At 41.4% G+C, this 72,089-nt stretch overlaps 3 protein-coding genes across 5 annotated transcripts in view; 2 read left to right on the top strand and 1 right to left on the bottom strand.

The window, feature by feature from the left end:
• ube2j1 (ubiquitin conjugating enzyme E2 J1) overlaps positions 1–20,565 on the bottom strand; it is a 23,970-nt gene extending 3,405 nt beyond the window's left edge. The window contains exons 1-7 of one of the 2 annotated variants that reach the window (XM_004083979.4): positions 20,236–20,565; positions 12,685–12,758; positions 11,093–11,224; positions 10,842–10,926; positions 3,512–3,617; positions 188–317; positions 1–101 (exon numbers count right to left, since the gene is read on the bottom strand). The exon at positions 1–101 is cut by the window's left edge and continues 31 nt beyond it. In XM_004083979.4, the coding sequence (XP_004084027.1) occupies positions 1–101; positions 188–317; positions 3,512–3,617; positions 10,842–10,926; positions 11,093–11,224; positions 12,685–12,758; positions 20,236–20,266 (659 nt within the window). In that variant the 5' untranslated portion in view covers positions 20,267–20,565. Of the gene's footprint in view, positions 102–187; positions 318–3,511; positions 3,618–10,841; positions 10,927–11,092; positions 11,225–12,684; positions 12,759–15,307; positions 15,596–20,235 lie in introns of those variants that run through there. The other variant, XM_020714529.2, reaches the window with a different exon arrangement.
• Positions 20,566–32,894: 12,329 nt separating this feature from the next.
• On the top strand, positions 32,895–57,468 carry LOC101160376 (gamma-aminobutyric acid receptor subunit rho-1-like). 2 transcript variants are annotated; one of them, XM_023953246.1, is made up of 11 exons: positions 32,895–33,374; positions 40,368–40,517; positions 41,049–41,099; positions 42,259–42,365; positions 49,207–49,274; positions 49,348–49,571; positions 53,120–53,202; positions 53,299–53,439; positions 53,514–53,666; positions 55,531–55,727; positions 56,377–57,468. In XM_023953246.1, exons 1-11 carry the CDS (start codon positions 33,268–33,270, stop codon positions 56,662–56,664), a joined length of 1,569 nt encoding a protein of 522 aa, XP_023809014.1. In that variant the 5' UTR covers positions 32,895–33,267; the 3' UTR covers positions 56,665–57,468. The 2 variants fall into 2 exon arrangements, with proteins under 2 accessions (XP_023809014.1, XP_023809015.1); XM_023953247.1 differs by lacking the exon at positions 40,368–40,517 and having other exon boundaries at positions 32,898–33,374.
• An 8,014-nt stretch (positions 57,469–65,482) lies between these two features.
• Positions 65,483–72,089, top strand: part of arhgap11b (Rho GTPase activating protein 11B) — a 14,888-nt gene continuing 8,281 nt past the window's right edge. Inside the window, exons 1-2 of the mRNA XM_004083976.4 lie at positions 65,483–65,751; positions 65,823–65,919. Coding sequence (XP_004084024.1) covers positions 65,576–65,751; positions 65,823–65,919 — 273 coding nt within the window. The 5' untranslated portion in view covers positions 65,483–65,575. The remainder of the gene's footprint in view (positions 65,752–65,822; positions 65,920–72,089) is intronic.

Below are 72,089 nucleotides of genomic sequence, written 5' to 3'. Positions count from 1 at the left end.
TGGCCAGCGGGTGAGGACGTGTCCTGCTGGGGGAGTGCCGACAGCTCCTCGCCGCCTGCAGGTCCGCTCGCACTGGCCTGAGGGGGCGAGCTGGATTCAGCCTGAAAACGTGCGTCATTGCTTCATTGACATGGATGCAGAGGAGCGTAAAATGATGAACTGCCTTTCAAGCTACGGCCGTTTGAACCTTGAAGTTGATCTGCTGAGCCAGCTCCTGGGCCTTGTGGTCCTCGGCGCTGGGGTTGCTGTTGGCTGTCGGCGGGAGCAGAGCGGTGCGCATGGAGCAGCTGCAGCTTTCACAGCAGAAGTCCTGGGACCTGCCAGAGAACCAGTGGGACAGACTGAGCTCTACCTCCCGCAGTTCCCCGTTTCTCTACCCAATGCAGACACTGGACAGCACAACTCTCCCGTCAGGCGAGGGAAAACCATCAAATCATCAAATACTGCTACTGTGATTAATGCCTTCACCTGCAGGGAAAGCGAGTCTATTGACACGGTCATGACTTGCTGCTCCTCATGCATCCATCTGAGCTGTGTTTGACATTCCCGGCACAGATTTACCCACAGCGGGGTCAGACCAAACATCAGCAGGTCTATGTGGATGTCACTGGCTGTAATGGTCTGTAACAATAGACCTAATGAATTCACATCAGTCAGAATGGCTTGTCTGAACACTTCAGCCCACGAACAAACATGCATGTGACCGGCGGTGTGCTGGGAAGGCTTTAGGATGAAGACACAGAAAAGCAAAGAAGGACTAGCTGCTTTTTCTACTTCTTGCTTTCATTCCAGTCTTGGTCGGACATTACAGAATCCCTGTGACTCGCTTTGTAACTGTGGCACAGTCTAGTCCGCTTCAGTTTTGGTTTGCTTTAGACTTTCACCTCTGTAAAAGCAAAGCAAATCTGTCTTATTTATACAGCGCACTTTGACTCTGTCAATCAATCTCCTCTGTGCTGTCTCCTGACCAGAATGTGTTCAGTTTGCCAGATACATAAATCTTCATCACGATCAGATCTTTGTTTGGACCAGACTAGACTTTTTTTCTATTGAAGGATTTGAGAGAAAAGTTTGAAAATGTTCATGTCTGTCTGGTAAAAATGTAGAAAGGGTGTAGGGAGTTTTATAGCCCTAAACATCTGTAATTCTACGACATTTTTAGGGCATAACCCCTGCAATAAACGAGGGAAACACTGTAACTCTGAGCAGCATCTATGGACAGAAATCAAAGCTGTCTCCATGTTTCTGTCCACTTTCACTTCCAGGTCATTTGTTCACCTAAAGCATCAACACGGCCTCTGATAGCTGCTCCCTCAGGCTCATCACTAAAGTACCAACACTGGTGAAGTGGAAAAACACTGTTGAGCCCTGGGGGGGTCGAGGGTCGAAGGCCTTCTGCAACCCAGTGAAGATATCTTTTAAAGCAGACGGTTCCAGAAGCATCAAAGCGCAGTCTGACTGTCAGTGCAGGTTAAGAACAATAATAAACTTTAATTGTATAGCACCTTTCAAGATAAAAACCACAAAGTGCTTCACAGTAAAACCCGGTAAAACACAGTTTTACTGTTTCTATGTGTCAAATGTTTATTCAAAAAGAATAATAATGAATATTTAATTATTTTCTCTACTACTTTCTTCTTATTTTGTTTGTTTTGCTCTTACAGGGACAGAACATTTCAAAATCATAATGATTATGGGTTTTTTTGGTCAGTCATTTTATAAAGTAAAACTCATTTGATACAGAACCATACTGAAATAGTTAAAGCCTTTACTTCTTGTAAATTTGATGATTTAGGCTTACAAGTGTTTCATGTTTCTGGGCACTAAAATCATCTCTCAGTCTGAGTGACAGATGTCCAGAAGGCCCATCCAGATCCTTCACAAGGAGGACAAGCGAACACATCTCTCAACAAGCTGGTTGTTCACAGAGTGCCGTTTTAGCTTCTTTCCAGAAAAGAGAATTGCAATTTGGAGAGGATTTTTAAACAAAATCCATACAAGAATTTGACGAAGTGGATGAAAGACGGAGTCAGAGTATCAGCAGCCCCACTTACAGACATGAGCCAAAACCTGCCAGTCCTTGTGTCAAGACACACCTGGACCAGAAATCCTGGGCTAAGCAGAGAAAGAACTGAACTGTTGCTCAATCGTCCAAAGGCCTCTTCTCAGATGGTAGTAAAATGTCCATTTTGAATACAAATTCATGCAATAACTGATGCAAGAGGAGGCCCAACGAAATTTTAAATACATAAAAATAAAAATAGTTATGAGAAATCTAACATTTTAGTTGAAAAAAATCCTTTTTCTTCTGACACTAAACTTTTTTTTTTTAACTATCTATAGACTTTAATAGTCAAAATGAAATTAATATATTTATGTGCAATGATTGCATTTAAAAGTCGTTTCACCTTTTGAGTTGAATTCACACAAAATATTGAACGTTTTGCTTAATTGTTTAATTTTTTTGCGTCTGCGCCTCAATGTTACACTGTTAAATTAGACAGTAAGAAACTTACAATACAAGGATGTTTCCCACAGAAAAATTCCTGCCTCGTCAGATTTCAGAATGCAACCGTTACCTCAAAATTCTGCTGGGGGACCATTAAAAATTGGACATAATTTTGTTAATGCAACACGCTTCCATACGTACCTGTAATTTAACCTTTTTTTTTTAACAACGTTAATAAGAGCTAAAGACTGTTAGTGTTGCTGTTTACTGAACCAAGAATCTCGGATAACATTTATAGGATTCTGAGCCGCAAAGATGAAGCCTGTAGTTCACGCAATTCAAGAAACTGCTGCAAGTACACAAAGTGGGCGGGACAGGTTTGGTTGGGTCCACCTACCAGTCAAACAAAATACTGCCCCCCCCCCCCCCCCCCCCCCCCCCCCCCCCTAAAATGATGCTCTAATTGAGCCACATCCTAACCGTGGATTTTGTTTTACTTTAGGAAAACATCCAGTACTTCTGTGTTGGCTTTAAGTTCATATTTGACATTTGAGTTCCACACATCACAGACCAGCTGACATCCAAACCTATGAAACAGACTTTCTAACTAGATTAAGGATAAGAGCTGACCTAGTTATGGAGGAAATGCTTTTAATAAAGAGATAAGTGGCTATGTGTGAATAGCATGACTGCATGTGTTAATGAAACAGTGAGCAGATCAAGACCCCTCATTTCATCTGATAATAGAAAGGAGTTCTTTTCATCTCCTATGTGGTGTGAAATGGAAATCAGCAAGCCCGCTCATGACACTCGGGGGGCAGAAGCCGGGCGCACGCCTCCCTGCTTGTTAGGAGGCGACGCGTCCATCAGGACTCAGGTGTTGATGACAAACACATGCAGGAGGAGCGCAACACAATTGCAGTTATCAGCATTGCCACTAAAATTGCAGCAATTTCTCGTTTGGGATGAGAAAATGATGACCGACAGACGACAACTTCTCCACACTTGTGTCAGTATCAGTGCATGCACAACACAAGAAAATCTTGATAAATCCAATCTTACTTTTTGGCAAGAGCCTTTCTTTCTTCTGGAGTATAATCAAGCGATCCTATCGCCCCCTCTCCCTTGGTTGGCATGAATCCAATTATTGCTATTAGGGCGGTCCGGACTGGAAAAAAAAAAAAACAACACAAAAGGAGAAATATAAGAAGCCAAGTAAGACAGGGAAGGGCAAAACGAACCGCACATGTTTGCTACCCGTGTTACATAATGCTTTGTTTTCTAAACCCTCGTGAGGACATCCACGACGCATCTGTACTCACAAAGTCACCAGCTGGCACAAGGCGCGCCGCACAATATGGTCGGAGTGTACTGTTTGTGTGGGCCGGTTGTGTTTGGTCTGAGCTCCAGTATTATGAGATCCTGTATTATGTGACTGCAGATGACTGCAATCACGTGACCAAAGAAAAAACCTTTATACATACCTGAATTTTAAAGCATAGCACATGTCTCACATGAACAACTCTGGTAGAAGTATCAATAATGAGGATTTTACAGAACAAATGTATTATTTGGAAGTAGAGGTGTGGACTCCAAGTCACATGACTTGGACTTGAGTCGATCAAGTTGTGAATTTGATTACTTGACTGTATGAGAACTGGGCAGAGTGAGTGTGTGTCATCCATAGAAAATAGTTTACTTCCAGCTCTAACCGAATGAAGTCAACCCAGCCTCTATTTTTTCCCCAATACAGATGTTGCCAAGTTGGAACCAAAAATGGTCAGTAAGCAGTGATTGGTCTGAATCCTTCTGAGTCAACATTTTCTATAGCCACCACTCTCGCCAATCTGAAGTGAGCTTGTTGAAAGCGCACACCCCCTTCCACTTGAAAGTTACACTTTCAAACATTTTGTATGTTCAATGTGAGACCACACACTTTTGAGAAATCTGATTTGTCAGTTTGTAACTTAAATAACTTGCACTACAGAGGAATAATCATGAAAAAAATTGTTAAAAAGGTATCAGAGCAAGAATGTTTATTCTGACAAGTGAGTAACAGCTGTTTATTTCTCTATAGAAGTCAATGGGATTGTCACTTCTTGGAATCAGCCGGTACTTCCTGTTGTAATGCCAGGAGGGAGAGGTCACTCAGTTCTGTTCTCATATACGGTCAATGCTTTAGACTCGACCTAACAAAATGTTAAGACTTGCAACTTGGACTTTAACAGCAACTTGCGACTTCAGCCTTTTGATTTGAAAAGTCTTACAACTTTCCCCAACAGGAAAGTATTTTGACCGCTCTCTCTGTCTTCATGTACATGTCCATGTGTGCATGTTGTCAGCACAACATCCAATCAAATTGGGTCCATGTTGTTTTGATCCTACAGCATCCAACCAATCAAATTGCAAGACAACCAATGGAAGATCTGTTAAAAAAGGCACCAGTTTCTGTTTGCAAAAAAGACTACATTCTGGTAAAAAAAAAAAAAAGATGAGGTTGTAAACAAAAACTGTTTGCAGAACATGCAGTTCAAAGATAGCGGACAGAGACTCAACAAAGTCCAACATAGTCCAACACTTGAGGTTGCACAAAGAATAATAAGTTCTGCAAGCTGATGGTAACTTTTCGGCTAAGTAACTGCAAGCTGCAAAGTTAAATCAATTTTAAAAAACAAATACACTTCTTAAAAGCACACATGGTTGGTGTAAATATATCCACTTTATTAGGGACACCTTGCTAGTACCGGGTTGGACCACCCTTTTGCCTTTAGAACTGTCTAAATCCTTGGTGGCATGGATTCAACAAGGTTCTGGAAACATTCCTCACAGATTTTGGTCCACACTGACATGACAGCATCACACAGTTGCTGCAGATTTGTCGACCGCACATACATGATGCTGATCTCCTGTTCCACCACATCCCAAAGGTTCTCTGTAGGGTTGAGATCTGGTGACTGTGGAGCCATTTGAGTCCAGTGAACTCATTGTTATGTTCAAGAAACCAGTCTGAGGTGATACCAGCTTTATGACACGACGCCTTATCCTGCTGGAAGTAGCTATAAGAAGATGGTACACTGTGGTCAGAAAGGGATGGACATGGTCAGCAACAATATGCATGTAGGCTGTGGCATTGGAACCATGCTCAATTGGAACTAAGGGTCCCAAAGTGAATCAAGAAAATATCTCCCACACCCTGACACCACCACCACCAGCCTGAACCGCTGATACAAGGCAGGATGGATCCATGGTTTCATGTTGTTGATGCCAAATTCTGAGCCTAACATCCAAATGTGGCAGCAGAAATGGAGACTCATCAGACCAGACAAGGTTTTTCCAATCTTCTATTTTTAGTGAGTCTGTGTGAATTGTGGCCTGAGTTTTTTGTTCTTAGCCAACAGGTGTGACAGCCCGTGTGGTCTTCTGCTGCTGTAGTCTATCTGCCTCAATGTTGGACGTGTTGGTACTAACAAGAGAGGCTCTTCTGCAGATCTCGGTTGTAACCAGTGTTTCTTTGAGTTCCTGTTGCCTTTCTATCAGCTGGAACCAACCCGCCCATTCCCCAGAGCATTCTCTTTAAACCCTAGAGATGGTTGTGCCTGAAAATCCCACTAGATCAGCAGTTTCTGAAATATTTTTAATTTCTGGGAGCCCATCTGGCACCAACAACCATGCCATGTTCAAAGTCACTTCAATCCCCTTTCTTCTCCATTCTGATGCTCAGTTTAAACTGCAGCAGATCGTCTAATCGTCTGATTAGAAATTTGCGTTAACGAGCAGCTGAACAGGTGTGCCTAATGATGTGGCCAGTGAGTGTAATTACTCTGCTGTTGAAAGAAAATTATTGTTGAAATATTAACTTGCAGGACTTGAACTCGACTAATGACTTGCCTGCTTTGACTCAGAACTTGAGAACAGAGACCTGAGACTTGTGACTTCCACAACAATGACTTGGTCTCACCACTGTTTGGAAGCTACAGATTTTGCTTAAACAAAGGAATGAAGCAGAGAAGACATGACAGAATCCAGGTTTGTTTCTCCTGTTTTGGCTCATTTTACCTTTATCTGTGATCGTCTGACGCAAGTTGTTTTTTTAAATGAAAAAAATCATACTTCAAATGTTCTTTGTTGGAGAAAGACCTGGACTTTAGGCAGGCCAAGCATGACGCTGTCCATACTGCTTTGAAATGAACGCTAAGAAAACATTTGTTTCTTCCTTAACCTTTGGGATATGGCGTCCATACTTACCAACAACTGGGATATTTGAACTCGTCCGACTGCTGTCCCACTTTGACAAAGTCCATTTCAAATGTGTCTCAGTCAATAGATCAATGATTCCTTAGGACTACTTTCATGAATAGATTCTTTATTTATTCTTTTTTTACATGAAAGTTTCATCTGGAGACAAGAATCAAGTTTATCCACAGATGTTTCTCCATAGCATCATCTACACCATTTTACTAGGATGTGATATTGTGTCATCTAAAGGTCTTGAAGAGCACAGGTGTTCATTTAAGGTATTTATGTTTTTTCCTCTCATGCAGAGATTTCTCCAGTTTCCCCAAGTTTCTTGACCTTCTGCAGATGGTGACATTTACAGAGCACTTACAATCTGATGCTGAGGAACTTTTGTTAAAGTGAAGCTAATCACAGCAGAAGAATTGTTCAGGTTTTGCAACAATTTTCCTTCATAAGCACGTAAATAAAATATTGTTTCTTTTTATTTGAGAATTCTTTTCGAACTGAAAGAATGTCCCAACCTTTCCAGATTACGGGAATTCAATGATTGGAATTTTTAAAGACCAGTAAACAGTTATAGGAATCGTGCAGCAAAAGCAGAAGATGAAGTGTGAATGAATAAAAAATGATCTTTTCTGGTCTTAATCTTTGGAGCACTTACTTTGAAAAGTTGCAAGAATTAATGACGAAAACTCTGCTCCGTTCAAGCTGATATGAAAGTCAGAGCCAAGCAAAAGCACTTTGAGGAAAGCATGCGTTTCTGAGTAAACAAAGCTAAAAACTCGGAAACGTGTCGGACATAAAAGAGTAAATCTGACATCAGAGAGAATGCTTAAACTAGTTAAGCACTTTTCATTAAACATGCAGGCGAAACGTGCAGCAAGCGGCAGCCCACAGGGGTGATCGTAACCCGGGAATTGGCACGGCCGGCCTGCCAGTGCAGTAATTGCACGTCGTGCCTCCCGTGGTCACTCCAAACGAGATCAGACACGACTGGAGCGCAGCGCACAAAGAACCCAGCAGGGAAAAGCAAATCTCTGAGGCACGGCCAACCATGTGACCGCTGTTGTGTTGGTGAGAAGAGGTTTGAAGCAACCTTTGTCTTTGATTTGCTTCTGTTATTGATTTAAACCTGTTTTGAGCGATGACGAGCGAGCCAGAGAGGAAAACTGCTTTGAGGAAGATGCACCGTCTCCCACTGAGCTCGCTTTGATTCCAGTCCCATGCTGAGACGTAACATGAAAGCAGAACTCAGAAAAAGTACAGAATGTCATTGGAAAACAAAATTGAGTTCTTGGTGCAAATAATCCATCAGTTTTGACTCTTTCAGGACTGGATTCTTGAGAATAACTAATTCAATCGAGCAACAGTTGATTTTCTGAAAAACACAACCAACGACTAAACGTGTCAATATTTCCTGTAGAAGGATTTCACATCAAAGCATCAGTGCAGCTTGTAGCAACGCCTGTCTTTCTGGAAGTCAAAAAACTATGGAAAATAACTGAACAAATAAGAGTTTTGTGCCATATTTGATTTCCACATTTCTGTAGGAATTTACCGACATAATTTTAACAGAAACACTAACAACTTTATGAACTTTCACAACTAAAAACGGAACCACACTGATGCTGGAAGCAGTATTTTCATGCTTGAAGTGGAGTTATGACTGTTCAAGGGTGTATCTATAAAGGGAAACCAAGGGGGCCATGGCAAAAACCTAGAAAAGTAAGTTCCGCCATGCAGGACGTTCTTAGAGTGGAGCTGCTACTTCTTCATACATTGAGAGGAGCCAGCCCAGTTGGTTTGGACATTTGTTCAGAGGGACACCCAGACACAGGAGATAGTGTAAACTAATGGCTAATGGGAAATGAACGCAGGGCTACTTCCTTGTCAGTCCCTGGAAGAAAATACAGTCCCGCCACAACTCAGAATTGAATTGAATTTCTAATGAACTCCCACTGCTCAGCGGAAACTATGTCCTAGATAACAACCGAGGTTTATGATTTTTCCTAAAAAACATTATAATCATAACTTAAGGTGTGTTTAGATTAAAAAAAAAATATTTGTTCTGGATCCCGCCTGCTTAATTTCTTCCGGATCCAGTCTTGAACCTCGCATTTGGTCTGTATTCAGACCCGCATCAAGCGGACCTTTCTGTTACGGACCAAAGCTTGTATTAAAACGAAGTGACTAAAGATCTCTTCAGTCATTGGCCAGGAACTACGGGGGCGGGTCCAAACAACAAGCAGAAAACTGATGTTCTTATCAAGACAGTTAACTTATTAAAACTTTATATTTGGATTACCAGTTTTGAACGTTGGGAACAACACTTTACTTTGCTGCAAGGCTGTTACTGGCTTGGAGACGTGCCGTGTGAGCTTTAACTCAGAGGATACTAGCAACTGCAGTGATGAGGAGACGTCAGGTATGAAGGTACGCTGATAGCTGTTTCTAACATATAGATTATCAGGAAAACAGGGAGAAACAATGTGTGTCACGTTAAAAGTTGTTTTAATGAACCTGAATTCATCCAATCACATTTCAATGAGTTGCTGTGTCTCATTGTTGTGGTGTTCTGACATTGTTTTGAAGAGAATTCTGTAAAGGAACTGCATGATAGCTTTGAGGGTGACGTCAGAGCAGTGCGTGCCGCGTAATGAGACACAGAAAAGCATGTAAGAAGCGTTTCCAGCTGTGTTAAAATAAACGTTTTAACAAATAAACAGTTGGACTTTTTTTCTGTTTGACAACACGACAATCGATGCTTCACATTTGTCTGCAGCTTATCGATTCATTCATTTTCTACTCTTTTTACTTCGGCTACGGTGGCCGTTTTGGCTCAGTTGCTCCGCTCCAAGGAAGGATTGTATTCAGACCGAGGAACCTCAGAGCGAACCGAAGCTCAGTCCAATTGGAAATGTACCGAGACCAAAGATGGGTCTGAGAGCGGTTTGTGGTCCTGGACCAGGGTCCACTTGGGTGAATTCAGACTAAACATTTGTTCCAGATTATCAGGGAAAACAAACCCTGGTTCACTTAAGCGGACCATGTGTGTCCAGTCTGAATACACCCTAGAAGACCACTAGGAACACTTTAACAATGAATGACAAGATGATTTGAGAGGGACTTTAAAGTCACCAGTTCACCTATGAAGTTTTTGACTGGGGGGGAGGAAGCTGAAATGTCTGGAGAAAACCCACCCCTGCACGAGGAGAGAATACGAACGAAAAGAATCCAGCCTGGGTTTAAACCATCCAAGCACAGAAGCTCCCATCAGGCATCTGTGCGGTTGCAAAAGCATTTGCATCTATGATCAGTGCAGAACCAACTTCTGGTGGATGAAAACACCCATGATTCTCAGAGTGGGTACACCAATCTAAGTACTGAGTAAATTCTTCACAGGAAAAGTCAAAACTGAGTGCTTCACTGGTCTAAAGCTCTAAGAACAGCCTAAAAGTCTTCATTGAAAGTTAGGGAAAATCTACTCTGGAGGTCAGAGTCAAGCCTGCAAAACCCCATCAAATGTGGTTTTTCTTGGACTCAACCCCCCTCGATCAGATACAAGCCCAGAAATGGACACCACCTGAGGAGTGCAGTTCAGAGTGAAGTGGTGTTCCCATCCAGCCCAGAGACTGATGTACAAGTGTGTGAGGTTCCTGCCGTTCATGAAGTCTATTCAGCAGAATTTCAGACGCATGAATGATCATTTTCCACCAACTGACTATTTCTTTTCTGTAACTAAATCCAAAAGTTCATCTCATAGTTTTTGTCAGTCAATTCAAAAAAACCAAACTCACAAAATCTACATTAAAGATAAATGGAAGTTTTTCACCTTTTTCTTTCCTTTAATGCTTTGCTTTTTCTTGTTGTATGGACACCCTGTTTAGATTCATTTAACATGAAACCAACGTGTTCATAGTTTTCACTAAATTCAGATGATAAAATGTGTTCAAAAAAGTGTTTGTCTTAATCATATTGTCAGATTAATATGATTTTTTTTTATCTTAAGTGAATCTTTACAGTTTCTACTGTGGTCTCCCAATACTGGACCCAAACAAAAACCCACGTCTTACCTTTTTATAGAGTTTTTATCCAAGTCTTACTTCCAGCATCGTAAAAATTAAACCAGACAGTTTGTTTTTAGACTGTTACTTACTGCTCCATGAAGGCTGCCATGTCTCAGGATGATGGCCAGAGATGCTCAGACAAATCTTCTTTCCAACTTCAAATCTTCCATTTGGCTGCAAGGAGGAAGAAGACAGAACAGCTGGTGGTGATGGTTTCAGCAAAGGGGAATGACTGAGACATCAAAGGTTACGGCAAGCAAAGTGGTTCAAAATACTTGACTAAAAGCAGCAAAACTAAAAATGATCAAGCAGCACAAATGAGGGAGAAAGGCGGCCATACTGTAAGGAGGATGATGCTGGGGGGCTTCATGGGATACTCTGGGGGGAGGATGATCCTGCCGTGGTAGACCCCCCCATCAAAGTCTGAATCCGGGGGCCCGCGAACAGAAAAGTGCCATTCAAACAAGTTATCCTGCAGACAGAGGGATTGTGATTTGTGAATGCGAGCGGCAGAAAAGATTTCAGTGATGTGACGGCAAAGGCAGCGGCGCCTCGCAGTGACAGGATGCTGCTGCGTCTATGAGCAGCTGCTCCAGCATCACAAACTCACCATGGAAGAAAATGCACAAATACTGGTAGGCTTTATTTTTGGTTTTCTATATTTATGTCTTTGTATTTCTGTCCATATTTCAGATAAGCTCTGAATCGTCTCCCTGTGGCTTTGAACCTTCCACTCTTTACTGTCACACAAAGCTGCAGCGCAGCTGAAAAGTAAGAACCTGACCCTTACTAAAGCGAAACATGTATGGTTTTAGAGTAGGACTGCACACTTATGGCAGCTTGAAACATTTAACAAATCAAATTAATCCTTTTCTGCACCAATAGGATGGACATCTTCACGTTGCTGACCAATCGGATAGAGCTCGTTTGTTATATTTTCGTCTCCTAAGTAGACTAAGGTAATAATATGATTTAACATATGTTGACTCTTAAGTAGTTTAAACCGTTGCAGTGAACTGGAAATTATGTATTTTATTTTTTTGCTATTCGTCCATGTAGACCAAGTTTTATCGTCATTGCAATGTGGAGTTTTCCTCGTATCGTGCAGCCCTATTTTAGAGTAAAAATAAAGTAACTATGTTGCAAAATATAAAAAAATAAACTCATAACATCCAGGTATAACTACAATGTCAAAGTAATGGATTACATTCTTAATTTCCTAATGTGTGTTATAAAGCACGCTACGGTACAGTCTATAGCTCTGAATTAGAAAAAAAACGTTATGTTGAGCAATATTCCAATGTTCTTTTACAAATGTTTTACAGAGCATCATAAATGTTTTTGTAGAAGTGTTTCTGATGAGTAAGGATTGGTGACGAACATTCTTCGGTCGCGGGTGGAGGGCCGTTCTCCATATTCGCGAGCGTCTGGTCCCTAAACCTCCAAGAATACAGAGGAAATACTGTAACCTGACATTAAATATGTTTACTTTGGTGCAAAACCCCATTTGGATCCAGTAAATAGGAAATTGTTTCAATCTGCAACCTGCCACCAGTGGTTTCTGGTGGAACTACAACATTAGGGATGGGAGGGCTCAATAAAAAATACTGGAGTGGTTCTAATGCTGAAAGGGAGACTTTGGAAGAACTTAACCAGCAAAAACTGTTCAAACTGATTAACATAATAGGAAAAAAGTTTTTATTACTGACATTTTCCTTTTTAAAAGAAATAAAATTCCTCCTGTTACAATTGTTTTTGCTACATGACTTTTTATTTGAACTTTTCTCTGTTACTGAATTCATTTGTTTCACCATAACCCTTTACAAATGTGATCATAAAGAATATTGGAATCTTTTGCAAATGTTGAATCCCCAAAGTTTCTATGCTTTCATGGCCCACGTCCAGGTGAAGTTTGTGATGAGGTGAACTCACGTCCAGAGGTTGGGCGTGGTAGTGCTCTGTGGGGTCCCTCAGCTCGGCCGCCTCCTTCATCAGCCTCTTCACTGCTGCTCAAGAGAAACAGACACGGGAAGCAGAAAAGTTCACCAAAGTGCCAACAAAGTAGAACTGAGATAACAGGTTTTATTCATGAAGGGACCAAAATGTTATCAAATCCATTTAGCCTTCCCCAGAGCAATTCTGAGGGTTATCTGGACAGATGAAGCACATCAACATGCCTGCTGTAACAATCTGAACTGTAAATGTCATTTTAGGGAGGTAGAAGAAGTGGAAACATCAAGACCCTTTGTTTTCATTTGCACTTCAATAAACCATTTTCCTGTTTTTAAAACCAATTATAACCTATAAACTGAAACTTTAATTGGGTTTGCTTTAAGGTTGACAGCCTTCACAGAGAGCAAACATGAGCTCAACAAGCTCAAAACTTTTGAAATCATAGAGAGATTTTTAAAGTCCCACTCCAATCATCTTGTTGTAAAAGTGTCCCCAGTGGTCTTTTCTTATGATTGTGCCGTTTTTAAGCCAAAACTAGAAAAACCTGTGTCCATCAATTGTGTAAGTTCTCCCACTGAGAAAGATGAGAGAGGCCTGTAACTTTCATCATTCCTCAACTTTGAGAGACAAAATGAGAAGAAAGAAAATTACATTGTCTGATTTTTTAAGAATTTCTGTGTGGAAAATAAGTATTTGGTCTTTAACAAAAGTTCAACTCAAAACTTTTTTATATGCCCTTTGTTGTCAATGACAGCAGTCAAACGTTTTCTGTAAGTCTTCAAAAGGTCTTCTCAAACTGGTGATAGTATTTGGCCCATTCCTCCATGCAGATCTCCTCTAGAGCAGTGATGTTTTGCTGGGCAACACAGACCTTCATCTCCCTCCAACGATTGTCTTTGGGGTTGAGATCTGGAGACTGGTTAGGTCACTCCAGGACCTCGAAATGCTTCTTATGAAGCCACTCCTTCCTTACCCAGGCAGTGTGTTTGGGATCGTTGTTGTGCTAAAAGACCCAGCCAGGTTTAATCTTCGATGCCCTTGCTGATGGAAGGAGGTTTACTGCTACTAAACCACAGCAGCATAAAGCCTTTTCAACTGGTTTCCTTCTAACGCTCCTTTTTAGTCATGGCTGAAGATAACTGATGCTGCACACGGCACAGACTAAACGAGTCCGGCCTGAAACATCGCATGATGGTCTGACTAATACTGGAAACCAGCAGCTTCTTTAATTTCAAACTGAACCGATTCCACTCTTCATTCCAACATCCTCTTGTTTTTGTTTTGAAGCCTATAACTTCAACTCGTTCTGCTTCTTTGACGTCTTTAACTCATCGAGTTTCAAAAACTCTGGTGTTTACAGAGGAGTTATGCCGGTGGTGATTTGTGGAACTGACCTGTGTCTTCACACCAAACGTTGGGTTTTAAACCTTAACAAAGATGAAAACTGTCAAATGTATTTTTGATGACATCAATACAATCAATTCAGATTTTATTCTCTCCGTTTTGTCTGTGAACCGTAGCTTTTCTGCTACGGTTCTCTCATTTTACTGTTCCTGCACAAACTCAGTGGTTCACAGTTTGTAAAAAGATGTAAGTATTTGTGAGAAAGGAAATGACCGTCTTCTGCTGCCCGTCTTAACGTAAAGACATAGATGGCTTCTCCCATTTGAGGGCTTTTGTTGGTCTCCGCCTGCAGCTCACTGACGCCTGCTGCCTTCATCTTAAAAAGCGGCTCCTCTTCACACTGAGATGGTTCACAAGTCCAGCCGGTCGTGGGGGTTGTTCAGGAGGGGTGGGGGCTGACAGCCTGGATAGAGATGCGAGGACACCCTCTCCATGTTACGATGACTCAGCCGCGCCAGCCAATCAGTCCTCATTAGAGTCTGCAGAGGACGGCGCTCGGGGTTAAACGGCCCATCACCCCTAACAGGAGGTCATGAGTCATAACCACGGGTGCTGATGTCATCGCCTCTGCGCTCATTTGTTTAAAAGAGTCCCAAGCGGATTTCCGTAAAACCTCAGCTGCTCAGAGCGGAACTTTTTACCAACACTGATTCAAAGTGAGCGCTAAATTTTGCAGTGATGAGCTGGAAGTAGAGATGCACCCAGAGCCCCCCCCCCAGGAAGGAAAAGAAACCAGGCAATCCTGGACACATATGGAAGTGCGCTCAGCGTCGCCACAAAATGTATGACAGAATTTGATTAACCAATTGATTTATCTGTAAACGTCAATCATGTCTTAATCTTTTGTAAAAGCGTTCCCAAGTGATCAATATCAGATCTATCCAGCCGTACAGCCCACAAGAAGTCCACAAGAAGGGAGTAAAGTACAGAGCTTGTGGCCTGCCCAGCATATATTAACGTCACAAATAAGCTCTTTTTCTTTTAACAGCATTTTTTTTTTGCTATTGATTCATCACAATTTAAAAAAATACAAAAACCTCAAAAATGCAATTTTAAGCTTCATTTTCTTTAAATAGCCCATCATCAGAACAAGACCATGGAGTGGGTCTTAAAAGAATGATACACTGATCAAAGAGCACTTTTAAATGTTGTTGTAGAATGAGAATTAAAGGATCTAACTTTGAACATTTTTACTTAACAGTAATATGGTTTTGTTTCTGCCTGTATCAAAATATTGTGTGATTTTACAGTCTGAGAATTCTGCAACATATGTCCTTCAAACCTCCATATTTGGATGGACTTTCGCTGATTAAATCCAGTTTCTTTAGGATTTAGTCATGCCATCATCAGACACATAAAAACAGTCTCTCCATTGGTTTCTTTGTGAACACGTCCATCTCGCATGGATGCAGCGAGCTGCAGCGTTTACTTGAAGCTCCCTCTTTACTGAAATGAGCTCAAAGAGGTCGAGGAAAAGCAACCTCCACCTCACACGCACACACAAACACAAACACACACGCCTGCCTGCTGCAGCTTGTGCTGAGTCGCAGAGGTCAGGTGACCAACCCTAGGCGATGGGGTCATAATCCCAAAACACCAAATCATCTTACGTAACACATTCTGAGTGTCTGCCACAGGGAATGATTCACAGCAGGTCCACAGATTGGAGCAGATACTATTGTGTAATAGCGGGAGAGTAGTGTGTGTGGGTGTGTGTGTGTTGGGAATCTGTCCACTTTGAACCGTCCTCCTCTGAAGGTGAAAGAAGAATAACCTCTGGGGTTTGTTCACCTCATCACACACACAAAAAGAGGCCAAAGAACTGCTGATTTGGACCAAGAACACCCAGAACCCACGAGAACGGTGTCAACAGGATGCATGGAGCAGAGGGCGTTCCGTTTGCTATTCAGCAGTGACCTCTGCTGTTTTTCTGCTTTAATCATGAAAGCTTGAAGGTCTGAAGCCCTTTTTTTTATTCCCTCACATTGCGACACAACCATCCAGCTAGAAAACTCTTCTGACACGCCAGCATCAATGTTTCATCTTCCTGTCTCACTTTGAAGTCAAACGGAAACCTTAAGGTTGACAGAAATCTCTTGAGCTTCAACCATGTGCAAATATATTTTCAAGCAGTTCTACATCAACAGTGATCCTGATCCATTCAAGGCTTTTTTTTAAAGATTTTTCTTGAGTCAAATTTACTTCATTAAATCATACATACATGTGAATTAACGTGGATAATTCTATCATGAAGAAACTGTTTGGAATTTTTGAAAAATATGTATTTTTAATCATCTAAAAATATGTGAAGGTGGAGTTTGCTCCAAAAATGTATGAAGTATCTGTGTGCAAATGAGAGGAACTGAAGAGGAAGAGTGAGGTTTCAGGGAGCAGAGGTGGAGAAGGTGGAGGACTTTGAAGTTCTTACAGTCCAGAACAACAGCGTGTTGATAAGGGGTGAAGAGGAGTGTGTAAGCAGGTTGGAATGAGTGGAGTGAGATTTCGGGTGGGGTGTTTGACTAAAGAGTGTCCTCAAGAATGAACGGAAAGGTGTAGACCAGCGGACCCCAACCCCCGGTTGCCCGATTCTCTGTTCCATCCGTCTGTCACTCTTGACGCAGGCCAAGGCGCTGTTCTCGGTCACGTGATAGGTTACCGCTAAAATAAAAGCAAAATGAGTAAAAAACGAACGTCTTTGGAAAGTTTCTCTGCTAAGGGGAAAACAACCAGCCAGGAGACAGAAGAGGAGCCTTCAACTACCAAAACAAAGAAAGCTACATTCAGTAGACAGTACTTCTTTTTTGCACCATGAGTGTGGGAAGGGGAGAGGATGATGACACCTGTAAGATGTACAATGTTTAGTGTGTCAAAATAAAAGCTCATTGTCCGCCTTGTCACATCTCTGTTCCTCCTTCATCCAAGCGTTGCTTTTATAATCATCCGCTACATCTTAAGAACCGATCCGTGAAAACTTTGTCTGACCTCATACCGGTCTGTGGCGTTGAAAATGTTGGGGACCGCTGGTGTAGAAGACTGGTGAGAGATGCGCACCGTAGAAAAAAAAAAAAAAAAACACGTTTGCCACAGTGAAATGAAAGTGTGGCAATTTTAACCCAGTGTTGGAAACTGTCACGAGTGTCTGTGGATGAAATGGGGGAAAAGCGCAAAGCTGATCCACGAGCTGCTGCACACGGTTATAGCTGCACAGCTCCTTTCTTTTGTTTATCATATTTTTGGCGTTGCAGCGGCTGACATTTATGAAGTTATAAGTTCAGTTTGTTGAATAAAAGCCAAGCAGAGTCAGATTAAACCCAGACTTTTTTGTCTGTTCTGCCAAATGTCAAAAATGAAGTTTTAAAATGAATACTACAGATGATCACCAGTCCATTTACTGGGTTGAAAAAGGGAATATCGATTCTGTCTAATTGAGGAAAATGTATATAACTATAATCATGCAATAAAAGCCCCATCACAGAATGAATTTACATGAAATTGCGACGGCACAGTTGTTAAAGAGAACTTTTCAAATTGGTATTTCATGACATAAATGTTGCTGACCCCTGGTTTAGAGACTTTGTTGCAGAGACAGGAAGCAAAGATGGAAGTAGCAGAGGTGAAGATGTTGCGGTTCTCTTTGGGAGATACCAGAATGGATCAGGAATGAATCCATCAGAGGAACAGATCATGATAGATGATAAATGCAGGGAAGCAGATGGAGATGGTTTGGACACTTTTAGAGGAGAAACAGTGATGATGTTGGAAAAAGGATGCTGAAATGCTGTTAGATGTAGCAGGAAAGAGGAAGACCAAAGAAGTTCATGGATGTAGACAAAGAGGACAATACGATTGTTGTAATGAGTGAGTAGAGGGTTGGATGGAGGGAGAGAAGAAAAATAGTGTTCCCTTATTATATTGCGGTTCAACTTGTGTACAAGCAAAGAAATTTCTGTACAATTTTGCATACTTACATCCTGATTGGTTGTTGCCCTTGTCAATCAATTATCTTCATTTTTTTTTCTATACAGAATGCCTTCACTGTGCCAAATTTACAAAAATCTTCCATCGGGATTAGATCTTTGTTTTTATTCTATAATACTAGAGTTGGTTTTTAATGAAGGTTTGAAATCAAACAATAGAGAAAAGTGTGAGAATGTTCATGTGTGTCTAAGAAAAGTGTAGAAAGTGTATCGTGAGGAGTTTTAAAGCCTTAAAACATCTGTAATCCTACTTCGTAGATTTCACCAATCGCAGGTAATTTATGGAACATATCCCCCGCAATAGAGAAGGGAACACTGAAAACAAATGAAGAAATGCCATTTTTTAATAAATGTTTTCATAATTATATTGTTATGGAGGACTGTGAGGATGGAGGATTGTATCACTGATTCGCGGTAGGAGTTTAAACATAAACAAGATGGGGTGTCGGTCAGGACACATGGAGATGTGACTCCACTTGGCAGATGCTCTGAATTTATTCTATTGCTGATTTATCCAAGTCCCTCTGCAAACAACAAAAGACTCCTCTCACCACTACATAAATAACACAAACTGGCCTGCTGTAGATAAAGTAAATTACATAAAACAAGGAAAACTGACTCAGTGGGTCAAAAATTAACTCCTTATAATATGTAAAATATAATTAAATCTGAAAACCTCATAGAAAACGTGGCCGAGGAAATAACTGCATGAATAAAATGAGTAATGATTTAAACTCTTACGTTTTCTCAGTTACTCAAAATTGAAAAATACAGCAACTGGAATGAACTGAAGATGCAAGACAGGGTTGTAGGGCAACTAGAGTCTGTCTCTGCTGAGCTGCTCCAGAGCACACGTAAAAACAAAAACCCAGAAAACCATAGAAGAAGAAAGAAACTCCACATCACTTCCTGTGATGTCATCAATAATGGGCTGAGCCTTCACAACATATATAAAGCCCTTTAGTATATAAAAGACCAGAAATGGGAATTGGGTTCATATTTCATTTTTCCAATAAAGCATTGAATTAATGCTAAAATTTGTTAATGGACAAAAAATTAAGTACATTTATTCGTAGAGTATTCAACATAATTTCCTTAAAAAAGTCAATTGAACTTTGGGGAATAGTTCACCTTAGTTTCCTTAGGTAACTAATAACACCCTGGGAACAATATTTCTTCATCTGCTTTACAATTATTCTTGGTGTACTATTTTAATTATGTGAGTTTCCCTATCCTGATGCAGAAGCTGTGAAACCAGCACCATGTAGGCCTTAACACACAGCTGCAACCAGACACTATCAGGGCTTCCTGAGTGCAACCGAAAGGGATTTCCAGAGACACTGAACAAACGCCACGTACTGCCAGTGTTTGTCGTCCCGCTCGTTGCCTGAAGGCCAGATGGAAACATCAACTCCCACAGGAGCAAGGACATTTGATTAGAGCTGCTGAGGTGAAACAACTGATCTCACCTTCACATTTCTACCGTCAGCTTCAATGAACACATGAGTTACTTCATCTAAATTCATTTAATCAGCTGTAACTATAATCAATAACATGGATTTATAATAGTGAAATAATATATTAAAGTCAATTATCAGTATGGTTTGTGGAACAGACGTGCAGTTGTGTCATTGTCACATTTGTTTATTCAAATCCAGACATGTTTATCCTAAAATTATTATTATTATAATTTCCTTTTTGTTTGTTTAAAGCTAATCAGTAAATTAGGTTAGAGAACTCTCCTTAATCATTTCTTTTAGTGATCCAGAGGAGCACATGACTGAATGTGCAGAAGCTGAGGAAACAGATGAAAAGCCAAAAATAAAAGACATTTTAAAAAGCCTCACATTTGTCAGGAAATGGATGTGTGCTATTTTCTACATTTTGTAAACATTAACCATCAATCAGACAAGTTGAGTCCGCCAGCAGGAAAACAATAAAACGTTTATGACGTAAAAAATAACAAAGTTTAGATTTTCTACATCAATGCTCGTACCAAACTGTCTGTCTGTAAAAAGCTCGTTTGACTCACTCTGCCAGCGTTAACGGTTATGTTCTCATAGATCGTGGACGTCTGCTCGGTTTCAAATTCAATGTGGAGGAAACAGGTCAGTTTGTGCCGAACATTGTTCAAAGGACCAACACTTACCGGGGCTCTTCAGGTTGTATTTGTTCTCCATGTTGGCTTTTCAAAAAAAAAACTAAAATTCCTGCAGCTAGGTCCTCAGGAGCTAGCACAGCAGCAGCAGGAGATCTTCGCCTAGCTAATGTCTTCTGAGCGAAAACGCGGCTATAATACTGTGAACTGAGCTTTCCCTGTCCTTCCCGGAGGTTCAGCCCACAGCTGACAGGCAGGAAATTCGGTTCCGGTCCGTACGGGAGCGCGGTTGAAGTTTTCAGTGAAGTTATTTGAGCTTTCGCTTTCCAAACACTCTTCTCTGGTCGGTATTAGTGTGACGTCAGTTACGGAACGTAAACAGGAAGTGATGTCATGGAGTTCGCAAATGAGGCGGGGTTTGTCAGCTTTATTGTCATTGGTCAATTCACAACATCTTATCTGCAAAGTTTCAAAGATATTGATGTAAGCTGCTCTTTTTGTCAAGAACAACCTGAAGTTGCTGCACATTTATTTTGGTCATGTCCCTTTTCCACAAAACTCTGGTCTAAAGTTTGACATTTCATTTCCGCCCACATAGACTCAGACTTCCGCCTATACTCAGAACATGTTATGTTTGGCCTCACCCACTCTCCATCTCATAATAAAGAACAATTATACATCATTAATCTCCTTTTGTTTTTATGCAAATGGAACCTTCATAAATTCAAAGTTACAAATCATACCCTTCATTTTTCTATCTTTTTCAATGAGTTCAAACAATACGTGAACACAATAAGAAACTCTGACAATAAGAAAGCCATTAAAACATTCGATCTGTGCGTCAGTTTGAATGTCTTTGTGTAAAATGTATTAATAACTCCCTGGTTTGTTCCTTTCCTGTTGTTGTCTGGCACTGCTGTGTAATGGACCGTTGCTTTCAACAAGGTTTGTTTAAAAAAATTCACGTGTTGAAGTGAGCATCCGTCAATAAATAAATAAATAAATATATAAGTAATTAAAATACCGTAACCAAGCACATTTACTGTATATTTGACTAATTTATTTAAATATGTTGTTCCCCCCACTTTAACTAATTTTCATTTAAAATGTTGAACTCTTACTTTCTCAATGAGATATACTATGAATTTTTTATTCATCTTTTTCGATGGTGAACATCTATTATCATAGGTTCATTACTTAATATACCTTTATTATGGCCCGCAGCACTCACAGAGTGCAAGGACCATATTGTAACTGCTACGAGGGTCGAACACTCAAAAAGGTCCAAAACGTCAAAAATCGCGTCAAAACGCCAAAAAACAAGGCCAAAAGTCGCCCAAAGCACACAACGACACGACAATTGTGTAACGCAACAAAAATACACACACACACGCACAACACCATCACACAAACGTTAAAATTGTAGTCGCAAAAATGACGACAAAACCCCCAAAAAGCCCTCAAAAGACGAGTTTAAAGCCAAAAAGACATGCCCAGCCTATAGTAAAAGACTGGCCGCATTGAAATACATAGGCCACCTGACTGCAAAAACTTCTATATTGTTTCTGCTTCGTTTCATTATTATTATTATTTTATATCACTTTTGTAACATAAACGGATTCAAAATGCTTTCCTTTCTAAGTTCAAACAATTGACTGTGTAATTTTGATTATTAATTATATAAAAGTTTTACCAAATTTAGTAAACTTAGTTATGTTTATTATTAAGTTATTAAGTTTGCAATTCTTTATATTCCTGTATAAGTAAAATTGTTGGCATAAAGAGAAAATAATCAAGTTTGAAAAATAGCTACTTCATTTTTTTTCTTCCAAATGTGATTATTAGCTACTAAAAATTAGCTAAAAAATAGCTACCTACTCGCCTAACCGCCACCTTAATGTGCTGGAGGAGTTTTACGGCTTGAGTGATCCCAGGAGCAAAGCTGTCTGGGGCTTAAGCTCCTGGTAGGGTCCCCCATGGGAGACAGGTCATGGGGGACAAGAAAGTTGAGAAGAAAAAACAAGGATCCAGCTATGTCGCGCGGATTGGAATCACCGGAGCCCCACCCTGGAGCCAGGCCCTGGGTTGGGGCTCGCAGGCGAGCACCTGGTGACCAGGGCTCTCCCCACCGGATCCAGTCGGGCCCAGCCCGAAGGAACGACATGGGAACACTCTCCCATGGGCCCACCACCTGTTGGAGAGCTCAAAAGGGGCTGGTGCAATGTGGTTTGGGTTACAGTCAAAGGCGGGTGCCTCGGCAGCCAAACCTTGGTCATGGAACTTGGCTTTTGGGACATGGAACGTCACTTCCCTGGGGGGGGAAGAAGCCTGAGCTTGTGCAAAAGGTTAAGAGAGGCTAGACATAGTTGGGCTCGCCTCCACACATAACCTGGGTTCTGAAACTCAGTCCTTTGGGAGGGCTTGGACTCTCTACCATTCTGGAGTTACTCATGGTGAGAGGTGGCGGGCTGGTGTGGGCTTACTCGTGAGCCCCTAACTCAGTCACCAAATTATGGAGTTCACCCTGGTGGACGAGAGGGTAATCTGCCTCCGCTTTCATGTGGGGGAAAGGTCCCTTATTGTGGCTTCAGCTAACGGGCCAAACAGCCGTTCAGAGTACCCGTTCTTCTTGGTGTCTCTCGAAGGGGTACTAGAAAGTTTTCCAACGGGGGACTCCATTGTCCTCTTGGGGGACTTCAATGTCCATGTGGGCAATGACAGTGGAACCTAGAGGGGCGCAATTGGTAGGAATGGCCTCCCTGATCTGAACCCGAGCGGTGTTATGTCATGAGGTCTGGATGAAGTCTGCCCTGAGTACCTCAAGTCTCTGGATGCTGTGGAAGTGTCTTGGCTGACACGTCTCTGCAGCTTCACAGAGACATGTGGCGTGGCAGTCGGGAACTGTACACTGGACTGGCAGACAGGGGTGGTGGTTCCTTTTTTTAAGCAGGGGGACTGGAGGGTGTGGTACATCTACCAGGGAATCACACTCTTCAGCCGTCCAGGGAAAGTCTATGCCAGGGTACTGGAGAAGACAATCCATCTGATAGTCGAACCTCAGATCCGAGAACAACAGTTTGGTTTCCGTCCTGGTCCTGGAACAGTGGACCAGTGTTCGTGGGAGTTCTGTCATCCAGTCCACATGTGTTTTGTGGATATGGAGAAGGCGTTTGACCGCATCCCCCGTGGTGTCCTGTGGAGGGTAGTATTGGAGTATGGGGTCTGGGGAGCCTTACTGAGGGCTGTCTGGTCTTTGCATGACTGGGCAGGAGCTCGGTTTGCATATCTGGCAGTAAGTCAGACCTATACCCGGTGCATGTTGGACTCCAGCAGGGCTGAAAGCACAAACAACCATCCTGGTGTCTAATATGCAAGCTGCCCTCATAATTACTTTTAAAATGAAAAAGTACTATAAATTCTTTCTTAAAATGACTCACGACTGTCAATGAAAGTCTGTGTCTTCAGCAGGAAGAGGAAATAAAACATTTTATGACTTTCATCGAAGGACTTTCTTCATACGGCTGCTTGGTGTTTTAAAGGATGCGAAGCATTAAAACAAGAGAAACTCAAGGAGGAAATAAATAATCAGAAGACATCCAGATTTTCTTTCAAGGTGCAAAATGTTAATTTCCTACTGTCTGACACCAAGCCTTAAAAAATACATCTAATTAAAATGTGACAGAATTAAGAGCTTCATTAGCACTTTGGAAAAGAAATACAAATGAAAATTTAGTTTGGGGGATTTCTTTTGCTTCTCATTTTCATAATTTGGTTAGTTAACAGAAGCTTATTTTTGCATTTATATTCAAAAGATAAAAAGTTTTTTTCTGTTAGTAAATGCGCATGTAACTCCCGCCCTGAGACTGAGTTCCGCATTTCTGATGCTAACATTAAAAAACATATTTCTTGCTAATAAAGAAAAATTCTAAAATTTTGGAGCAGTGTTTATGTGGTTCATGAAGGTGTCTTTCCTTGTCATTTCAATTGAAAAACATAAAAAACTCTTTTTGGGAATATTGAATCCTCAGCAACATCACAACCTGTTTAAAACAGAGTTTAGTTTGCCACTAAATGCTTAGACCTTTAGTCAAATTCTTTGTGGTCTCTGATGTAATCTGCTTGCTAGTTTTCATTTGAAACCATTCTGCATATGAGATGTTTACGAGGCCTCCAGATCTCACTGCAGAACTTCAAAAAACTAGTTTGATCACACATGTCATACTGAATCCAGAGCAGTTCCTTTTATCAAGCTGCATGCTCTGCAGCTCTCACGCTTGACTGCCCAGTCATACCCAGACCCCAACAGTCTGAAACACACAGCTGCAGTCGAATAACCAGGAGGAGTTGTGTGAGGATCAAGTGGACCACTGCCCTCTGCTCCTATCAGCATTCCTGCACATTGAACCTGAAAACATCCAGTAAAATCCATAGCATAATGACCTGATTCTCTTTCGTTACAATCAGTTTATGATAAACAGCTGTTCAAAGCAACAGTAAGGCCGGAAGGTACACCGCTCAAACCAATGAAATATTCTTTGTACATACTTTATACTTTACAAAATTACATGTGCTGACAACATAACCACACACTAAATAGTAATGGAAATTAATGGTTATTTAAACATGAGGGGCATTGATGACAACAATTGTAGGGGTGGTATTCATAAAATAAACTAATTTGAAGTTTTCATCTTTAAAAACAACAATTTTACACATCATCTTGTAAAATCCTAATTTATCACTGAAATTCTATTGAAATTCTCTAGGGGTTGGTTGTCACATTTTACCAGGATGTACTTGATGGTTCATTACTTCTTGTTACAATGACGATTTATCGTATTTCGGGCAGATACTCGAAGCAGTGTTTTCAGGTAAATACCCCAGGGCGGTTCAGTTAATTAACTCACCTGCTCAGCGTCCTATTTAAGCCAGGTGCGCAGTTGTTCATTCTTTCTTACCTTCAGCGCTCATTCTTCGCCGGTCTCCGAGGCCGCGGGTCTCCGTCTCTTTCGGCGTCTTGCTGTGTTCCCCCGTCCTTCGGATGGATGATCCCCATCTTTCTGATGTGGGGTTTTCGTTTCGCCGCGTCTGCTCTCCTTAATTTCTCCTCCGATCCGCGGGCGGCTGACGGCGCACAGCGCGTTCGTTTCGCCGCAGTCGCGTGCATCTGCACGGGGTGTGCTTTCCGCGATGTTCTGGATGTCCGTGCCCCCCGATCAGGAGTAGTCCGGGTCTTCTCGTCTGCCGTGGTCACCCCAATTATCCACGGTGAGCGTCGTGCGGTACTTTTCCCGTGTGGTTTTCTATGGCTGCGTCTCACTTCCTGTTTACTTCGGTGACGTCACGCCCCTAAGGACCCTGGGAATTGTGGTTTTGACTCCGGGTCCTTCATGATGCGCTTCTGATTCCTTTTCTGCTGCGTAGTTCTGTGTCGTCCGGTTGTTTTTTTTTCAGGGGTTGTGGGGTCCTTTCTGTGGTTGTGAAGGCTGGCAGTCCTCGTTTGGACAGGTTTCTCATGCTGGCTGAATTTATCGTGGCTTTTAGCATTTGTTTTCTGTTGCTGTTTTGTTCTTTGGGAGCTGTGTGTAAATCTTATCTTTAATTTGATGCTGGCTTTATTATTATGGCGTTTCTTCTGTTTGTTTTCTTCGTTGTTGTAGCTGCTGGTTAGTTAGAATGTGAATCAGTGTCTCTTGGACCCGTCTCTGCTCTGTGGACATTTTTCCCTATGATTGGTCTCTCTTATGCAGCGTCTATGGCTCATTTTATTCACTCAGCGATCCTCGTTCGTTGCCCCCGCACATTCTGCATCTGGTTCTGCTTCGCCTGTTTTTCCCCGCTCTGTGTACCCCAGTGGGTCCTGCCCTGTCCTCAGGGACTTGCGTCGGCCGCATTAGTGAGTGTGTCGGTCTCGTCGCGGCCTTGTTTTCTCGGCTGGACAGTTAATTTGTTATTCTCTCTAGTTTGGTTGGAGGTTTGTGGGGGCTGTGTGATGGATTCTTCCGGGGCATCGTTTTCAAAGCCGCCACTGAGGGTGGCCCCTAGGAAGTGTTCAGGTTGACGTGACTTGATCTGGACCTGTTAGCGCCTCGCAGTTAATCTTCTGGGCATCAGTGGCCTGGTTCCCCATGCGCCTTCAGGATTAGTATACATTTTCTTCGGCTCCCCATGCTGTCTCCACGATTTTCCTCCGAACGCGATATAAGGCTGAGGATGACTGTCACTGATGGTCTCACTGTTCTGCCTCTATGCCTCTCAGTGGCGTCTCTTGGCCTTCAGTTGGCGCTCGAGGTGTTTGCCGGTTTACCTTTCCGTTGTCGTGGCAGTCCTCAAAAAATCGACTTTATCGCCCTGTACTGGATATTTGTAGGCGATGGGTGCCCTTCATTTTGCATGTTATCGATGATTTCTTGGTGGCCAACTTTCCTCTGTATCCCTGGTCTTTTGAATCTCTGTGAAAAAACTTTATTTTCAAAATTGGGTTTCCACGTTATCTATAATGTACGGTCCTCCACCCGTCCGGATTCTTTTTCTTCTATAGATTTGGGTGGTTCATTGATGCTTGTCTCTCCCCATTATGTCATCTCTAGCTTTTGTGCAGCATGTCGTTTATTCAAATTTTGGTTGGATATGATTCGTCAATGATTGGGCCACCTGACATTTGCTGTAGCTTTGGTCCTATGGTCATCCGTTCATCTTGTGTTCTTGTTCTGGGTTGTTCGATCCTGGGCCACGTGTTCCTGTTCTGGATTTTCGTGTTTTGTTTGATCTTTCCCTCTCTATGCCTGGAGTGGTTTTGTGATACCTGTTGTGTCTTCAGGCTCCCTCCACTTGTTCTCCTGAGTCTGCGCCTTCTGGTTTGGGGGAAAAGGATTTAAGAAGAGTGGTTTGTGTTTGTCCGGCCGCCAGAATCTACGGCTCTGATGGTTCTTAAGGGGTCGTCCGGTTATTTCATCCTTGGAGATTATATTAAGGCTGTTTCAATATTAAATGATAGTATTGTGTCATCGGTTGACTTGGTTAATGTTTAAATAACACCTTGAGCAACTTCTACCCTGACCGTAGGAAATATATATCACTTGCGCTCTCAAGCTTAGTTCAAGAGTTAAATCTTGTGTCCACAAGTCAGTCTTCTATCTGCTTTTTTTAAGCAGATGACACTCTGCTAGATGCATCCCCATTTAGAGGCTTGTTATACTCCGCCTCTAAATGCTTAAGGTTCAGTCTAGCAAAAAATACTATCAAAACCTATGATCCCTCATGGCTCTCAAGTTCTCTTTTGCAGTATCCAGTCGCCCTTGGCTAATTAAAAAATTTGAGAACCACTTATATCAAATACAAGGCATCAAATCCAGCCGAGCTGTAATCCTTTGCCATGTGGGATGTTGACCTTCCTCATCTACAAATCTCCTTGGCTACTCTTCCCATCTACTACTCCTCGATGGCCTCCTGAAGGTGCGTCCCTCTGAAACTGTCAAAGGTTACTTTTCTCATCATTGGAATATATAAAAAATTGGTGTTAAGATTTCGTGCAGGTCATATATTTCACTATCATTTCACTGTTGGAATTTGTAATTATGGTGGTTTCTAGGGTGCGATAAATCCACAATGGGTCTTTACCTTTACTATCTACTAAATTTCACTTTCTCAGATTTGTTTTTTAAAAGCACTGTTATTTAATTTATCTCAATCGTTTTGAAACTGATCAGTTTCTGGGTTATTTATATATTCTTGTCAAGACTGATACTGCTTTGTTTTTATCTATGCATCGCATCCTGAGCCTGCGAACACCTACGCCCCGATCAGCTTCTCCGTTTCCAGGAAATGATGTCACCCATGCATTCCTTGATCTGGTGCTGCAATGATGACTGCTCGACGTACCTATTGCTGCACTGAAAGTGACGGGCGTTGGACCTCCTCTGCATTCCAATGACACTTCTGACTGAATTAATTAATCAATGTCAACCGCAGAATGAATGTAAATTATTCGATTATAGATGTTAAAAGAAAATTATAGCCAGGTGGAAGCCTCAAAATTTAGGTTGCTCTAAGTTGTATCATAGTCTGCGAGGAGCTCGAATCTGGTTCTTAAGCTCATTTGTTTGTAGTATGCCAAAGAAGCATAGTAATTATGGGCGTTGAACTCGTTCTTAATATTGGGATGGAACCTCATTATATGGATGTTCCTTGAGCGCTTATAATTGGTATGCCAAATGGAGAAAATTATGGCTATTAAGCTCGTTCGTGGTACTGTCGTTGGGAGCTTCGAAATAATGGATGTTACTTAAGCGCGTGTATATATAGTTGCCAAAATGGAAGAGTTTATGGCCATCAAACTTGTTCTTGGTTTAATAGAAGTTCCAATAATGGCTAAGCATGTCATACGCCATCGGAAGCTTTGGATTGGATGTTAAGTTAGTGTATCATACGGGTTGTTTGGCGGTTTAAATTATAGTTCTGCACAGCGTTTTGCGGAAGTGAGCTTACGTTCTAAGATCACGTATAAGTAATTTTATGTTGGCTCCCCTTTTATTTCTTTCCCTCTCTCTTTCAGATAGTATGTTCCTCTAGTGGTTTCCACGAACGGGAGCGACCCTACGGTCAATGGTGCCGGGTCACACATAGCAGATCCACTAGATAGCATGTCCCCTTCGTGGCGCTGTACTCGAACGGGGCGGCCCAACGGTCAATGGTGCCGGGTCACACATAGCAGATCCACTAGATAGCATGTCCCCTTCGTGGCGCTGTACTCGAACGGGGGCGGCCCAACGGTCAATGGTGCCGGGTCACACATAGCAAATCCACTAGATAGCATGTTCCCTTCGTGGCGCTGTACTCGAACGGGGGCGGCCCAACGGTCAATGGTGCCGGGTCACACATAGTAGATCCACTAGTTAGCATGTTCCCTTCGTGGCGCTGTACTCGAACGGGGGCGGCCCAAACGGTCAATGGTGCCGGGTCACACATAGCAGATCCACTAGATAGCATGTTCCCTTCGTGGCGCTGTACTCGAACGGGGGCGGCCCAAACGGTCAATGGTGCCGGGTCACACATAGCAGTCATACTGGGAAATGAAATGAAAATGGAATGCTGCCGAAAACACACCCCATTTTATTACACACTGATTATACATTCACATTTCCTCTTCTTCTGGATGATTTTAGTGTTGGGGGTTTTGTTACCCGAAAGTTTTATGGAAATTTTATGGAATTTTATGGAAGTTTTATGGAATTGAACGGAGCCTTATGCCAAACGAAAATATGTGAATGCCAACTTAAAGAATGTGGAAAAATGTCAAATAAATATTTCTTACTGCAAGAGTTGTCTGACTGAAATGACTTCTAAAAGCAAAAGAGATATACATTACAGTTATACATTTAAAGACAAAACTACAAGCTTCGATTTTATGCAGGAATGACTGCTGAAAGATTTTTTGCGTATGAGCAATGCATGGATGGTTAAGTTGTGACAACCAACTCAGTGTGAACCTGCTTTCACCTGTTGTGCTGTAAGCACAACTCCCAGCTGATAGACACAGCAAACCTTTATGCCCTGTCCTGGATGAGTTGCACTACTTGGGCCACTTGTATGGTTTTAGATGCCGGCAACACTGTTAGGATTCAAAGGTCACCACAACATCAGCCAGAAAACATCAGGACGGAGAAATTGTCTGTGGTCACCACTTGCAGAACCAATCCTTGATTGTTTCCACTTGTCGTCTATTCCACTAGCATGAAAAACATGTCAAATTGATTGTCAGTAAGTGTTGTTTCCTAATTGGACAGTTTAGTGGTAAGATAGTTTTACATTTCAAAAAGGATTTATTTTCTGCAAGAAAATAAACTAATCAATTTTCTGCAAGAAAATAAACTAATCAATTTGCATTTGCCTCCCTCTGGTGGTCAAAACATTGAAATGTAAATCTGATTAGAATAGTTTGTTTACACTGAGAAAATAAAAAAAATGAATAAATTTAGAGGCCAAAAAAACACAAAATTTTTAAATTGTAGGCCCATGTATGTATGGATGGATGAAAAAACGGAAGATTTATTGATTAAATCATTATTGTAAAGCTGAATTTCCTTGAGTATAAACTTGGTTAATTTCAAATAAGGCTCTATTCCACAATGAAAGATAAATATTGCTTAGAGGATTAGAAGGTTAGAAGAATTAACAATCCATGTATTGCATTTTTAGGTACCAATAATAATGTGAGGCTTTTATTTAACCTTTAACCTTATAGCAAAGCACCTAATTGTACAGGGAAACCTGTTTCCTTACTGTACATATGACAATAAACCCCTTTGAATCCTTTAAATCCTTGATGATTTCTTAAAAGGACAGCACATTGCTTTAATGAGCAATTTAAAAAAAAAAGTCATTTTCACATGAAAAAGAATTCTTCATTATTTTGTCTCATTTATGAAGCACTCATTGTAAAATCACTTTTTTTGTCATTATTTTAAGATTTTATTGTAGTTTTCTACTTCCTTTAGCTTCCAAGTGTTTAGTAACAATTGCTGTTCAAAATCCTTTGCTGGTGTTTTGCTTATTAATATAATGTCACTTCTCTGTCAACTCTTATGAGAAATTCTTTTAAAAACTGCAGAAAGTATGGAGCTGAAATTCTAAGAATGGTTAAAGTTTTATGAGAAAACTATACGTTGTCCAGATTGTTAAACAAAGTTTTTAATCTTGCAGAAAAGTAAAAATTAAATCAATGAGATCAGTGTTGATCATTGAAATAGAACAAACATTTGCTGGATAGTACATTCAACTACTATTAAAGCATCATTTTGTGTTGGTGCTTCCAAAAATCTTTACCATAACTCACAGTAATGAGATTTCCTGAGAGCTGCACGGTGGTGCAGTGGGTATCTCTTAGAAGGCCCAGGTTCAAATCCTGGCTGGGTCCTTTCTGTGTGGAGTTTGCATGCTCTCCTCGTTCATCCGTGTGTTTTCTCTGGTTCCCTCCCACAGTCAAGAAATATGCTTTGTAGGTTTTTTGGTATCTCCAAATTTCCCAAGGTGAGTGTGTGAGCCTGTGACAGACTGGCGACCTGTTCAGGGTGTACCCCGTCTTTGCCATATAGCAGCTGGGATAGGCTCCAGCAACTCTGTGACCCTGTTCAAAGGTATCTGAAGATGGATGGATGGACGGACGGACGGATGGGGAATTTCATGAGTCCACAGGTCAGAATAAGTTACCTGAAAGCGACAGAGCAGTTAATGCAGTGCATGCTGGACAGCTAACAAATGTTTTTATCCAGAGACTTCAAAACTTGCTTCTGAGCTTTTCAGATTACTAAGAATAGTAAATCTTCAACTGCAAGCTGAATCCCTAATACTGCTGTAATTAAACAACTAAATATCTGTTGCTATGTGTCTACGGCACAGTCTGATGTTCTCTCCATTTTTCTTGGGGCTCTTTTGTTCACAATTGTGTGTTTTCTGTAGTAGGCTGTAATTGTCCAGTACTTGAAGTGACAGATACTTTTCAGGTACAGGTACATATTCTTTTGTTAAGACAAAGGAAACTTTAAAACTTTTACAAATTGGAACAATGTTGGATTCAACGTGTCTTGCCTACGGAACAAGTTATTGTTCAGCAAAACGAGTTATTTTTTTCGAATGCTGCCAGCAGAGCGCAGTAAGTCGTTGCATTTTATCCTGGCACAGTACAGCACAATTTTAATATAATGTCCTGAACGCCTCTTTTTAGATAAAACAAATGGAGATTCATATGATGGTTATATTAGGGGAGCGACAATTTGTAAAACAATGAAAAAATTGAAATGTATTAACTGAGTGGGGGTGGGATTATATAAATTTGCTTCTTGCCACTCCTTTTCAAGCGATAAATCAAGCTATACTTGACTTTAGTTAATGATCACTGTATTTCAAATGTGTTTCAAGGGTTTTGTTATCTGTTTTTTTCATGCTTTTCCTCATTTCTGTAATTTTTGATAAATCTGTGTAAATTGCTTTGACTACAATGCTTCAATCAATCAATCAAGCAAGCAAGCAAGCAAGCAAGCAAGCAAGCAAGCAAGCAAGCAAGCAAGCAATCATTTTTACCAAAAGTTCGATTAATATCAGAATTTGTGGTTGCTGACACAATTCTTAGTCGATATTATAATTTATAACAATCCAAGTCTCTGACCTAAAATGCATCTGGAACATCTTTATTCCAAACCTCAACCAGTGAAATTACAGTGAAGTTTTCCAGATTCTTGTTTTGCTTCCAGATCATCAAGTGTAAATGAAATATGTGACCAAACAAACAAGTAAACTAGAATTAATGTCAAATCCATTCACATTTTAGTTTCCCAAAGTTCTGTAGCAAAACATGCTATTTACTTTTTGTACATAAAATTGTGTTTTTTCTTTCCTGTGTGTAGTTGTAAAATGTTTTATTTATTCAACAACGAGAAGAAATAAAAAACAAAAGATCAGAACCACCTAATTATTCAACTATTTCAGTGATCCTCCTTGTGTCCGAGCAGCAAAAATCTAAACTACAATGGGGAAATTGAATTGAGAATAAACGTTTGAATCTCGAGCATCAGTGGGCACAGTTCAGCACTTGCGTCATTCCTGTGCGTAAAGGCGCTGGGTGGATGAAGCTGGGGAGAGTTTAACCCTGTTGACACCTCTGCTCTGCCTGCAGATCCATCATTGAGCCTGGATTACGGTTACATAACTTCCTATAGACCCCATACTGGTAATTGACATGATAGTTTTCACATCAACGTCTGTGTCCTGGATTTTCTAAAAAGAAAATTGACATCATCATGAGTTCTGCTTCTAAACCACTCTGGAGGATCTACGGTGTGAGTTCTCTTCACCTCAGCTGCGCACTCAGAAACAGCGCGTTTCTAATGACTCCAGCAAATCCGTGCCATCTGACATGTGTGTGAGGGAGGGTGGGAGTGTCTCCCCCTCCTCCAAGAGACCAAATGCAATCAGACAATGTATGCATTCTGAGTATGCTGAGCGCGCAGCGAGTGTGCGGGTCCTGTGCGCACGCGGCGTTAGGAGCCAGCTGCCCTTGTGAGGCTCTGGGACTGGACTCCGGACACCATGCACACGGACGTGGTGCTGCTCGCCGCGCTGCTGGGGGTGCTCGGCGCGTCCTGCGCCCACAAGCCGACCAGAGGGCAGAAGCTGGAGCCGCAAAGACACATCAGGTCAGTGGGGCTGGGGTCGCAGGACCACCTCAAAGAAAAGAGTTATGTTTGAGCCAAAATTCTGGAAATAACAGCTCCACTTCCACTGCCGCTGTGCTGCTTTTGCATCCAGATTGAAAAGCAGACAAATGCTCTTTGTTCTATTATAAACCTGTTTAAACTGTAATCCATCAAACTCATGTATTAGAGTGATTTTATCGTTCAGCAGAAATAATCTTTTTATGAAATTAGCATGACTCCAGCATCTGTCTGCAAGGAAAAGGATTTATTTTCTTTATCTGCAGCTTGATGATGCAATATTACATTTATTTGCGTTAAAAGGTTTATTTTTGGAAAGATGCTCAACATCACTGAACACAAAAACAGTGTTAAGTATATGATACTTTTTTTATTTAACTGAGAGCTCCGACAATGCCAAGAATTGCACCTGCAGAAACAAAAAAACATCACTTTTTCAGGTGTGTTTTTTGTTATAAAATCTACAGGCTGCAGCTTATCGCTGAAAATAAAGCAGAGCTTCAGTTAAACTCAAATGTATTTCACTTTTACTTCACTGGTTCCTGCATTTGGATTGGTTGGTGGTAATTCTACTTTTTGATCCTGCGTGCCGGGATTGTTTGCAGCTTATCTTTTTCTTTCTGCAGGTAATGGATGAGATGTTGTCATCAGAGGTATAAAAGCTTAAGTCTGTTTTGTTTCAACAGAGAGGCATTTGGTTCACTCATGGCTCTGCAGAACGTTTTCTGGCAGCTCTGTCGTCACTTTTCCTTCAAATCTTTTCAGGGGTGCTGCTTGATTGTTTGAGGGGCCTCAGGGAACTACTTGTACGACCCCTTCCAACCAGCATTTTGTCATGATTAATAATCTAGCAGACATAACTTCATTAAAGTAAATAAAATGTAACTTTGTGTTAGAAAATGAAATTAACTGTAGATTTGAGAGAATGTGGTTGACACTGAAGACTTTGGTTCAGGTGGAACCAAAAGCGTTTTTGTTTTGGCCGTAGATTGGCGGATTGGCTCCACACCTCAGAGAGATTGAGGGTTGCCCATCCAATCCACGTGTGCCTTGTGGATTTGGAGAAAGCCATTGATCTTGCTTCTCGTGGTGTTTTGTGGGAGGTGCTCTGGGAAAAAGGGTTCCTAGCCCCCCCACTAAAGCTCACATGAAAAGACGATTTAAACCCTTTTTTTTTTTTTTTTTCGGAAAATCTGTCCTTGTCAACAATACTTGCCTTCAAAAACTCACTCCTTTGGTCAAACTAGCAAAAAAGGAAAACAAAATTAGGTTTTCGGAGGTGAACAAAGGTGGATTTGGACCTTTGTCCCGCCTTCTCTGTTTCCTCCAGTTTCTGTAGGAAACGTGCAGTCACTCACGTGTGCGTTTGGCTTAGTCTGCTGACAGATGTTTGGTTAATGGACAAAAAAGGGAGGCAATGGCCCACATCAGGGAGCTATGACAAAGTTACATTTGTTAAAACTCAGACGCTTTGAGATTTTTCGTGGTCAAAGCAGATCGCGATTTTACGTTCAGAAAAAAGCTTTAAAAGCATTTAAGTTAGTAAGTCTGCAGTAATGGAGTAAAAAGTGGTTGGATTTTTACTGAGTTGCAGATGTTTCATCCACAACATTCCTCCGGGTTTTACAAAAATGTGTCCAAAAAAAAGAAGATGTCCAAAAGTAATGCTTAGAAAATCATAAATCAACTGGAAAAGTGTAGCTGTACCAGTTTTAAACAGCTCAGTGAAGGTAGAAAACAGAAGATACACCTGCAAGGACACAGAAGTAGCAGTTCATGGAAGCTGATGAAAAGTGGACAGTGAAAGATGATGACTTCTGATTTCTGCTACAATCAAATGTTAGCATAAAACCAAAAGCATGGTTCCATTTTCTTCAATGGCAAAAGCGTTTCAATCTCTTTACGGTGTTTCTTAACCAGGCTGCTGTTTAGCAGGTTGTCTCCATCCTGGATTTGATATTGGTTTATTTCAAGAATCAATTACTTTAAAAAAAGGGCAATTCAAATCATTCACAAAGTAAGATACCTTCATTGCACAAACTTGTTTTTAGAGTCAAAAGAACTCAGACTATATTATTTGGTAGAATACAATACAGTTCAAATTATGTTCAAAGCAGAAAACCATTTTATTATCAAAAAATATACAAAAGTTGTTTATTAACAGAGTTATTATTGGTAAGCCACATACAAACAAGAAGAATTGTGTGTATCCACATTTGGAACAGAAATAGTTAACATTTTTTTTTTTTTCTCTTTTCTTTATTTTGCACATTTCTTTTGCACATCTCTTTACCTGCACTGTTTTGTAAATAGCTCTTTAAATTATACCACATTTTCCTTGTTCTCTTTTTTATTTTTATTTATATTATTCTTACTCTTTTTTTCCTGTCAGTTGTTATGGTAACGAACAAATTTCCCACGTGTGGGATCAATAAAGTATTTCTGATTCTGATTCTGATTCTGATTCAATCAATATCCAAACATAAAGGAAACGGGGATGGATATGTGAAACTAAATATGTTCACATTAGAGAAGGAACAGGACTGGAATGGATAGTGTGTACACTGGGTGTTGTAATAGATCTGGTCTAGGACATGGGGCTTTTACTTCTTCTCACTCTCTTTTGGATATTTGCTGTAATACTTTTTTTTTTTTTTTTTTGCATCTGTCTAGTAATAGATTTACCCAAAAAACATGCAACACCCAAACAAATATCCCTGAATATTTTTTCCTCTCAGCTCTGTGTAAACAGTATGTATTTCTGTGCCTGAGTTTGTCATTTATACCCCTCATCCGTACACGTGCCAAGACTGAGTAATCTGTACACGTGGGGTCCATATGGACCCCAACACTTTATTGTGAGCTTTGTTGCTGTCATCGATGCAAGGTTGGTTCAAATTTGTTTTGATGGTGTGCCTGGCTAAATTTGTTAATAGCGGAAGGCAAAAAATATAATCATAAACAGTTTTCATAGTTTCATTTCAAGAAAACAAGTAAACAAAAAATAATGATAATAATCAACTTTTTTATTTTTTGAGGGAATTTCAACAAAAAAACTTTCTATGGATGTTTTTCCAGTGTCAGAATAAAACTGTGGTTATCCAATTTAGGAAATTGAAAGGAAAAAGCCATCCAGGCGCACAATTTTCAGTCTGATTGAGAGTTCTCCAAGTCTTCACTTGGTCAGGATGGGCAGCATTCCACTCAGCAAATATGCGACTAGCTTCTCTGTTTGTCTCCCTCATGATAATGTCTAAGATTTCATTAGTCAGGAATAATCCAAAGGCATTTTTGATGTTGTCCACTCTTTCCCCTGCTGTTACACCGACATGGTGGTGTATAACATCTTGGGGACCTCTTCTGTAGATTGCTGGTGGGGTGATGTTCCAAGCTTTGCTATTTCTGTCATTAATCATTTGAGGTCTCTTTCTCTATACTCCCTGTGCTCTTCATCTCTCACTGGTACAATATTTACCGTCTGTTGTTGAAGACCTGTCCTGCCTACATTCTGTTATTCAACCTGGTCTTTAGCATCAACATCACTTCCCTCCAAGTCTGAACCAGACACATGATCTTCAATTTCAGAATTGTGATCAGAACCAGGTATATAATCATTGTCATCTTCATGATCAGAATTGTCTTAATCTGAAGGTTCTGAGTCACTTTGAAGGATTCTCTCTAAAGCCTGAATTGCAGAATATCTTGCTTGGTTCCTTGCCATGTTTCATTTAGAACCAGAACAAAAAAAATACATGGGAAGGAAATCTATCAACTGGCAATCAGTGCATCAATGTAAAAAAACATGTCTGAGAAAAAAAACTAAAAAAGTTGACAAAAGTGAGAAATATAACATCCAGAAAGATAAGATTATTTAGCAGTTTGGATGGGGTCCGCTTGGACCCCAAATAAAAAAAATGTAATAAAATAATAATGAAACACAGGAAAGCAAAAGTATTTGGTATGCAGGATGACAACTTGATGTGTAACAACTACCTAAAATACCAGAGAAAAATATTTACATACACATCAAAAAAATGCAAACAATGTAGTGCTGGGGTCTGCTTGGACCCCAGGTGTACTGTTTAGGGATACAAAAGCTGCACCAGGAAAGCTGTGCTGACAGAGCAGGTTTGAGCTCCCCGCTACAAACCTGCTCGTTTTTAGCTCGTAGTGGTGAAACGAGGCGTGGCTGCGTTGAAAAATCACTTACTCTGATTATGTAACCTTTAATCTGAGTTTTAATGGGCCTCCTGAATTATTGCTATTGTTGTGCCTGTGACAGAGGTCAGTCAGCCAGAAGGAAGGGCCAGCAATTTACCATCCTCTCCAGCCCGCCTGGAACGTAAAACATCTTTAGATGGTTTCAGTCTAACCCACTTTGACTCCCTGCTGTCAGCTTTCAAAGGATTTTGGATGCAAGCACATCGGCTGCCCTCACTGGTGTCTATACTGGAAAGGCAGTGAAGCAACAGCTTGATGTTCTGACAGCAGATGCTCGGTTACAAAAGGCAGGAGCTCACGTCATTTCTTCCATCAGGACATTTACAGACAGTGTTTTTACCAGAACTGGACATATAAATTGTCAAGCAGAATTTAAAAAGAAAACATTGGTGAAAACTGACTCATCTGTTTCATCTTTGTAATTTAACACTGATTTAATTTAGGGAGTTATTGGACTACTATGGAATGTAGTGTGTATGTAGATAGATAGATAGATAGATAGATAGATAGATAGATAGATAGATAGATAGATAGATAGATAGATAGATAGATAGATAGATAGATAGATAGATAGATAGATAGATAGATAGATAGATAGATAGATAGATAGATAGATAGATAGATAGATAGATAGATAGATAGATAGATAGATAGATAGATAGATAGATAGATAGATATGATATGATATATAGATATAAATATATGTATACAGTAGATACATATATATATATATATAAAAACAAAAACGCCCGTCGCCCTTCCGCGGGCTGTTACTCACACAAGCTCGGGTCCTCTACCAGAGGCCTGGGAGCTTGAGGGTCCTGCAGTATCTTAGCTGTTCCTAGCACTGCGCTTTTCTGGACTGAGAGGTCTGAGGTCTTTCCAGGTATCTGTTGTAGCCACTCCTCCAGCTTGGGGGTTACTGCCCCGAGTGCTCCAATTACCACAGGCACCACTGTCACCTTCACTTTCCATGCTTTCTCCAGTTCTTCTCTGCGTCCCTAGTATTTCTCCAGTTTCTCATGTTCCTTCTTCCTGATGTTCCCATCGCTTGGCACTGCCACATCCACCACAACGGCTTTCCTCTGTTCTTTATACACCACTACAATGTCTGGTCGGTTCGCCATTACCATCCTATCAGTCTGGATCTGGAAGTCCCAAAGGATCTTTGCCATTTCATTCTCTACCACCTTCGGAGGTGTTTCCCATTTTGACCTTGGGGTTTCCAGTTCATATTCTGCAGACATGTTCCTGTATATTATTCCAGCCACTTGATTGTATGAAACATCCAAGATGCATGAGTGCATCAAGCTCAAGGCCCCAACTGACAGTGTGCTCAGTGAATGTCTCAGGCAATGGAGAACAGAGGATACAGTGCTGGAGGACAGATCCTCATGGGAGGACAAACCCCTGCATGGGATGTACCACCGGACCATAACTGAAGTGGCTGATATCAAGGAGTCCTACCAATGGCTAGAAAGGGCTGGCCTACAGGACAGCACTGAAGCGCTCATCCTGGCAGCTCAGGAACAAGCCCTGAGCACCAGAGCGATAGAGGCTCAGATCTACCACACCAGACAAGAACCAAGGTGTAAGCGGAGCAAAGAGGCGCCTGAAACAATCCAGCACATAACTGCAGGATGTAAGATGCTGGCAGGTAAAGCATCCATGGAGCGCCACAATCAAGTGGCTGGAATAATATACAGGAACATGTCTGCAGAATATGAACTGGAAACCCCAAGGTCAAAATGGGAAACACCTCCGAAGGTGGTAGAGAATGAGAGGGCAAAGATCCTGTGGGACTTCCAGATCCAGACTGATAAGGTGGTAATGGCGTACCAACAAGACATTGTAGTGGTGGATAAAGAACAGAGGAAAGCTGTTGTGGTGGATGTGGCAGTGCCAAGCGATGGGAACATCAGGAAGAAGGAACATGAGAAACTGGAGAAATACCAGGGACTCAGAGAAGAACTGGAGAAAGCCTGGAAAGTGAAGGTGACAGTGGTGCCTGTGGTAATTGGAGCACTCGGGGCAGTAACCCCCAAGCTGGAGGAGTGGCTACAACAGATACCTGGAAAGACCTCAGACCTCTCAGTCCAGAAAAGCGCAGTGCTAGGAACAGCTAAGATACTGCAGGACCCTCAAGCTCCCAGGCCTCTGGTAGAGGACCCGAGCTTGGAGGGGAAACCATCCGCGGAGGGTGAGAGGGGCGTTTTTTTATATTGTTTTTTTTATATATGCATTTAGTTTACATAAGACTGGTTAGAAATCCCTCTCCTTGAATCCTTAAAATGAAGAGCCTTTAACCACATCTATCACAATCTGAAAAGTCTCTTTTGATCTTTATTCTCAAAACCTTCAGGTGAATACTGCCTGGATTCATCCAAACCTCAAAAAGCTGTTGGACATCTTCTCTAACAAGGATTGAATAGAATCATTTCCACGGTTTATCTTTTTTTTTAACTGTGTTTTAAGTCTTTGGTAAATACTGAGGTGGTTCAAGGAAATCAGATGGTCTAGTCCAGGGTCTATTGAGCTATGAAACAGAGAAATCTTTGGTTTAGCTGGTTTGTGTTTTATCAGCATAGTCAGAGTGTTAAGAATTTAGAAACAAGACAATCAGAGCTTAGTTTTTGTGGCTTTCCTATGGGCAGCATCCCACCTATGTCATAACTGTATTTAACTTACGTTAACCTTACAAATACTTCACGATACACTTATGTCACTCACGACAGTCGTACATTCCATTTTCAGGACATACCCTAAGGTGACCACACAGGCCTCAAAGGAACTGCAAGACTCACCCGTACTCCCGTTAGATGCAGCCCCTCCTCTGAATGACCCTCCACAGAGCCGGATAACCCCAAAACCAGCAGCATCTGTGCAGGTCAACCCCTCATACAGGTGCACAAGACTAATGCTTTAGGTGTTTCGTGTCCATATCAAAGAGTCTAAGTATCTTCAGTGCTTCCATCTCTGTGAAGGCAGAAGAAGCCATTTCTCACTACTGTTCTGAAGCCAGTTCTCATTAGTTCTTAAGAACCAAACTTCTGCACTTGGTCCATGAGATAATGCACTTCAAGGCCTGCATTTGTTTCAAGCTAACTCTAGAGGGCTGGTGTCCAGCTTTTTCACATTTCCTTTCACTAACTACCTGGAGGAGGTGTGTTTTTCTATTAAGAAGGACCCAGGTAAAAAACAAGCAGTCTTCTGAACCCCCATCTGCTGTTTAGACCGGTGGATGACTTTTACAGGTTTTGTCTTTTCTAGCCCTTTGTATGGCATGTAAATGTGACAATGGATGCTTGTGGAGCCAAGTTCAATCTATTAGTGTTGTATGCTTTCTACTATTTGAGAAATAAACCAGATTTATTTTACAGTTTTATTTCACTATTGATAGCTTATGTCTAGTAAAAGACTGTTTTTCTTTTTCAGATCAAAACGTGAATTGTCTTTAGCAGAAGGATTCTATGACAGGATTGGCAGGTATGCTTTTTTGTCATGTCTTTATCCATTCTTCGTATTATTTAAATTAGAACTGTAACTGATCTTAGTCCTAAGAATCTTCTAGCAGAGATTAAATGTCTATGACAGGAATGAAGGCACAGCGTCAATCTTTTAATCACGCCATTGTCGTGGAGTCTGAAGAGGGTGGCCTACTTCCTTATCTTTTACTAAGACCTCGCTAATCCTGTTTTATCCTTCAGAATAAGAACGTTCATGAGATTATTACCTATGATGTACAGATTCAACAGTTTTAAATCAAGCTATGGTGATCAAAATCACAGAATGAGGAAGATATCAGAAATCATATGCAATTAAAGGCAGACCTTTATCTTGAATATCAAATCATATCGTCATCATATGGTTTCTTTTTTTAATTTAACCAAGGAGTTTCAATCAGCCAAACAGGAATTTGAGGAGATGCTAATCAGCCAGACCACATGACATGCACCTGACATTGTATTTGGAGGAAAATTCCTGATTCCACCGAGGGAAGATAAGCAGAAACATCACAGTGTTTGAAATAGTTGTTTAAGAAAAATAATTTGCACAGGAAAAAATCATGAGTAATACATGTTGGAACTTTTCTGCTCCACGCTACAAAACAATGTATACTGTCATTTACAGTGTTGGAGTGTCGTCACAGACAAACACAACCAATGCAAGAGTAGAAACAGGAACATTGACCACATATAGAATGACAAAATGTAAAATAACTTTTCATAGTAGAACTCCAAATAAATGCTAATATGTGCATGGCTACATGCACACATTGAGTATAAGAACTGGACAGAGTGACCCCTGCCCCCTGGCCTTCCAAACAGGAAGTACCAACTAGCTCCAAGAAGCCAAAATCCCATAGATGTCTTAATCCCATAGATGTCTTAGTCTTAAGGTCCCTTTTTTCCAAAGTTAAAATTGATTGGTTAGAGCCCGACAGCCTTTTAATGGAAATTTTCCAGCAGGTGAGTTTGACTAAACAGTGAAATGATGACTTTTTTTTGTTTTGCTTTTTACTGAAACAACCTTAGAACTCAACTTATTCAAGATCTGTTAAAAAACATGACCATTGGTGGAAATCGCTGCATCAGCCCATCAAATGCCATCAGAAATGAACCTTCAAATCATTGTTTTCTATCAGCACCGTCGTCAAGAGAAGCCCAGATGTCACTAAAGTGTGGGGCAGAAAGTCAGAACAGCTGCTGAGGATAGATGACCATGACTTCACAATGCGACCAGGATTTGGAGGTAAGAGCTTCATCTTTCTGGAACCAGGCAAAGCTTACTTTCATCGTGCTGGCAGATGGTAGACTATGAACTCTTTTCTTCGAATTTCAAGTCAAGACAAGCTATTAGCTATGTCAAGCATTCTTTAAGACCTTCCCCTAAATCTCAATCCACACCAACCAATCTATACTCATGTGTAAACAGGAGGGTGAGACTGTCCAGCGCCTGGCTTGCAGAGATGACATAACACAGTAGGATTATGTTGAGCCATGCTGCCATGGACCAGTGATTAATCACAGCAGCCCTGGTCTGTAGCGTTTGGTTCAATAACTCCTGTCTTAATCTGCCACATGAGGAGGACTTATAGTGTGAATCATTGCGCATTTACATCCTCACACTTGCATATCCCCACATATGTTTAAAACCTCCTTTGGATTCTTGAAAAGCCTTTCTTTAGCTAAAAGCAGACTTTGATTGGGGAGCTGCTGCAGAATTCTTGAGCTAATGTGTGAAAACCATTCATTTTTATGACACATTGGAAAATATGAGCTCTTAACAAATATTTACTGAATACTTTGTTTTTCTACACTAAAGCTAAGGTCAGTTTCTGAGAACATCTTCTTTGTTCAGTCTCCAGACTGCAGCCATTTGTCGGTCTTGGTATTGGTTCAGATTTGCACGGTGTGGTCAGTCATTTCCATTCCGAGCCAGCAAATCCAAATTTGTACTTTTAGGCTGTGAAAGGTAGCGCGCAAAATACAGGAACCTTTGACTGGTAAAAATCTGGGAGATACTAATGTGTCTTTACCTGCCACCTCATGGTGGATCAGATGTTCTTGTTGTCACAGTCTGTCAGCATTACCACACATGACCAGAAATGCCTTTAGTCAGTCAGTGTGGAGCTCAAACCAAGCCAGTTTTACTGGTCTTATATAATACAAATTGGGACAAAATGGTTCATTAACTGGACTCTTTTTTTGTCTCCTGGATGTTTACAGACCATCCAGCTCAGAGATGGAACGCAAGTTCAGTCTAATCCGTCTCTGTCTTGTGGCCTATGGAAACATAACTAGTCTGGCATCTAAACACAATAGATGATGCACTTTGCTAATGTGGCTTCCTTGACGATGAGAAAATATCTGGATTTTTTTCCTTTTGGTTTTTTTAATCTTGATCTAATGATTTCCTGTTGAAGGCCAGTCTCACATTTGATAATCATCCACTGTCTTTATTCAAGTTGATCACCATCTGTCCTGAACTGGCTGAATTTGCTTGGTGATCACAGGGTTGCTAGAGCCAACCCAGCTAGTGTTGGGCAGGGTACCTGTTCACAGGTTGCCAGTCTGTCGCAGGGCCTAAGTTGATCGTCCTTGGTGTATTTTAGTGTCTGGATTTTAGTTCAGTCCTGTAAGTTATCTGCTTCATCAATTTTTTAACCGTCCTTTTGTTTATAGTGTCGTCACATTTTGAGTTAATTTTGTGTCCTGCACACATTTTTTGACAGAAAATGCTTACTTTGGAAAGTTGAAGAATAGTTTTGAGGAAGTTGACTGTTACTCAAAGTAGGGGTGGAGCAACAGTTTCACCTCAAGTATTAACATCTCATTAGTTCAACCTTTAGCACCCTCAGCAGAGACATCTGTGTTATGTAACTTACCAAACAACAGTTTGACAGCATTCTGCAGCTTTTTTTCCATGAAAACTCATCAGAAAATCCCCAACAATCTGAGCCGGGCTGGATGGATGTGACGAGGACAGCCGACGATCCAACTGTCAGTCGCAGCTGCCAAACAAAAACGGCTACATGAAAGAAACCAAAGCCTTGTATAAGCTCTCATATCTAATTAATAGAAGAGTAAATACCCCAAATGTAGAACTAACTATTTTCATGGCATCCCGATTTGATTTCATTTGTTGTGTTACTTTTTATTTTTTAACAAGCTTAGTTAGGAAAAGAACAGATTTCACCAGGAGATTTGCTTTGAATACAATCTTTCTTGCTGAAAACCCATGACTAGAGGAAGAGTAATTATCTGGAGCAAACAGAATGAGACAAATTAGGTTAAAAAAAACTGCAATATCTAATTTGGGAACAAGAAAACAATTCTAGAAATTGTAAAAATGATAAGAATATAAACAAAAAAGTAAAGAACCCAAGAAAGGAAATGTCTAAAGTAAAAAAAAAAGACCAGTTGATGATGAGATAACCATCAGCTTAGGCCATTCTGTACTATTTCTTTAATTTAAAAAATAATACAGAATATTCCTTAAAGACCAACTCTGACGAATATTGTGTTTTTGGTGTTTTTACCATGTCCTAGTGACCTTTTTCTGTGCATGGAGGACTTATAAAGAAAATTAGGATTAAAATGTATTTAAAATAAATTTTCTTTATTCAAATCATGGTGTATTAGGAACAAATAAAAAAACGTCTTTGGAAAAAGAGATTTTTGTGACATAGATATACTCTTGGTGGACCACAAGCTCCGTTCTCCCAGCAACGGGGCGGAGAAGGGGGTTGGGGTTGCTCCATGCCGATGGTCCTACCAACAACTTAGAGGCAAGTTTTTGATTAACTCCTGCTGCTCTGCAGAAACTATGTCCTAGAAAACGACACAGGTTTTTTGGCTTAAAACAGCATTGTCATAATTAAAAGACCACTGGAAAAGCTTTGGAAATAGACCACAAGATGATCGTAGTGGGACTAATGGCAAAGTTGATGTTTACCATACGGAGGAAGGCAGAGCTGGTTCAACAGAAGAGGAGCCTATAGCAGCTAAATGCTCTGCCTAACATTCTACTTTTGTAAGTTCCAGAAAAAAATCTGTCACTCTGCAGTATAAAGGCCCTTACGCTGGCAGTGTGAGCACTCCAAACCTAATCGCTGTCCCATTTGTCTGTATTGACTGGTGTCTATCCTGCATTTGCTTTTTTTTAAGCATTCCAGTTGCTGAATCCCCATCATCCCCCTGCATCTTCTGCTTCAACACCAACAGAAGTCTTTTCACATTGAGAGTTTGTTTTAAAAACAGTTTGTCAGTGTTACAACTACAACTTTGTTACGTTTTTGAAATAAACTGATCCTAAGAGTATTAATGGTGACTGGTGATACAGCCCCTCCCACAGAAAAGAGGTGGATAGATAGATTATGTTTCACTTTGAAAAGAGAGAAGTTCTTCATTAAACTTTGAACGATGTGATATTTTTGTAAATACACTTTTAAAAGTTGAAGCTCTAGACTGTGTCAATCATCTGTTAACAGGCATCAACTGATGACTATCTTTTCTTCACTTTAACTTGTTCAAGCTTGTCCTCTTTGAATTTGAAAGAAAGAAACTTTTAAATTATATTTTACGGGAAAATTTATATAGCTGCACAACATTAGGGAAAGTTTGAGAAAAGTGTGATGAGGAATTAAGATCTCAAAGTAGTTGAATGGGTCAGTCTCTCTTCATGAAAGCAGTCTTAGACTATGTTCACACTGCAAGGCTTAATGCTCAATTCCAATATTTTGCAAAAATCGATTTTTTTGCAAGGCCGTTCACATTTCCAATTAAATGCGAACTTTTGTGATTTCCTGTGTGACCGTGAAATGACCCAGAATTGACCGGCATGCACAGAATAGTACTCAACGGGGAACGACGTCACGCATTGTTTGCGGAAATAGCTAACGTTAACAATGGATGTCAACAACAGTGTTGTCAACAGCGGAGCTCTTTTTGCATTATTAAATTTATTTTCACAAAGGAGCCAGCACAATTACAATCATCTCATTTTAAGAAGGCATTGGAGCCAGGATCTTCTGTACCCACTGTTGTGGAATGGGGATGTGTGTGTGCTGGGGCTGCTCACGTGTGTGTAAGAGAGAGGAGAGAGCGTGTGCAGCGCAGGAGGGAATTCATGTTGTGTGTTACTGAAGAAGGAGAACGGTAATAAAAGAAAGCTCCCCCCAGCAGAACTGCTATTGACTCTTTATTAACCCGCTCTGGAGAATATGAGGGTCCGGGCATCTAACCGCGCATCTGGCCACGGTCGGAAAGGAAAAAAAGTCACAGCCGGAAAGGTTCAACATCGCCCTCCCCCATTTCGCTGGAAATATTTTCAAATAATGCCCGGTTGCGATAAGAGCCCTGGAGTTTGGCCTGAATAGAGCTGTCACCCCAAATATTAATCCAATCAGTAACCTCGATTCCACTGACTGGTCTCAGCAGCATCGTCCGCCATGGTTTTTGTTTCTGTTCTCGTTCCCGCCTACTTCAACGTAGAATGATGACGTTTCAATCAATGACGTACGGGTCGGATACATGTGGCCTGGCCGTTTAGACGGCGGTCGCATTTGAAAAGATTGGATACGTATCAGATTCAGGACCACATACCCAAGTGGCCTGGGTCACATTTGAAAAGATCGGATCTGTGTCGTTCAGACTGTCATGAAAAGATCAGATACAGGTCGCATAGGGGCAAAAAAATTGGAATTGGGTCGTTTCAGCCTGCAGTGTGAACATAGCCTAAGTTATCACTTTTGCTTTATGGCAGGGTGCTGCATCATGCTGGAAAATGCATTGTTCATCACCAAACTGTTGTTGAAGATTGTTGGAAGAAGTTGCGGTTGGAGGGTGTTTTGGTACCATTCTTATGGCTGTGTTTTTGGGCAAAATTGTGAGTGAGCCCACTCCCTTGGATGAGAAGCAACCCCACATATGAATAGTCTCAGAATGCTTTACTGTTGGCATGACACACGACTGATGGTAGCACTCAACATTTTTTCTCTGGACAAGCCTTTTTCCAGATGCCCCAAACAATCAGAAAGAGGCTTCTTTCTGAGATTATGACTTTGCCCCAGTCCTCAGCAGTTAAATTGCCATACTTAGCAGAAGATCAATCTGTCCCTGATGGTCTTTTAGACAGAAGTGGCTTCTTTGCCACCCTTCTTGACGCCATTTTCCACATGTCTTTGCCTCACCGTGTGTGCAGAAGTGCTCACACCTGCCTGGAAGCAAGCTCTGCACTAGTGGCACTCTGATCCCGCAGGTGAATCCTCTTTAGAAGACAATTCTGGCGCTTGCTGGACTTTCTTTGAAGCGCTGAAGCCTTCTTTTAGGTACAATCGTAGTAGCCACAATCTTTGCCTGTTAAACAATTTATATGCAACCCAATATTGGCTGCACGCGTTTCTTTGCAGGTCACTATGGTTAAGAATAGAAGAACAATGATTTCAAGCATCACCCTCCTTTTAACGTGTCAAGTCTGCAATTCTAACCTTATCAGCCTGACATAATGATCACCAGTCTTGTGCTCTTCAACATTCTCACCTGAGTTAACAAGACGATGACTGCAATGATCTCAGCAGGTCCTTTAATGACAGCAATGAAATGCAGCGGAAAGTTTATTTTCGGGATTAAGTTCATTTTAATGGCAAAGAAGGACTATGCAATCATCTGATCACCCTTCATAACATTCTGCAGTATATGCAAATTGCTATTATAAAAACTTAAGGAGCAACTTTTCCAATTTCCAGTATCTATGTAATTCTCAAAACCTTGGCCACGACTGTACACTTTGTGTGTTAGAAGATTCATAATCTCCCCTTGTAATAGTAAAATACGTACAACACAAGAGGTCTTCAGCTCTCATCTGTTTGCTCAGGGGTTGGACAGGACAAGTTATGAAAATAACAATAATCTGCTAATAATCTGAGGTAAGTGGAAGAAAACGATGAATCACACAGGCCTTTGCATATCAAAGATATTCTTGTACTCTGGTAAGATAATCGGCTTCACCTTCAGTAGAAAGATCAGTGTCATCAGCATAACAAGGAAACTTTCATACAGTACTTCCCCATTTTGTTACTTCACCCCTTAAACACCAGAGCTGTCTCTGGCAACAGGAAATTTTGTACACTCTTTGAACTACCATAAGTCTTGGATTGTTTATAAAACAAAGTTAATGTAATTCCAACAGACTCTGAAGTTGACAAAAGTGACTTTGTGCTGATTTGCAACACTTTTCTGTAATAAGGTGTTGCAAATCAGCCCAAAGCCACCTTTCTCTGTGTCCGAATCACTGATTTACGTTAAAAAGTGTTGCATGTCAGCGCAAAGCCGCTTTTGTCAACTTCAGAATCTGTTGGAATTTGGGTAATTCGGTTATATTTCACTTCTGTAAAGCTTTGGATGTCACTTAAAAAAAGCTATAATTCCTTTTAGAATCCATTTGAATTACGTTAATTGCATAAACAGTTAAAGAGTTACGTTAATTCAAAAAACGCCTGCTGGAGTTACAGCTACAGTGTTAAAAGGGTTAAATTAACTATGTGTCCACAACAATACCACGGGTTTTACCAAATGAATTGTCTGCATTTTGCAAGATCACTCTAACTAAATGTTTTTAACAAAAACTAGGAAAGCTTCCACCATATGACAACATAAAAAGCTTTTAAAGCTGGACAAAAGATGTTAAAAAGAAGTTCAAAAACTATTCTTTACTCATGAGAATAGAACAGAAAGCTTCATGGTGTCTTCTGTTTGACTTTCAGAAATATAGCTTGATACCAACGGTTATTGTCAATTAGGATTAGGGTACTCACCCCACTGGCTCTGTGCTGCTTCAAAGACATTTCCACACATTAGCTTTTATGAGGATTTGGTGAAAGAGAGCGGAAGTCAGTGTTTGACTCAAAGCAGTCAGCTTTAAAAGGAGTCACGACCCTAACAAGAAATTCTAATCCTGCAGCTCTAACGAGGCTGCCGGTTTACATGTGTTGTGTATGTTCAGATGCATACAGATGCAGATCCTGTCAGCACGTCATAGATGACTTGAATGATGTTAGTGCACATTTCTGAACAGCTGTACTTTTTTTCAGGACCTGCTGTTCCAGTTGGAGTGGATGTTCAGGTTGAAAGCCTGGATGCGATTTCAGAAGTTGACATGGTACGTGTTGTAAGCGGTAGAACATTGTGATCTTTGACACAACACTAAAGACAAGTATGCTCTATTTTTCAAGGACTTCACAATGACTCTGTACTTGAGGCACTACTGGAAAGATGAGCGCCTGTCTTTTAAAAGCAACACCAACCAGAGTATGACTTTTGATGGCCGCCTGGTGAAGAAGATTTGGGTTCCGGACATGTTCTTTGTTCACTCTAAGAAGTCCTTCACACATGACACCACCAAGGACAACGTCATGCTGAGAGTTTATCCCGATGGAAAGGTTCTCTACAGTCTCAGGTATTGTTGAATCTGGAAAAAGTTGACTTATTGTTGGGCACAGTCTCCTAAAAAACAGTCACAACACATGATATAAATGTGGGATCAAATCAGGGCCTTATTGCATGCGGCCATTCGGTCGTCAAATGTGTGTCACTTTGATTAATTTCACCAAGTCAATACTGCCTTCTGGGAAAAAAACGATCTGATGTTTATCAGCTCAAAGGTGACCAGCTCAATCTTTAGTGGAAAGCAATTGTCAAAGAACAAAAAATGTGGACATTGTAATAAAATAAACACAAAAGTAAACAAATAATAACATAAATGTTTAAAAAAATATTATAGGATTATGTTGGAGACTCTCTGTGTCAAAAGGATGCATTCAAGTTGTGACTAAGGGGGAAGAACACATCAACACAAGCTGTAGTGATCACAACTAGTGTTAGAAATATCTCTGAGTTTTTGTTTTCAAATTGAATTTCTTTTGTTTTCTCAAATGTAAAAATGTATCTGCTTGATTTGGTTTGACATAAAACAGCACTTTAAACTTTCTATTTTAACAATGTAAAAACAAATAAAGCTAGCTCCAAACTCAGCATCCTTTTTCCAACAACATCACTGTTCATCCTCTGAATATATCCAAACCATCTCCATCTGCTTCCCTGCATTGATCTCCAGAACATCTACCATCATCTGATCCTCTGATGGATTCATTCCTGATCCATCCTGGTCTCTCCCAAAGAGAACCTCAACATCTTCCTCTTTGCTACTTCCAGCTATCACAGACAAACATGTCATGCAGCAATAAAAAAGGGGGGGTTGTCAGATTCTAGCAGGTCTGCACCTCCGTTATTGTAATATCTAACCATGATTGTAAAATGAACAAATGTGTCACAAAAAAGCCGTGTGTAAAACATATATTTACAAGTACCAAACAGAATGTGTGTTCTAACCTTCATTTTCCATGTTTTTGGTTTGTTTAATATATAAAGATGTTCAATCTTTGCATTTTCTTTTTTGTTGTCTGAACTGACTCTCCATGCAAAGTCAAGGTTAGAAAGGGCTATTAGGAATTACATCTGTCTGATGGAGCCAACCGTTGCTATAATCAGATGATTGGATGGGCAGGGGTCCAGATCAGTTGATGGTCAGAGGTTTGATACATTTCCCATGAGGTTATCAGACAAACTTACAGTTGCAAAAGAAATTAGGCTTTGATCTTAAAACACACCTAAACTGGTTTTCTATTTGGGAAGATCATGAATGGAGAAGGTGTTCCTAAACAGAACTTTGGAATGTTTATATGGGTGAATCAAGTTGCTCTAGTTACCCATAATGTTATTTAAAGGACACCAAAGACAGAAAAGTGAGGAAAAAGGAAAAAAGCTACTTGACACAAGAGTGACCCAGTAATCTTGGTGAGCGATAGGAACCCTGAGCCAAGATAGCTGATTCTCTAATCCTCATTGGCAGAGTAACAGCTGGCCATCATCCCTGTGACCACTCAGGCGTAGTGCTGACTTCCTGACAGATGGGAACAATCCAAATTCAAACAATGACATCAGTTCTGTCCACGTGTCACAGGCGCTCACCACCATCCCAAATTAATTTACTTTTCAAACTTTGGACACTGAAACCATAAGATGCTGCAACAGAGCCGGATTTCGCTGCAATCACAACTTTCAGTGCTTGCTTCGATGGTATATGCATCACATGACCCCCTTTAATCTGCTGGAGCTGCTGGGAGAGTTTCCAGGCTAAGGCAGATTGGAGAGTGAGCGGGACAGTTTGTTGACAAACCATATAGCTCCATGCCGTGAGCTGGATTATGTATTTTCATTTCACATCTGAGTGCAGGAAATCAAATCTCTGCTGAATCTGTGGTCCCTGCCATCGTTTGCAAGATGAAAACGAAGCAGGTAACACCAAAAGTAGCCTGTGCAAAAACAGTCATCAGAAAAAAAATTCACTTTGGGTAACTTTTAGTGCCAATATAATAAAGCAACTCAATGACTGGAACTGCAGGTAAAAATCTGAAGTGTGAGACTGAAGGTTCAGCTGCTTAAAGCTAAAAGTACGCAGGAAAGACAGAAATGATCATTTTCAGTCAGGTTTTTACACGGTGATTGTTTACATTTTAGTTCTTTTTTTTTAGTTCAGTGAAGCTCACACAGCTTTTCCTGCACAACTTCCATCAGGATGGGGTCTGGACATTGAGTCCTTTTCATTTGCAAACCCTCTGTTGTGGATTTGCTGCTGTGTTCAGTTCATTGTCCCGTTCCATGACCCAGATTCTGACCAGCTGCATTATTAGTCCTTTTAAACCCAGTCCGTGTACATAAAGTCCTTTCAAAAAGAAAAAAATGGGGGATTAAAACGTACCTATTTGTTGAAAAATATGCTTTGAAATCAACACTAAAATACAAGTAAAAATTTTTTTTATTGAAATTATATGAATTAAATATCTCTTTTTAAATATTATTGTGCATCAATGTCAGATTTTGAGTTCCAATTTCAAAATCATTCTTGTTTTTACTGACTATTTATTGAATTCCTTTTATTATGTTTATATTATCAACCTTTCAACCGTTTTTAATCTAATTATTTGGTTCCTTCTCCTTAGTTATTTTTGTTCTCAAATGAAGCTATGAAAACAGTTTTTGGAGATGTTTAAACAGTTCAAAACATGTAAATGTATTGACTTTACTTCCTTACACATTTATATTATAGCAATCTCTTTATTGTAAATGTCTTTATTTTCTTTGAAAAGGTCAGCCTTCAAAATAAAAGTATAAGACTTGCAATGCTTTTACACTTTACTGACAGATCAGCTACAGAAAAAAAAATCCAGGATTATTACTCCTCCAGCAAAATGCCTGATTAATATTATAAGAGATTTTCTTGACGAATACTTTAGGAGAGTTTTAGTCTCTGTTTTTTGATTCAGCAGAGTTGTTTTCCTCTGTCCTCTGGCTGATTATTTCAGAAAACGTAACTTTAGACAGCCACATGGGGAAAATTTTGAACTACACTTATTGCCAATAATCAATATAAAAATTCTCTTTAGCATCCATGAATGAGGTGCTATACTTATAAACCAAAGCTGACTTCTTAATGATGTACTAAATGTTTTCTCTGAGCTTTTTGCACTTTGTTGACCTAAATTTTAGCTTTTAGCTAAATTTTAAGAATATTTTTATTGGATATATACATTATGTTATTTGTTCACACATTTTTAACTTATTCATTTTTATAAATTATTTATTTTAAATAATTGTACTTGTTCATTAAGGTTTGTTCCTTTGGTTATTGATATCTGCTTTTACTTGTAAGTATTTTATGGTTCTGGGCATTGAGTATGTTTTATTGTTTGGTCGTGCTGCTCTTTGTTTTGACTTTTGGTGTTTAAATTGAAAACTCTTTTTGCTATGTAAAGCGCTTTGAGTTACGTATGTATGGTAAGTGCTTTCACAGATAAAGTTTGATTTGACTGGACGTACTCGGTGTGTCATGGGTCTCCTTCCCAGCATGTCCATGTCTGATGACCGACTGTTTGCTATTTCCCTCAGAGTAACCGTCACCGCCATGTGCAGCATGGACCTCAGCCGTTTTCCTCTCGACACCCAAACGTGCTCTTTGGAGATTGAAAGCTGTGAGTAGCTGCTGTCAGGAACTTTCTGTCTGGTCAGTTTGTTCTTGTTGAGATGTGTTTTTAACCATGACGTGTTTTTATCTTCTGGGTCCACAGATGCCTACACAGATGATGATTTAATGTTGTACTGGAAGGAAGGGAACAGGTCCTTAAACACAGATGAGAGGATCTCTCTCTCCCAGTTTCTCATTCAGGAGTTTCATACAACCACAAAGCTTGCCTTCTACAGCAGCACAGGTACTGACGGAGGGCTGCTCCATGCTCTCCATCTTGAGGACTTCAGCTTCAACTCTGCTCTGCCTCCTCCCCAGGCTGGTACAACCGTCTGTACATCAACTTCACTCTGCGGCGGCACATCTTCTTCTTCCTGCTGCAGACGTACTTCCCTGCCACCCTCATGGTCATGCTGTCCTGGGTGTCATTCTGGATCGACCGCCGGGCCGTCCCAGCCAGAGTCCCGCTTGGTGAAAACTCTTGATCTTTTGACTGTTGTGTAAAGGCTCAATCAGATTCTACAAGAAAGACCTTGGAGCCAGGGAGAGCAAAGATATGATGCTCATTTTTACTCAGGACTTTTTCAGCTTTTATTTGATCATCCCACGGCCGACCTGGCAAATCTGTATTACAGAAGATTGTCTTACCAGACATTTGGGTGGTTTTGCTCTACAGTTTTGGCTGGTGTTTGTTGGGTTTTGTCGAAGTTTCTCTTCTGTCTCTCAAAGTTCCTAAATGAAAAGTCCAATTCATGTCTGACAGTTTTTAGCCGTAACTTTAAGTAAAGTCTGAAGTACTCAAACTTCAATTTTTGATTGTCACACTGCAAAAGCAGTCTCCTTAGAAATAAGTAAAAAAAAATGTTACCCCTTTGGCAAATTGTCTTAAATAAGCGTAAAATCTTAGAGATTTGTGAGTTTTGTGAGTTGAAGATTATTTTTCTTGTCAGATAGAAAATTAGACAATTTTTTAAAACAACACTCTATTTCCTCTCTGAAAACTCAGCTGCCAGCAGCTGTTCCTCAAGACGCCCTATTGTTCAAACTGCACAGTAACTGTCTTGTGTTCTGCTGTGCTTAAAAGTCTGAAAAATTCTCTGAAGCATACTGCCCAAAATGTAACTGATGGAAAAATAGCCACATCTCAGAGGCTGTTGCTCATTTATAGTTAGTGTATTTTTACCCTTTTACAATGTTGATATATACTTCTAATTCTCCATCCATCCATCCATCTTCCTCCGCTCATGCGGGGCCGGGTCGCGGGGAGGGCAGTCAAAGCAAAGATGCTCAGACTTCCCTCGCCCCGGCCACTTCCTCCTGCTCCTCTGGGGGGACCCTGGGGTGTTCTCTGGCCAGCTGAGAGACATAGTCTCCCCAGCGTGTCCCCAGTGGGACATGGCCGGAACACCTCCCCAGGGAGGGGTCCAGGAGGCATCCGGACTAGATGCCCGAGCCTACTAATTCTCATTTCTGTTTTTGTTGTATTTTTGCAGTTCATTTCAATTTGTTTCTAGGGAGATAAATGTTTCACCTGTTCAGGGACTACAGGTGAAAAATAGCCTTTTGGCAAACTCTGGTGCATTTGCAGAAATGCCTTTTAATGTTCGATGGCCCTGTCAGATAAACTAATAATAAATAATAATAACAATAATAAAGTGTGTAATCGCACGTAATTTTTGAAATACGCGTGTCCATCCCTGAACTTTTTTCTTGGCCGCACAGACCGAGAGGAAGGGTTTAGGTTGGGATTATGGTCACGGTTAGGGTTAAAGCGCCAAATGGTTCTTGTACGTGTCTGTTTCTGCAGCTCAATGCTCCTCCCGGGCATGGATTAAATGGGGAGAACACGTCACACACCTTGGTGCGTAACAGCTAATGGGACTTTAGGTTTAACTTTAAATATCTGTGGCCAAAATGCAACCTTGGACGCACTTAAAAGATGTGCGGCTAATGCTGAAATGTGCATCTTGGCTGCATGTATTACTTATGGCCGACATTAATTTCCATCAGTTTTTGTGCTGGTCTGGAATAAATATGTGTGAATAACACCCCCCTGAACTAATACATAAAATAAATAAGCGCATAGTTTAAATGTTTAGCTTCAGGAAAGTGGCGTGCTCTAAACCATCGTTGAATCAGACAAATGGAAAAGATTTCCTGCAAAAAACTGCTCAGTTTCCTTTGGTTGGCAGAGTTCTGGAAAAAAAAAAAGCAACTTCGGTAACTTCATGTTATTGTTAGGGTGACGCAACTGACCAGTCCCAACAAAGTAAACTTTAATGAAAAGTGAAGTTGTAGAAACACAAAGGTAAACGTTTTTCTTTGTTGTCCACAGGCATAACCACGGTGCTCACCATGTCCACCATCATCACTGGAGTCAACGCCTCTATGCCCAGAGTGTCCTACATCAAAGCTGTGGACATTTACCTCTGGGTCAGCTTCGTCTTTGTCTTCCTCTCGGTGATAGAGTACGCTGCTGTCAACTACCTGTCCACTCTGCAGGAGCGGAAAGAGAGAAAATTGCGTGAGAAGGTTGGTTCTTGTTGCTGGTTTGGACCAAACATCTGGTTCTGACAGTCCTGATTGTTGAGTCAGTCTCTGCATTCACATGCATCCCAACACAGTCATCAGAACATGAACGGTCTCATAAATCAGACAGAGATGTCGCCAGTGGTGATACCTACAGTAAATACCACACACTCTTTGACAGACCGTAACGCCTCGTCTGTTTACGTGATCAATGTGGAGCAGCCGATTCTGACGCAGAGAAAAGCAGCTTTTCATATCAGCTTTGCACCACATTTGAAACCTAAAGTATTGCATCAAAGCCACTTTTCTCCACTTTAGAATCCACGGAAATTTGTGTTATAAGTTAAAGAGTACCAGTAGTCTAAAGAATGTCAACACTGGAGCTAAAGTTCCAGTGTTAAGGGTTAAAAGAGTTGATTTCAGCTGGTCTCCTCATGTATCATTTGTTTTTTTACTTCATTTTTAAGCAGGGAAGGTATTTTAAAGCTTTCACTGGTAAAACATTATCATGTTTGAAAAAAACAAAACTAAAAAACTAAAAGGAACTTTTCAAAAACAGCATTTTGAGAGATTTTCTTTAGGTGTTTTACACTCCTTTGGACCCTTTCTCATCCCTAACCCTTGTCTGTGGGACGTCTGGGTTTCCTCTTAGCTGCCGTGTACCTGTGGAATGGCCCACCCCGGGTTGATGTCCGCCAGCTACAGTGAGGTGGACGTCAACACCACCGGAAACTACGGCATGCCAGAAGAGAACGGCGTCAGACGGGAAAGGATTCTGGCTGAACTGGTAATGGAGAACGACCAGGTGACCGGCCACGTCGGCTCTAGGGCCTACAGCGACGTCTGGATCGACACGCACGCCATAGACAAGTACTCCCGGGTCATCTTCCCAGGATCCTACATCCTCTTTAACATCATCTACTGGACCATCTACTCCTAATGGAGAGGAAACGGAAACCAGGCAAACTGAAACGGTTCTTTTTGACAAAAGAGGATCTGGTCCAAGCTTGGGTGAGAGGACTAATGTGAAGCAGAGTTTTTTACACAGACCTGATCCCAGCAGGAGCAATGGAACAGCTTCATTCCCAATAACAGAAAACTCACAAAACAAAAAGAAACTCTGTTGTTTTTCACACAGTCCTCTTGTTGTCTGTCCATTTCATTTGGGACTCTCAACCATTTTCTCAGGCTGTTTTTGACAAAAGCTTTAACTAAGGATCATCAAATGTCACCAGAAAGCTTTTCTATTGGCAGTATCTGTGACAGAAAAGCCTGACTGGTCCTGGTAGACAGGTCACAAAACACAGAGTTGATACCTGTAGACATTTCAAGACCCTCTCTGATGAAAACAGTGTTTTTGGTGTTTTTAACATGTTCTTGTTGCATTTTTCTGATAACGAAGGACATATATCAAGAAAATTACAATTATAATTGTACTTCTATGTTTTTCTTCATTCAAATCATTAAGAAAAATGAGCAGATGAAAAAATGCTTTTAGTTGTGACGTAGAAAGTACAACCACCGGGCCACAATCTCTCTGCTCTATTCTATTCTGATCATCCACTTGTAGATCCATGTACGTCTTTGTTTTCCTCGTCTCAGCTGGAATCTGGATCTAAACTGGACAGCTGGATAGCTCTGATATTGCTCGCCTTTTTTGTTGCACCAGTACTGTTAGGTTGGGGTGTGAAGGACAGAGAGAAACAGAGAGCTCTCAGCAATGGGAAGGGTAAGGCCGGACAGTCCCCCCCACGATGCAGAGGTGAATTTCTGATAAACTACTGGCGCTCTTCAGAAACTATGTCACAAAAATGACACAGGTTTTTTGATTTTGTCAAAAAACGGTATAATCATGAATAAAAGACCACTGGCCACGCTTTGAAAACAGATAAAAAGATGATCAGAGTGGGACTTTTAGATAAAGAAGTTAGTCACTTAATAAATATGACTGTGGAAAATCTACTGAAACTGATCATTTAAAACATTAAATTTTATTTTCCATAGTTTTCCACAGCAAGACCCCAGCCCCAAAGCCAGTTGTGTTTGTTTTCATGTGTGTTTGTAAAAAGTCTTGGAAAGAAGGCATAATTACCTTAACAATGTTACGTTCAAAAACCACTAATGCCATTTTAGACCATTTGTAATTTGTTCATCTGTGAACCCTGTGACCTGAACATGACCAGAAGGCTGAACACGGGTGTGTTCAGAAAGGTGGAAGGGGAAACCCTGTTCTATTTGAAAAGTACCGGGTTGCGGAACATTGTTCTTTTGACACACTGAATTTAAATGCTCACAATGAAACTTTCTGTGAAAAAAACAGCGGTGGGAGGCTGATGATGTGGGCTGCAGTTCTAGGACGCCTTGCAGTCATAATGTGTATCTTTAAGTGTCTGTTGGATGTAAAGTCAAATATAAAAGAATCAACCCAAAAACTAAGGAAATGAAGTCCAAACCTCAAGTTTATAAACTTTTTATCAATCTTATCTTCCGTAAGCTTTATTCACTGTTGTGTTACATATATTTACACAACAAGTCAGTACATTTACAGGATGTTTTTAATCATCTAATTTTATAAAAAAAAAAATTTTTTTTGCATGAACCCAGTTCCAAAAAGAGTCTGGATCTTTAGGAAACTGAGTATAACAAACATATTTACTGCACAAACATCAAACCTACTTCAACAAGAATTCTACCATTTATTGAAAAACACTGGCTAGAATTTGATGGCATTCCTAGTAGGGGGTGTAAAAAAAAACACACCTTAGTGGAAAGAAGTGAAAGATTTATTTCCCAGAAATGATGAACCAACCCAGTTTGTTGTTTTTTTGTGAATCTCTCAAAACGTCGTCTTTGAAATGTGTATGAAATCACACCATGTTGCACAAATGTTTTGATTTGCTTTACAAATGTAATCCACATCAATGCAGAAATTCAGACGTTCCCGTGACCTTCTACGAGGGCGCCACCTTGAGGCAAAATGGAAAATCAGGCAGAATGTGTACATTTTAGTGTCCTTGAACTTCTGCAAATTTGTCATACAGACAAATGGTTCAATAGAATTTATAGAAGTTTTTTTTTTTTTAATAACACAGTTGATCATTACATAGTATCTAGAAAAAGACGGCAGTCTGACAGCGAGAAGCCTGCATATGTTGAGTCTGATGCAGGACCAAAGTCTGTCCCACGATGAACACATGCTTCTGTCCATAGATAATAATAATAATAATAATAATTAATAATTGATACTATCCCACAATGGGGAAATTGTTTTGCCCTTCTGCTGACGACCTGCTCTACTGCCTGAGCTAAACTGCCGCCCAAGATGGATGTGTTATAGACGCATTCATGCTTAACGATGTTGCTATGAAACCATGGAAAACGTCCTCTGCAGTGTCTGTATCTGTCTGTCTCACCCTTAGCTCTTTAGGTGACATAAATTGAATAAGTCCTAAAGATAATTTCCATGACTGTCATGACCAACATCAGCAGGAAATGAGGCGATAAACAAATGAAGAAAAACAGTGATTAATTCATTTCTAGAAAGTTCTTAGATTCCAGAGCACTAGCATCCTGTTTTTCCTGGATGTTGCAAAGGTTTGTGTTTGTATCAGTTGTGTTGATTTTAGTGACACACTCATTGAAGTGTCACATGGTTTTTCAATACAGCGACACTTGTCCTGGAAAACACTCTTCATTTTTTATTCTTTTCTTTTTTTATTGTCAGATAAACTTTTTATGGTTGTTTTACTATCTAGGATTGTTGATTTTGCGATGGATCACCGTACATTTTTATTGTTAGCCATCAGGACGGCGGTGAAAATGTCAGCTGACACTTTTTCTACTGCACATCTCCTCTTCTGAGGACTCTTCTCAATAAAGCACCAGCGTAGCCATCCTGTGTCCATTTCTTGTTTGTTTAGCAGATAAATGTACGCCGAGGATCCAGATCTTGTTATGCATCGTTCAGTATTGCTGAAATTATGTAACTCTACTGTATCATCTGTCACACATTATGTAAAATTTAGAAGAACCGAAAGGCAAAGTCTGCAAAAGCTGAGAGATTTCTTCTGCTTTATTGTAAACCAATTTTCATATTTTCATGTAAATTGGGATGATTGGTGCTCTGACAGAAAGTTGTGCCACTTTTTGCTGTGTGAGCTTTAGTTTACTTCTGGTGTGAATGTTTGAGCATTTTCAGGATGAAGGAGCAGATTTTTGCCAATTTTTAAAGAGTCCATCAGGAAGACACTAACGGGAGCAAAAACTGTGACGTGAAAAAAACGTTAGGACACAAAATGAGTTAAAATAGGCAATTAAAGACCCACTCTGATGAAAACTGTTTATTTATTTGATATTTTTAACATGTTTTGGAGGACAGAACATAACAGTAGCTGGGATAGGCTTCAGCAACCCTGTGAGCTCGATGGGTTTAATAACCTTGTGCTATCCTAGGCACTTTACCATTGGGAGTTGGGTCATCTAGACCCACTAGACAGTGCTCTGAATCTTTTTCTTCAATGATTTGTGATCTTCACTGGTGTCCATGGATTACATGAAATCTTTCCACCTTTATCCACCTTTGTCATGGTAGGGAGAACACGTCAATGTAAGGGTGGGGTCATCTAAGATAGCACAAGGGTTACGAAAAACGGATGAATGTCATTCAGTGTGTATGTATTTCAATCATTCACTAGGCCAGGGGAAGCTCACAGTTTAGGTTATCAAATATTGACTGTGTTGTAAGAATCTAACATGCCACAGTTGTGAAGGTTCAAAATGAATCTCAGTTTGATCTGTAGGGTTTGGAATGACAGGAAGGTTTTGTCTTTGACTGTCTGCTTAGTTCTCACAGCTTTTCCTCTGATGTTTGCTAAATATGCGTCACTGGAACACAAATTCTCTGGAACACAGACATGTCTGTTTTAATGTAAAAACATAGAGCAGACTTCCTGTTTTTGGTAAATGGTAAATGGCGTATACTTATATAGCGCCTTTCTTCCCACAAGGACAAAGCGCTATACAGTCACGGACCCATTCACCCAGTCACACACACATTCAGACACTGGTGGCGGCTCCGCTGCCAAACACAGGCGCCCGCCTACCACCAGAGGCAAGGTGGGGTTCAGTGTCTTTCCCAAGGACACTTTGATTCATACATACACATTCTAAGGAGTCCTCAATGGTACTGGAGATTTAAGGAAACTTTCCATTTTGTTTAATAATTTTTCTTCAGAGTGGACTTGTTTGAGTACTTAACATGACATCTAATGCAGAATGATCAAACATCACAATAAACATGAACAAGATAAAAACACAACCTGCTGTTTAAACTCTGTGAGGTTTCATCACATGAATGTCAATCAAAGTGAGTCAAGCTGCTCTGAGGAGGAAGACAATTAGAGGAGATGAACAGCAGCTGTGACCTGCAGGAGGAACTTTTTAAGCTCCTCTTGGTTGTTGGATTCTCATTCAGTATCTGCCAAGATGGGAGCTGATTCATTTGTGGCTCTTTTAGTGCTGGTGCTTTGCCTTAGCAATGGTATGTCTAAAGTTTTCATTGTGACCTTTAAAGATGAGGTAAAATGTTGTTGAAACTCAAGGGCTGAGGTCATGAGAAATCTAGCAGTTTCTGATCTTCTATGCTAAAATGTCTCTGTTTCTAGGTTTAAGTTTGCCAATTGAGAAAGACCATCAAAATGCAGAAAGTAAGCAGCTGGGAGAGAAATAATCACTTGTTAAAATGTACGAAAGATACTAGTATGTTTTCCTTCTCTTATCCTAGAGTTCACTTTAAGAAGCAACCTCGGCCTTATGCAGTCAATGGATTCTAGGTTGGACAGACATATAAAAGAAGGTAAGATGAATGTGTTAAAAAAAAGGTTGGCAGAAATTAAGAGCTATTCTTGGGAAGGAAAGTTAACTCTTATGTTTTTTTTTCATTTTATTTTTTTTTAGTTCAACTGGAAACCAATGAGGTGGAAGCTGAGGCATCACTGGGAAAACTGCAATTTGTAGATCAGACTAAAGGAACCCTCCAGTTGGCTGCACTGTTCGATCCCGGCAACCAGACTGTGTCCGACGCCGCCAGCAACCAGACTGTGTCCGACGCCGCCAGCAACCAGACTGTGTCCGACGCCGCCAGCAACCAGACTGTGTCCGACGCCGCCAGCAACCAGACTGTGTCCGACGCCGCCAGCAACCAGACTGTGTCCGACGCCGCCAGCAACCAGACTGTGTCCGACGCCGCCAGCAACCAGACTGTGTCCGACGCCGCCAGCAACCAGACTGTGTCCGACGCCGCCAGCAACCAGACTGTGTCCGACGCCGCCAGCAACCAGACTGTGTCCGACGCCGCCAGCAACCAGACTGTGTCCGACGCCGCCAGCAACCAGACTGTGTCCGACGCCGCCAGCAACCAGACTGTGTCCGACGCCGCCAGCAACCAGACTGTGTCCGACGCCGCCAGCAACCAGACTGTGTCCGACGCCGCCAGCAACCAGACTGTGTCCGACGCCGCCAGCAACCAGACTGTGTCCGACGCCGCCAGCAACCAGACTGTGTCCGACGCCGCCAGCAACCAGACTGTGTCCGACGCCGCCAGCAACCAGACTGTGTCCGACGCCGCCAGCAACCAGACTGTGTCCGACGCCGCCAGCAACCAGACTGTGTCCGACGCCGCCAGCAACCAGACTGTGTCCGACGCCGCCAGCAACCAGACTGTGTCCGACGCCGCCAGCAACCAGACTGTGTCCGACGCCGCCAGCAACCAGACTGTGTCCGACGCCGCCAGCAACCAGACTGTGTCCGACGCCGCCAGCAACCAGACTGTGTCCGACGCCGCCAGCAACCAGACTGTGTCCGACGCCGCCAGCAACCAGACTGTGTCCGACGCCGCCAGCAACCAGACTGTGTCCGACGCCGCCAGCAACCAGACTGTGTCCGACGCCGCCAGCAACCAGACTGTGTCCGACGCCGCCAGCAACCAGACTGTGTCCGACGCCGCCAGCAACCAGACTGTGTCCGACGCCGCCAGCAACCAGACTGTGTCCGACGCCGCCAGCAACCAGACTGTGTCCGACGCCGCCAGCAACCAGACTGTGTCCGACGCCGCCAGCAACCAGACTGTGTCCGACGCCGCCAGCAACCAGACTGTGTCCGACGCCGCCAGCAACCAGACTGTGTCCGACGCCGCCAGCAACCAGACTGTGTCCGACGCCGCCAGCAACCAGACTGTGTCCGACGCCGCCAGCAACCAGACTGTGTCCGACGCCGCCAGCAACCAGACTGTGTCCGACGCCGCCAGCAACCAGACTGTGTCCGACGCCGCCAGCAACCAGACTGTGTCCGACGCCGCCAGCAACCAGACTGTGTCCGACGCCGCCAGCAACCAGACTGTGTCCGACGCCGCCAGCAACCAGACTGTGTCCGACGCCGCCAGCAACCAGACTGTGTCCGACGCCGCCAGCAACCAGACTGTGTCCGACGCCGCCAGCAACCAGACTGTGTCCGACGCCGCCAGCAACCAGACTGTGTCCGACGCCGCCAGCAACCAGACTGTGTCCGACGCCGCCAGCAACCAGACTGTGTCCGACGCCGCCAGCAACCAGACTGTGTCCGACGCCGCCAGCAACCAGACTGTGTCCGACGCCGCCAGCAACCAGACTGTGTCCGACGCCGCCAGCAACCAGACTGTGTCCGACGCCGCCAGCAACCAGACTGTGTCCGACGCCGCCAGCAACCAGACTGTGTCCGACGCCGCCAGCAACCAGACTGTGTCCGCTCATCTTTAATAAAAATGATTCTAACATTTCCAATCCTGTTCAGTCTTATGATGGTGCGCTTGGTGGAAAGATGCAACAGCGTGGAAGGGAACCTTTAGATGTTTTGGCTTTAAGTCACTTCAATTTAGTTATATAGCCCAATATTAAAATATAGGTGTAATGGGTTTTATCCCAATTATTGAATAAGGTCTGTATTAAAATGCAACAGGTAAATGCTTGACTACACTAAACTGACTAAGCTAAAGTCAGCATTCCCCACCATCAAACTCTCCTCTGTAAAGAGTCTGAATAAAATGGATTCCAGGTGGGGGGAAGAAGAAACCTCAGGGGTCTGCACTTGCAGGAGGGATCCTCCCCTAGGATGAACAGGTAATGTTCCAGGACTGTTGGACTTATCTGACAACTACATGCATGAATAGTGTAACAGATGAGCTTCATCCAGATGGAGATGAGGGACAGCTGGGGCACGAGACAAGCCAGAGGTTAGGTCCACAGCCAAATACAGGAGCACGAACGAGCCAGCTGGTATCTGGAATCACTCCCAGTTCCCCGGAAGGGAGTGGGAAAGGGGGACAACACATGAAGTGGGATGGTGGTTAGCAAGAGGGCTAGCCACTATCCCACTGCAGCTCCCGTCTTGGAACTAATTCACAAAAAACTCTGAAAAATTCAATGTTCTCAGCCTGGAAGGGAAACTTTGCCAATGATTCTCCAGAAATGACTTATTGTATTTTTTTTTTCTTCAATAGTTTTTTTGTTCTTACATTTAGCCCACATTTTCCGCTGTCTGTTCAAAAAATAGTTTGCAGAAATAAAATGTGGAGTTGAGCGTCATTTCTCTTAAACTACCTCCCCCTTCCTACTACACTGACAGCTTCATCCACAGGACTTTGAAGATGAAAACCCACATGAGTTTGATCCATCTGGTCAAAGCCGATCATTTCCAGAGTTCAAGTATCCAACAAATTTAGTCTTTCACATCAATCTAACACAAAACACAAACTTCCATCCACGCCGTAACTTATCGACATTTATTCACAAAGAGAAATCCAACTGGAGAGATTGAGATGTCATTGAGCAACATGGAACACAGATGACAGACATCAACGCATGAAAACATTCAAAGACAAACATTTCCGTTCAATTTTATTTATATAGCCCAATCTTACAATAGTCATCTCAATGGGCTTCATACAGGTAATTGTAAAATAAACATGAAATCAGTCATAAAATACAATGGGTACGTGCTAAACTAAACTAAACATACTAAGAAACCGGCATCCCTGCCCAGAAAAAAGACAAAAAAACAAAAATTTCTTCTTGAACTATGTTTTTACAGTACTTTTGAAGTTGGTCTGAAGTTGTGAAAAAACAACCTAACTTTGTGTTTGAAAGTTTGTTTCACCTAAATAGAAATAAAGACAAGAAAACCTCACAAGGACAAAAAGCCATTTCCTGCATTTATTTATCAGGAAACAAAAAGAAACAACATTTTTTAAGCTCCACCTTATAAACACAAACAGATATAACAAATACAAAAATGTTTAGACAATTTCAGCAAAGAAAATCATTAACCCTAAAGCTTAAACTGAAAGCAAAGTCTAAAGTTTCATAAACTACAAACATAAAGAAATCCAAAAACAGAAAACACAAACATAAAATATCAAACAGCAAATCCAGAGTTTGTCAACCCAAATAAACAATCAGTCTAAAGAATGTTTATGTCAGAAAAAAAATACTTCTTGTTTTAAATTTTAATCTAATATCTCATTATAAAAACAAATAAACATAATTACATGTCTTTATTCATTCAAAGCAACGTCTCTGATTTTTTCTTACAGCTCTCGCAGTCTGAAAAATGAGACAAAAATGTGTAAAAATGATTTTTTACAATTTCAGCCAAAAAAAAAGACTAAAGCTCACTCTTCCCATCTTTTTCCTGTCCCTTGAACACACCAGCTGCTTCGCAGGTGATCCTGATACAGATGATGACCTGCAGCTTCAGCTCTGGAGCTGCTGTGACGGACACATATCAGAGTGACACGCTGACCCCCCCCTCAGGGAGAAACCATGAAGGTCACAGACAGCAGCGTGATCCGCTTACACCTTCAGGTCCTCTATGGGATTTCTGTGAAGCGTCTGGAGAAGAGAAAGGAGAGGCTGGTCCTGAGCGGGGCAAAGGTCTTCGGGGTTCCGTTGGAGAGCTTACCTAGACAGTACCTGCCCGAGTTTGGGCTAGTGCCGTGGTGAGTGTGAACAGCAGTATGAGCAGGGGGGGCAGAGGACCTGAAAACATGTTGGGTGGTGTGTTCTCCAGCTTCTTGGTGGATTCCTGCTCTTTTCTGCTGGAGCGTGCCGGGAGTGTGGGCCTGTTCAGGAAGTCGGGCTCTCTGCCTCGCATCAAGGCGCTCAGGGTAAACTACTCCTTTATTTGAAACTACTCATTCTAGTGGGCAATTTGACTTTGTTTCAAATAAAAACGGAAGCAAAACAATTATTAAAAAAAAGTTTTTTCACGTTTTAAGGTAAGTTCATTGTTCATTTTGGAAATGCTGTTTTTGTTTCTCTTTAAATGATGGCATTTCTGTAAGGAACGCGTTTGTGGGATGAACGGCAAAGCTGAGGATGTCCATAAAATGGTTGTCCAGTCTTCCCCGCCACACCATCACACTACCACCACCAAAATATTGGTGCTGTATTGGAGCAGCAATAAGGATTGAGATCTGGGTTCTGTCTGCATCTTGACTTGCTCATCATCCTCATTGGATCACATAACCGTTCTCCCACATCTTGTGGTTCGATGACAGGCCCCCTCTCACTAAACACAAACAATCAGGTTTTTAAAATGCATAAAATAAAATTTTTACTGAGAAATGGAAATGTTTGTCAGGCTTGTTGGGAAATGGAACCAAAAAACCCCAATTGATTTATTTTGATATTTAAAAACGGGAATAAAATCCAGACCCAAGAAGTATAGTAGTAGTATTTGGGTGTTTTTTAGGGCCCGAGCACGGAGTGCAAGGACCCTATTGTAATTCGAATGTTTATTATTATTAGGGCCCGAGCACGGAGTGCAAGGACCCTATTGTATCTGTTAGAGTTATTATTATTATTATTATTATTATTATTATTCTTTTTCTTCCGACGGAAGAGTCGCCTTTTTGAGGCCTTTAACATACCCCAAAACTCACCAAATTTGGCACACACATCAGGAGTCGCGAAAAATTTCGTATTTTACAGGAGATTGGCATGGGCGCACAAAAACGGCTCGACAGCGCCACCTACAGTGACATTTGTCCCGAGCCCCCGCATATGCTTTAACATACAAGCTTGATTTTTTCAGGACATGTTCATCAGATGGAAACCTACAAAAAAGTCTCTTGGTACCAAGCTGTCAGTTGCACAGGAAGTCTGCTATATTGATGTCAATATGTCATTTTTGCTGTATTTTGGTCATTTGCAGGCCTCGCTCTAGAACGAACTCCTCCTAGAGATTTGAGAGTAATGACTCCAAACTTTGGTTTTGTAAACTAGACACATGTCCGATGTTAAATTGCAAAGCTTTTAAGTTTTTATGGATGTTTGTGACCATGGCGGCGCGTCAAAATTGGAGGTCGTTTCGAAAACACGCCATGAAAAGAAAAATGGCCATTACTCAGCCATGCATAATCCAATCTGATCCAAAATTGATGTGCATGATTGTAGTCTGACTCTGAACACATCAGCAGTGAAAAAATCTGGAAAAAGTGTAGCGCCACCTGCTGGCAAGAGGAAATGACATGTTTTACTTGGAGCATCACTGCTCCCAGTAGGATGAGCCGACACACCTGAAAATGACGTCCACCTGTTGAAAAGCCATTGAAGTTTACTCTGACAAAAAACCATAACTTTCAATGCGGGGGTGTGGTCGTGACAGAGCGGCAAAGTTGGGCATCTCGCCATGCACACAAAAGTTGCTCTCACGTGCACATACCTTGTCCAATCTCACTGAAATTCAATGGATATGATGAAGCTTCTATTCTGAACCCATGGATATGACAATCTTGGACGAGCTCTATAGCGCCACCTAGTTATTGCATTGGGCACATTCTGCCCTGTATTTTCTCTTTGCTTTGTCCGATGTGCATGAAATTAAAACTGGAGATACTCTGAAGGGTCCTCTCTCATAATCTGAAGTTTCATGGGTGTACACCTGACGGTGCCTGCGTAACAGGAAGTGGTCGATTATGTGCACCCAAATAATAGAAATTTATTATAAATCAGCCGTTTGTCTCAGGAAGCTGAGATTTCAGAATTAGATGCCTTTAATAACCTCCAGCTTTGATATGTAACACTATAGGGTCTACGAGAAACTTCATCACTTGATTTTTTTAATGAAATTTTGGACTGAACAAAGATTTTTAGCATAAATTCTGTTTAGGTTATCAGCACCAAGAATTCAACTTTCATAGGCATTTATGTGCTACTGCTTCCTAAAAAAATTCAGAATTATTGAAGTTACAGGTGAACTTTTAGACATCATTTCATCCAAAAAGGTCCGAAAACGTCTTTTTAGGCAAAACTGCAAACACCTATTTTTTTGCATAACTTATCTTTCAAATATCAGCACAAAAAAATTAAAAACGGTAGGGATCTGTGTTTGCTGCCTTCCATATTTTTTTCAGACTTAAAAGTGTAACAGATGATTTATAAAAAATCCTTTTTCATCCAAAAACCTGTGTTAAATCTGTCTAGACTCCAAACAAACATTTTTTTATGGTAACTTATGTTTCAACAATCGACACCAATTTTCACAGACCTATAGCTAAACATGTCCCATAGCTACCTGAATATTTTCATAGATATAAAATGAACTGGTCATTCTAACATCTGGCATTCTAACATCTAACATCTTACATGTCAAAGCCTCTCTCAGCCTGGCTCTGCTGAAGGAGTCGTGTTACAACCCCGCCCCCTCCTGCTGGGACCCCTGCTATGTAAATTAGCAAGCAGTGAACAGAGAGATGAGGAGTAAGAATGGCCATTATTCAGGCATGCATAATCCAAAGACAGCCAGTTAAACACTGAAAGACATATTTTTTCGGTATGTCTTTCATACATCTTTAGTATTAAAAACTCTCCAAGATGAATGTGCCTGACTCCACCTGCAGGTGGATCACAGACTTCCTGACGGACAGACAGCAGTATGTGAGGCTGGGGAAGCTCGTCTCAGATACTCGGACCACAAGCACCCGATCCCCCCAGGGCTGTGTCCTTTCACCCCTGTTACTCTCCCTGTACACAAACAGCTGCACAGCTGGTCACCTGTCTGTCAAACTCCTGAAGTTTGCTGACGACACCACTTTCATCGGCCTCATCTCTGACGGAGATGAGTCGGCCTACAGGAGTGAAATAGCCAGGCTGGTGTCATAGTGCAGCGCTAACAACCTGGAGCTTAATGCTCTGAAGACAGTGGAGATGACAGTGGACTTCAGGAAGGCCCCAGCCCCCCTCCCCCCTGTCATCCTCTGTGACTCCCCGGTGACCTCTGTGGAGTCCTTCTGCTTCCTGGGAACCATCATCAGCCAGGACCTCAAGTGGGAGCAGAACATCAGCTCCATCACTAAGAAGGTCCAGCAGAGGATGTACTTCCTGAGGCAGCTGAAGAAGTTTCACCTCCCTGAAAAGATGCTGGTAGACTTCTACGATGCCATCATCGAATCCACCCTCACGTCCTCCATCACAGTCTGGTTCGCTGCGGCCACGGCCAGAGACAAGGCCAAGCTGCAACGCGTCATCCACTCAGCAGAGAAGGTGATCGGCTGCCACCTCCCGTCTCTCCAGGAGCTGCACATCTCCAGGACCTGGAGGCGGGCAGCCAGGATTGTAGCCAACCCCTCTCATCCAGGACATAATCTCTTTCGGCCCCTCCCTTCTGGCAAGAGGCTCCGGTCCATCAGGACCAGGACCTCGCGCCACAAGAACAGCTTCTTCCCCACTGCAGCCAGCCTGCTGAACAGAACCCCAACTCCCCCAGGTGACCCCCCCTCCCCCCCCGCCCACCAAAGGACTGTCGGTGCCACTTACAGGCCCCACCATCCCAGCCCATCTGTGCTCCCACTTTAATTCACCTTACTCTACTGTATATAGTGTGTTGTTGTTGTTAACTTAATTTTTAACTTATTCTTAATTGCACTATACACCAAGTCAAATTCCTCGTTTTGTAAAGTGCGTTCTACTGAACCTGGCAATAAAACTTTTTCTGATTTCTGATTCTGATTCTGATTCTATTAATTATTGTTTTTTATTCATTCAAAATGCAATTAAATCAATATTTTATCTTTTTTCTTTTCCTTTTTCTTTTTTTTTATCTCTTATATCCTTTTTTATAATCAATGTTTGAACTTCTTTTCCTTTCTATTGTCATGGTTTCAGTTTGTTGTCTTGTTTTTCGCTTTAGTTCTTGTTCTGCCTTGTTTGGTTCTGTTTCCTGTTTTATTTTGAAAGGTTTCCTGTCTTGTCATGTTTCTTGAGTTTTACTTCCTTTGGTCCCCATCTGCCCTAATCGTGTTCACCTGTGTCTTGTCTGCCCTGTCTGTATATAAGTCTTGTCTCTGCCTTCCTCCTGTGCTGGTCCATTAACTTCTGCTCATGTTGATCACGTCTTCTTGTCTGGCGTCCATGTCCCTTGCCATGCCACAGTAAGTTTTTGTTTTTAGTTTTGTCATCCTGCTCTGCAGCGCTTTTTGTTAGTTAAATAAACCCACTTGCCCTGAACCCGTTTGCCTCCCGTCTCTGCGCCTGGGTCCTACCTGCTCTCGAGCCTCCCCCCCACACGACATCTATACATCCAATGAAATTAAACTACAAATCAACAAACACAACTGATAACAAATGTCTCTAAAAAATGATGTGTATATTTGCAGAACCTTAAAAACACCAAACAAATAACAAATGCTTCCCAATTAAAGCACAAAAAATGGAACACAAAATGTAAAACCCAAGTTAGAAATTGCAATTTGAAAAAGATACTTTTTTCAGCAGCTTTTCAAAATCAATCACCAATTCTACTCTTCTGTGGATGAAACAAAGAACTCCAGAACAATGAAGCCATTTCTCTAAGTCTCTCTCACCTTCAGTTTTAAACAAGGTCTGTGAAAATCCACCATACATTGGTCACATGAACTCAGAGACCTGCTAAAAGTGCACAATTGTAAAAGCTCTTTTATATAGACAACTGTTTGTTTGCTTAGAGCTCTAAATATAAAAAAAATGCTTTTCTATCACCTAGACACAGATGGAGAACCATATCAACTGGATTAATAACAGGGTGGCATGTTTAGGTTTAAACTTAGACAACATGAAGCTGTCCATCACATTTTTGACCTAAACATGTAAACACATCCTTGGCTCTGCGGTTAGGAAATGGTAATTGGGAATCTCTTTATACCAGGAGCCAGCCTGGCCATTGGAACATCGCCACAGTGCCCATCCAGACTGGGACAGCAACGGGGTCCACTTCAGAGCCGTGAGCTGCTGTGTTTAACTCCAGCTGTCCCAGCAAGGTAGACAACTGCAGCAACATCCACTGACCAAGCTGACAAGCCCTGGCAGAAAAGATCCCCACAAGAAAAACACTGGCTCAGGCAGGCTGGTCAAAAAAAAATAGTTTTGCCATTGTCTTGCAGCTCGCAGATCAAGTGGTTTAGTTTTCCAGTAATGTCAGTCAAGAATGCAAGTTCAGATTCACAATGTTCATATTCACCATATTCAACAGACATCTCCTCCAATAGCACCTTAAAAATCCTGTGCTGTTTTGCTTTGCAGCTGAGGTTGTTTACGATTTTCAGAATAAGAGTCATTATATGTCCAGAGCCAATCACTTCTGCACATAAGGCCTGCTGGTGAATGACGCAGCAGTAATGCAGACATTTTGGAAAGTCTGGGTCAGCTTTACAGTGAGTGATGAAACCTGTTTGTCTATTGATCATAGCAGGAGTCCCATCTGCAGTCACTGCTACCAGCTTTTCTAATTGTACCTTTTTCTGCACAAAAACTCCTTCACCGTGTTATACATTTCAACTCCTCTTGTAGTTGTCTGTTAGGGCAGATGTGTCAGGAGTTCTTCTCTTGTGGAAACCAAAAGCTATGCTGTACTGTTGCCGTCCACAGACTCATCACACTGGACGTTAACCACCTGCACTTTGCAAGATCCCGGTCCAGCTAATTGGCCAAGTTATCAGACATAGCTGACACTCATCTAGACATTGTAGTGGAAATTGAATGAGTTCTATTGTTCTCATCCTTAGGAACAGTGATAGCAATTATCATCATTGCTTGAATTTTTTTCATGCTATATGCAAAAGTCTTTGTCCCTTAAGGCAACAGATTACAGCCCCCCCCCCCCCCCCCCCCCCCCCCCCCAGGCTGCTGTCGTGTTAACAATAGCTTGGAGCTCCAGAATGGACAAGAAAAAACGACGAGAATGGCTCGAGCAGGGCGTTGCTCACGGGGCGGTCGCTCGTGCCATGCGGTCGCACGTGCTCGGGCCCGCTAAATGCTACTTGTAGCTTTAATTATTATTATTATTATTATTCTACCGGAA

This window comes from Oryzias latipes, chromosome 24, assembly GCF_002234675.1.
Source record: "Oryzias latipes chromosome 24, ASM223467v1".
NCBI lineage: Eukaryota > Metazoa > Chordata > Actinopteri > Beloniformes > Adrianichthyidae > Oryzias > Oryzias latipes.
This window is presented reverse-complemented; position numbering and strand designations above follow the sequence as displayed.

Coding starts and splice junctions, on each gene's coding strand:
- LOC101160376 (XM_023953246.1), top strand. CDS start 33,268: ATGCACACGGACGTGGTGCTGCTCGCCGCGCTGCTGGGGGTGCTCGGC. Junction 33,375..40,367: donor GAGCCGCAAAGACACATCAG/GTCAGTGGGGCT, acceptor TTCCATTTTCAG/GACATACCCTAAGGTGACCA. Junction 40,518..41,048: donor CAGGTCAACCCCTCATACAG/GTGCACAAGACT, acceptor TTTCTTTTTCAG/ATCAAAACGTGAATTGTCTT.